At 42.2% G+C, this 67,019-nt stretch overlaps 1 protein-coding gene and 1 long non-coding RNA gene across 2 annotated transcripts; one reads left to right on the top strand and one right to left on the bottom strand.

Moving 5' to 3' along the window:
• Window positions 1–23,000: 23,000 nt before the first annotated feature.
• Window positions 23,001–27,224, bottom strand: LOC132346783 (uncharacterized). The gene is made up of 3 exons (XR_009496735.1): window positions 26,976–27,224; window positions 26,694–26,826; window positions 23,001–25,091 (listed from the first exon to the last, which is right to left on the bottom strand). It is a non-coding gene; the product is annotated as an uncharacterized lncRNA (long non-coding RNA).
• Window positions 27,225–47,584: 20,360 nt separating this feature from the next.
• Window positions 47,585–49,507, top strand: LOC617043 (histone H2B type 1-K). Its single transcript, XM_015473873.2, has 2 exons — window positions 47,585–47,910; window positions 49,495–49,507. Exons 1-2 carry the CDS (start codon window positions 47,585–47,587, stop codon window positions 49,505–49,507), a joined length of 339 nt encoding a protein of 112 aa, XP_015329359.2.
• The last annotated feature ends 17,512 nt before the right edge of the window (window positions 49,508–67,019 follow it).

Here is a 67,019-nt window from a genome sequence, read left to right on the forward strand (position 1 = left end):
AAAAACCAAAACCAAACCCAAACCAAACACACAACCCCTCCCTCCAAAAATAACTCCCCAGCATTCACAGCAGCCATCTACAGCATTTTTGTACTGTGATTTTTCTGAATGAAATTAATGAGGCACATTGGCTTTGAAATACATTATCTGCTTTAACCTAAATAGGCTTTTTAGATAAAACAAAAACTTTCTATTCAATACTAGAGCTTACCTAATTGTTGAAGGAAGGACAAAGTAATACATGATGATACTTAGAAGCAAAAGGAATAAAGACCTAAATATTGATTTAAAGTAAGCAACTAGAATCGTTAATGCTATTATCCATTTTTAAAAGGCAATTTTACAAATGGAGGAAATGTTTATTACTTGTCCATACAAAGCAAGGCCACTTAACTCTCCATGTTATTTCCTTCTCATTGTTTGCCTTTCCTCAGGAATTTATGTACAAGATGTAAACTAAATTCAAATCTGGATGAATAAAGACCAAAATATGAAAAAATGATTATTCAATTTTGTTGAATTAATAGAGCAGGCATTATGACAATCCCTAAATGTGCATATTTATGGGAAAGAGCAGTACAATAAAAACAAAGTACTTGGCAATTCTTTTTGTTGTTCTTTACATGCTTTTCAAATATTGAAACCCTAGCAAACAATACAAGTATACTTGACTATGTCATTAAAAAGCTATAATGTTCTGAGAAAAGCAACTATTTCCCCATATACTCTTTAGAGAATAAGAATAAATACCTTTTCAAAGAAGAAACTAATGTGCTCCTATATTAGAAAACTTCAATGCTCTTTTTAAAAATTCCAGCAAAATTTAAAATTACATATTTTCGGGAAAAAAATCAGAATCTCATTATCTTGATACACTTTCCATTTTGACACTTTCCACCCAGGTCTCGACGTCATATAGAGTGCCTACAAGTTTTCAGCCAAGTTGTGTTTTCTTTTTTTTCTTAACGATAGTTTACCCTAAATTTGAATTCTATACAGTTGTCATAATTATTATTTGTGATAGTTTTAATAATGTCATTTATGGGAATTTATCATGTGGAAAACATTCAAGTGAAGAAAAAAAGGTAGCCTTATAGGTGATAATAAAATGACTGTGATCACTGTCCAGCAGTGATAAAGCATGACCTATAAACTGTACAGAATATGACCTCAGAGCTTTTTTCAACAGTAGCCAAAAGGATCAAGGTTCTGATTGTGGCTCTTTGGTCAGCTCCGGGGACCCTAATGGTCAAGCTGACTGTCACAGCGGCCTGAATAGTCTTACAGCAGTGCTTTCTGTGTTATGTCTTGAACAAAAAATTCACTTGACTGACAGAATGGGAGGAGAAGACTCATGAATAAGGGAGCCCCAGGGATGACCCAACTATTCATTGGCATTGAGAGCAGAACAGAAGTGAAACACTCCCCCAAATTTGGCAGTGCCACAGGCAGAGAGGAGCTGACAAGTTGTAGACATTGTTCTTTCCCATCAAGCTCTCCCTTAAGGAAGCACGATTGTGTGGAACTGACCCCAGTCACCCGGCTCTGGAATCCAAACTAGGAGAAAGTAACCTGATAGGAAAAGAGTGCAGACGGCCTGGGCCAAACTGCTCTGAAACCCTGGATGCAGGCAGCCTGGCGAGGCTGGTCCCATAGAGGCCACATGTCCAGCTCCCAGTGCAAACTGTAAATGTTCTTTGATAGAAAGAGCCAGGCTTGTGACTGACGCTCATGGAACCCTTGCAGTTCTGACCTACATCCATCGGATTGGCTGGACAAACTGGGACTTTGGGTCTTTGTTGGTTGTGGTTGTCCTATTGGAAATATACCTAAGAAATGTTCAGACCCCCGTCTTTAACAAAGAACCCGCACATTATGTCAAAATTAAACTGAAATGAAAATAAATCAGGGTTTTTATGAACAGATTTGCTGCTTATCAGTACACATTAATAAATGTTCCATTTCACTTATTTAGGATAAGTTAAAAGAAAATCTCATACCTTTTACCATATGTATTTTACCATACTTATTGTGAAATGAAATAGCAAAAAATAATTGCAGGGATTCCCCCAGGTGGTCTAGTTGTTAAGATTCTGCGATTCCAATGCAAGGGGCACTAGTTAGATCCCTGGCTAAGGAAATAAGATCACACAATGAAAACAAAAACAAACAATAAAAACAAAAACTTTATCAATTAAAAAATTCTTTTAAAAAAGCAGCTGCAGAATTTTCTTTGGTGAGGCAATAACCTAAAATATGAACCTATACTTCTTTCCTTGGCTGCCTCATGAGTCATACAACATGTTCTCCAGTCAGACAACAGAGAAGGTAATACTAAGGGTCTCGCCAGCAGATTTTTTACCATCTGAACCACAGGGAAGCCCCAAAAAGTGAAAATGAAAGTTGCTCAGTCGTGTCGCACTCTGGACTGTAGTCCATGGAATTCTCCAGGCCAGAATACTGGAGTGGGTAGCCATTCCCTTCTCCAGGAGATCTCCCCAACCCAGGGATCGAACCCAGGTCTCCTTCATTGCAGGTGGATTCTTTACCAGCTGAGCCACAAGGGAAGCCCACTAAGGGTCGCAGTGTCTGGTTATTAGAACAGCAATGCCAGGACTATCAAATAAAGGCCTTGACTTATAACAAACAAACAGGCAATTTTTAGTTTCATGTTCCCAAATGCACATATGACATTCATGGCAGGGGCAGTAGCTGAAGATAAGAGTTTTCATTGGAAGAAAATTAGTGTCAAAAATCAGAATTCTGAAGAGCCCAACTATAATTACAATATGAGCTTCCCAGGCGGCACAGTGGTCAAGAATCCACCTGCCAATACAGGAGATGGAAGAGACACAATTCGATCACTGGGTTGGGAAGATCCCCTGTTGGAGGAAACGGAATCCACCCCAATATTCTTGCCTGGAGAATCCCATAGACAGAGGAGCCTGGTGGGCTACTGCTTGTGTGGTCGCAGAGTTGGACGCAACGGAGCACACGCACACCCACGTGCCACAAATAAGAGGCACAGAAGAATACTGGACAGATCCAGGCAACTCCTCACCCTTGAGACTCGATACAGTAGCCACAGTTGGGGGGATAAAGAGTAGATAAGACAGCTGTGGTGAAGGGATGCACAAAGTTGTCATTTATTCCTTGGTGTTTTTTGCTTCAGCTTCTCTTCTGTTGAGATGTGCTGTTGCTTTGTAGTTTTGGTTGCAGCCTTAAGGATCTAGGTCAGCATGTTATTGTACATTTTTTTATATGCTGCATATATGTTTATTTTACATTTATATGTATTGTCTATTAGCTGTTATCTAGAAGATAGAAACATTTTTTTCCAGAACCACCAGAAGTTATAAAGCTGCTTATATTCTAGCAGGACAAGCTTGTGGAACTGTCAGAAGAAGTAAACTTCCTTCCTAAGTCACCATTTCCATTCCTCAGACAGAGAATGATAATCCTATAGGAAATAAGCCCTTTAATTACGATTTTTTGCCCGGGAACAGAGCATTTACTATATGCTACGCACTCCAGTACTCTTGCCTGGCAAATCCCATGGACGGAGGAGCCTGGTAGGCTGCAGTCCATGGAGTTGCTAGGAGTTGGACACAATTGAGCAACTTCACTTTCACTTTTCACTTTCATGCATTGGAGAAGGAAATGGCAACCCACTCCAGTGTTCTTGCCTGGAGAATCCCAGGGACCGGGGAGCCTGGTGGGCTGCCGTCTCTGGGGTTGCACAGAGTCGGACATGACTGAAGCTACTTAGCAGCTTAGCAGCATATTGTGTATTATTTGTAAGTATTTAGTCCTTTTGTTTCCTCTCTCCCATCTACTCCCTTTAATGCCTAGGTTTTGGACCCACCATCTCTCATGGGTTCATTTCTTCCTCTGTGGCTACAATATTCAGGGGCAGGAAAAGGGAGAGTTTCCTCTGGCGTGCTTCATTCATTTGTAAAATGTTATTATTGGAGTAGAATTGCTTTACATCATTGTGTTCATTTCTGCTTTATGACCAAGTGAACCAGCTGTAAATATACATATATCCCCTCTCTCTTGAGCCTCCCCACCCCACCCCACCGATCGAGGTCGTCACAGAGCACAGAGCTGAGTTCCCTGGGTTATCCAGCAGCTTCCCACTCGCTATTTCACACATGGTCGCGTATATACGGCAATGCTGCTCTATCGATTCGTCCCACCCTCTCCTTCCTCCACCGTGTCCATTCTCTGTCTGTATCTTTATTCCTGCCTTGCAAATAGGTTCATCTGTACCATTTTTCTAGATTTCTTGGTGGCTTTTAACCACTCTGGTGGTCTCTCAGAGATGTCTCCTCACATTTCTTTGTTATTCCCAAACCAGTCACCGGCAAAGGCAAGCTCATCATCATAGCTGAGCTAACAAGACGGCAGAATTATCCACCTTCCCCTGCAGCACATGCTTCCCAAAATGCAGGTTAAGGTAAATGTCTCCCAGAAGGAAGTGGAATAAGGAAAGAGGGCACTTGGCACACAAGCAGTATTATGGTTGACATGATGTGAGAGATGTGAAAGAACAAAAAAATGTAAGATATTATAGGTTGAGCACGTTGAAGCATAAAATATGGGACATTTCTAACTACTAGCTTCTCAAGTTTCAAGGATAACTGTGAACAACATTGAAAGGATTACTCTTTTTGTAGAGTTGGACACGACTGAAGTGACTTAGCATGCATGCATGCATTAGAGAAGGAAATGGTGACCCACTCCAGTGTTCTTGCCTGGAGAATCCCAGGGATGGGGGAGCCTGGTGGGCTGCTGTCTATGGGGTCGCACAGAGTCGGACACGACTGAAGCGACTTAGCAGCAGCAGCAGCAGCAGAGATGTTCTATGAAAAGCTGACATTTGAAATGTCCCTCATCTAATAACCCCTGTCCAGAATCCAGTGGAATGTGGGATTTATGGGGGGCTGTAGCAAGAAAGAAAGCTCTTGCAATTTCTGCTGCTTTACTGTTGTAATAGAAAGTTTAATGTCCTATATTAGACATGGAAACTGAAACAGCAAACTAAAATTTCTGTTCTTCTTTGTGACCTTGGAAAAATTAAACTTAGGAAGAAATTTCATAAGATCCTCAAGAGACTTATGTCTCTGAAATGGAGAATTTTCTCTTTAAATACTGTCAAATTGTTTTTAAAATTTGAATTTAAATTTTAGCTTTTCCTTTTCCTGCAAATATTAACATGAACAAAAATATTGATGACAAAATTCATCCATTTGATATGTTCTAGAAAAGATTACCTTGGTCAAATAATTTGAGCAAATCATAAGCATTATACTATATATAGTAATTCTATAATTATTAATTGGTAATAGAAAGATGGTCATATTAAGTGTAATAGACTTTCTAAATATTTATATTGTCTGATATCTAGATAAAATTAGAGAGCACTTTTATCTTAATAGGGTATAAAGATTTAATTTATGTAACATAGGAAAATACGTTTCTACTGAGAGGAATTTTATATTGTGACAAAAGACATTTTGGACACATTTCTTTTACTTTGTACTCAGAGCAGAACTTTTGGACTTGACAGTGTTGTTGTCAGTATTATGTATCCACAAAGTCTTTTGATGCTAGAGTATAGAATGGAAAAAACATTAAAATTTTTATGATAGAGTTTTATAAAAGAATGGTGGTGGCTGGGAATCAAGGATGGTGATAAAACTGAGCAACGTGAGTGACTGGCCCATATGCTGTGTCCATTTAGAATTTAGAGAACATAAAAAGAAAGAAATCAAATTTCTTATCGTCTTTCAGTTCAGAGATTCTTTTTTTTTTTCTGGCTCACTGTTTAGCATGTGGGATCTTAGTTTCTTAGCTCCTCCACCAGGGATGGAACCCATGCCTCCTGCAGTGGAAGTGTGGGGTCTTAACAAATGAACCATCAGGGAAGTCCGTCTGTTCATAGATTCTTAGTTTTTCTTTTTCATCTGAAGAGGAGAGGTAGAGAAAGGAATTACAGACAGAGAAAAGTAAGGGCACTGGTGAGATGGTAAGAGTAAAAACAGTTCAGTGTTTCTGAGCAAAAAGTCAGAGCATGTGATGGAAGAAGAACATGGAGACTTAAGTTGTGACAGGTGAGGTGGGAGCCAGATGAGCTGCAAGAGGTCAAAATATGGGAGGAGAGAGGAGATTTCTGATGCATCAAATTTCCTAATAAGACAACAGGTGGTAAGAGTTAAGATTCCAGGTGGTGGGGTGTCCTGGGTGTGGATGTAAGAGACTTTGTGGAGGTTGAACAGGTACATGCTCAATACCATTCATCTCATTCACTGAAGACTTTTCCAAATTATAGTATACTTACTGATGGCAATAATTCTAAATGGTGTGTGGATGAATATTTTGAATAGTTGTGTTACAGAAAAAATATCTTGTATAGCACAGATGAGACACTTCTGGATGTTATTACCAATAAGTAAACAATTGAAAATTAAATGATTTAAAGGGATATATTAAATGACAGACTGAGGGTAAATGATTAGAGCAAAAATCATGAAGATGCAATGTGAATGAAGGAGGTTGGGGAACCTTGATTTAAAAAGTGAAGTGAGGTGTTGAACAGAGAGAACCCAGGAAGTTTGAAGGGCTGGAGGGTTGTTGTGAAGGTTTGGAATAGCCACTGCATGCATAGTGTATGGAGTTCTAGAACAATGGAAATATTATGGGTGGGGTGGGCCCAGCGAGGCTGGAGGCATGTGACTTTTGTACTCCAGCCTATCTACATGGCTGTACAACAGCCTCCCAGCCACCTGCAGCAAGGACAGTGAAGGCAGATGGATCCCAGGCTGGGGTTTTGCTTGGGAAGCTTTGAGCATGGATTGGAAATGCAGGAGAGTTTGAGACAGACTCTGATAAAGGCGTCTCTGTAATTGTCCATGTGGTACTATTCCATTTCTGAGTATACACCCTCTTGATGAGGGTAAAAAAGGAGAGTGAAAAAACTGACTTAAAACTCAGCATTCAAAAAATGAAAATCATGGCATCCGATCCCATCGGTTCAGTTCAGTTCAGTTCAGTCGCTCAGTCGTGTCCGACTCTTTGCGACCCCATGAATTGCAGCATGCCAGGCCTCCCTGTCCATCACCAACTCCTGGAGTCTACCCAAAGCCATGTCCATCAAGTCGGTGATGCCATCCAGCCATCTCATCCTCTTCCATCCCCTTCTCCTCCTGCCCCCAATCCTTCTCAGCATTAATGTCTTTTCCAATGAGTCAACTCTTTGCATGAGGTGGCCAAAGTACTGGAGTTTCAGCTTCAGCATCAGTCCTTCCAATGAACACCCAGGACTGATCTCCTTTAGGATGGACTGGTTGGATCTTCTTGCAGTCCAAGGGACTCTCAAGAGTCTTCTCCAACACCACATTTCAAAAGCATCAATTCTTTGGCACTAAGCTTTCTTTATAGTCCAACTCTCACATCCATACATGACTACTGGAAAAACCATAGCCTTGACTAGACGGACCTTTGTTGACAAAGTAATGTCTCTGCTTTTAAATATGCTATCTGCTGCTGCTGCTGCTGCTAAGTCGCTTCATGCGTGTCCGACTCTGTGCAACCCCATAGACAGCAGCCCACCAGGCTCCCCTGTCCCTGGGAGTCTCTGGGCAAGAACACTGGAGTGGGTTGCCATTTCCTTCTCCAATGCAGCTAGGTTAGTCATAACTTTCCTTCCAAGGAGTAAGCGTCTTTTAATTTCATGGCTGCAATCACCATCTGCAGTGATTTTGGAGCCCTCCAAAATAAAGTCTGACACTGTTTCCACTGTTTCCCCATCTATTTTGTATGAAATGATGGGACCAGATGCCATGATCTTAGTTTTCTGAATGTTGAGCTTTAAGCCAACTTTTTCACTCTCTTCTTCACTTTTATCAAGAGGCTTTTTAATTCCTCTTCACTTTCTGCCATAAGGGTGGTGTCATCTGCATATCTGAGGTTCTTGATATCCAATCCCATCACTTCATGGCAAATAGATGGGGAAACAGTGACAAACTTTATTTTCTTGGGCTCCAAAATCACTGCACTCCAAAATCACAGTGATGAAAGCCATGAAATTAAGAGACATTTGCTCCTTGGAAGAAAAGCTATGACAAACCTAGACAGCATATTAAAAATCAGAGACATTTACTTTGCTAACAAAGATCTGTATAGTCAAAGCTATGGTTTTTCCACTAGTCATGTATGGATGTGAGAGTTGGACCGCAAAGAAGGCTTAGCTGCTTTTGAACTGTGGTGCTGGAGTAGACTCTTGAGAGTCCCTTGGACAGCAAGGAGATCAAACCAGTCAATCCTACAGGAAATCCACCCTGAATGTTCTTTGGAAGGACTGAAGCTAAAGCTCCAATACTTTGGCCACCTGTTGCGAAGAGCTGACTCATTTGAAAAGACCCTGATGCTGGGAAAGATTGCAGGCAGGAGGAGAAGGGGACGACAGAGGATGAGATGGTTGGATGGCGTCACTGACTCAATGGACATGAGTTTGAACAAACTCCAGGAAATAGTGATGGACAGGAAAGACTGGCATCCATGGGGTCACAAGGAGTTCAAAGAGTTCAGTAGTGACTGAACAACGACCAGGGAGTAGTGGCACTTTTATGACCCACCAGGAGGCAGGGAAAATGAGGGACATCACCCCACGCCCGGTGCCCCTGGAGTGCCCTGGGGGGTGGGGTTCGTCCTCTGTTCTCACTCCCTTACAGGCTGGATTAGTCTAGCCTGTGGGGAGGCTTGGCCTAATGAAGGGGGGCCTTGCTGGGCATGCCTGACCCTGGGAATCTTACAGAGCAGGTGCCACTGCTTCTTAGGGAGCGGGTGGTGAGATAGACCAACCAGCCCCTGTCTCGGAAGGCCCCCATTGGACCACATTCCCTGCAGGAACCGAGACTGAAATACAGCCAGCCCTGGCATGGGACGCTGATACCCATGTCGAACCCCGTGGTGGGCCAGACATTTACGACATGGGGGTGACCCACTGCTGATCTGGGGGAAACTGATATCCTGGGAACAGGTAGGGGCTTTGGAAAAACTGAAGACAGAAAGGGAGCTTTAAAAGCTATCCCAAACAGCTGTTGAGGATCTGGTAAAAGGATTAATAACCTGAAAGCAAATGTTTGACCTCATGGCTGCCAGGACCCACCTGAAATGCTGCGCTGGTCTCCTGTGAAAAGCTGGACAGTGCAGACCTATCCACCTGCCCTGACCATCTCTGATGCCCCACCTGCTCCATCAGAGGCCTCAGGGATACAGTCCTAGTCAGGGTGGGTACCCCCCGCACCCGGGGTTTAGGATGGAGGCCAAGCTCACCTCCATCTGAGGGCCACTGGAGCCACAGAAGACCTCATGTTGAGGTCACTATTCCCTGACCCCCTAGAAATAAACTCAAGGTGACAGCTCTGGCTGACACTGCGGCTCTCAAGGTGTGGGTTAAAATATGTTCTGTTGCCCCTTCTCTCTCGTGGCTCAAGCTCCCACACTGACTGACTGACACGCCCCTTTGTAGCATGCTTCCCTAGTGGCTAGGATGGTAAAGAATCTGCCTGCAGTGCAGGAGACCTGGGTTCGATCCGTGGGTTGGGAAGATCCCCAGGAGGAGGGCATGGCAACCCACTCCAATATTGTTGCCTGGAGAATCCCATGGACAGAGGAGCCTGGCAGGCTACAGTCTGTGGGGTTGCAGAGTCGGACACAACTGAGCAACTAACACTTTGTAGTACAAGAGTGCCCTGTCGGCCAGCCCATTGTCTGTAGAAATTGGGGGTGCTCCTAGGCCCTGTGTTGGATGGGCATTCTCCAGATGCTCACCCCCCATTCCCCTGCAGCCCATGGGGGTGGGGGAAGCTCCTGCTGATGTCTGGTGTGTGAAGACGGGCAATCCGTCTTCCATGGACTGCACTCTATTAGCCCAACAGTGACACCATCTGGATGGAAACAGGAATGAACCACAGCAGCCCATGGGCTGAACTGAGTGGTCTGGGTGGTGCTCACTCCACTCGGGAGTCCTGGTCCTAGCCCTTGGCACTGAGAGCTGGGCTGTTTTAAAGGGATTAACCCTGTGGCTAGGACAGTGGGAAGCCAAGGGACAGATGATCGTGAACAAGTCCTTGGGGGTCAGAATGTGTGGAAAGACACGCTTATGCTCTTCCTTGCCCTGGCTCATAAGACGCTGTGCTGTGCTGTGTGCTTAGCTGCTCAGTCGTGTCCAACTCTTTGCAACCCCATGGACTGTAGCCCACCAGTCTCTATCAGTGGGATTCTCCAGACAAGAATACTGGAGTGGGTTGCCATGCCCTTCTCCAGGGGTTCTTCCCAACCCAGGGATTGAAACTTCTGAGGCTGTTTCATTGGCAGGCAGATGCTTTACCACTGAGCCACCTGGAAACCCACCATGTACGAATCCCCTTATCAAATTGATGATGATCAAGGGTCACATTTCAAAAGTCATGATAGGAAAGATTGGGTAAAAGAACATGACGTTGAAGTGGTTCCACCTCCTTCAAAGAAAAAACCACTCTTCTGATTCTTACCGTGGATCACTGTCTATATGCTGAGAACATTATGTCCCATCGTGCTGGGAAAGGCGTTAATCCACCAGAATGTTCGATGGGATGTCCCACTGGGATGGATGGGTTACTTTGCACCCTCAGGTGAGGGGGAAGCACTCAGTCTTTACTGGGATCCTGTTGTCTTGCTGCAAACAGGACCTGCTGAGATGCTGGAATGGCACATTGCACCACTGAGAGAAGGTGGGGACCTCCTCTGGCCTCCCCACCTCCGGTGCATCCCCTCACAGTGCTGCCTTACACACACACACACACACACACACATATATATCATATAGACTTAATTTTATTTTTGGCTGTGCTGTGTCTTCGTTGCTGCGCAGGCTTTGCTGTAGCTGGGGTGAGTGGGAGCTACTCTTTGTTGCAGTGCACAGATTTCTCACTGCAGTGGCTTCTCTCTTGTTTCGGAGCACAGGCTCTAGGGCACACGGATTTCAGTATTTGTGGCAAAAGGGCTCAGTAGTTGTGGATCCTGGGCTCTATAGCACAGGCTCAGTAGTTGTGGCCCATGGGATTAGTTGATCCATGGCTTGTGGGATCCTCCCAGACCAGGGATTGAACCTGTGACTCCTGCATTGGCAGGCAGATTTTTTTTACCCCCGAGCCACCAGGGAAGCCCACACAAGTGTAATTCTTATAGAAGTGGAAGACCTTCCCGTACAAGTTACTGATCTGTCTTTTCAGCATTAGACTTCTGCTCCTCTTATGGTGTTTGGTCATGGAATGGATCAAGGATGGAAATACCTTTCTACAGGGGGCCCACTTGTACGCCTGGCAAAGGAATTGATCCATCTATTGGGTATGTGGGCAGCTGCCCCCTCTCGCTGGTCAGGATGGTGGGTATCACCCTTCCAGGAAGGGGTTGGGAAAGCAGTAAAGCACGTAAGGGAAGAACAAGCTGGAACCAGCATGCTTAATTTGTCTGATATTAGCCATGCTGATCTGGACACCCGGCCTGTGACACATGCTAATCACTGTGTCTGGGTATTCACTTTCTGTCAGTCAAACTACACAGGCAGCCCATCAGATGGCTGACCAACAGAGTCCTAAAAATACCACCACCAGCGCCATGGGTAGCTACACAGATTTGGGGCATTCATGTCAGTCATCCAGGTAAAAGGCATTTGAGCCCCTGGGCACCCCTATTTTGGGGATAGAACAATCATGCTATAAAAATAACCAACCTAATTGTATGAGGAATAGAGGATGAATATCACTGGAACCTTGCAATCATTCTGTCACATCAGAGGACAGTGACAGGTGTGGCACTAACTGGCTGTGCCATCCACACCTGGGTATTTATTGGGTCACTCCCAAAGGGACTCAGTGGTTACTTGGCACAAATCTTTGGCTGTGGCTTCCACCTGGGATGTTGGGCTGACGCTCCCTGGGTTTTCCCTGGGTACAGGACAGAACCCACCCCATAGTAACAAACACTGCCAGCCTCCCTCTCCTCGAGGCCAGATGAGCATGTTTTGTTTACCATGAGTACGATCATTTGGCCACAGTCTTTGTCCCTTCTGCTGGCCTGGAGCAAGACTTAAATGAGAGCTGGCAAAGCCTGTCATTACTGAATTCTGTAATCTCTAATGAGAAAAGCTGTCCTCCCAAACAGGATGGACTTGGACATTATACAGCCCTGGAGGAGGCACCTGTGTCAGGATCCAAACAGACTGTTGTGTGTTCACACCTGAGGAGTCTGCTAATGTGTCATCTTTATTAAGTCACGCGAGAGCACACGTGAATGTTCCAAATGAGCGGAAACCTGGCCTAGGGGACTTAAAAAACCAGTAGTTTGGATGATGAGCCTTTTTTTCAAAAAAGCCTTCATTGAATTTGTTACAATATTGCTTCTGTTTTATGGTTTTTTTTTTTTTTTTTGGCCTCGAGGCATGTGAGATCTTGGCTCTCTGACCAGGGATCGAACCAGCCCCACCTCCTGCATTGAAAGGCGAAGTCTGAATCACGGGACTGCCAGAGAAGTCCTGATGAGACTTTTAATAGGAAAGCATGTTACTTATTTTGGGAATCATTATCTAAACCTGTGTTTTCTCCTGCACCTGCCTATACTGTTACTGATTCCAGTGCAGCAGAGAGTCACCAAATTAGTAAAACCCCTTGATGACCGCTCAGGTAAAAATTGTGGGGGGCGGGAAAGAGGACGTGTAAAATTGTAAGAGCTGGTCATGGGGGTGGTGTGATCGCTGGTTCACCCTTGAGCTGAATCCGAACGGGGGAGGCTCTTCCCCTCCTTCCGCCCGAGTCCCGTGAATGTACATTTCACCTGCTGTTCCCACGCTGGGAGCCATTTTCAAGGACACAGGCCAGAGAGGGAGCAGTGTATTGCTGACACTGTCTGGATGCACACATAACTGAGCCCCCTTAAGGCTTCTGTATAAACTGTTAAGATGCTTGCCTAGTGTGGACAGATACCCATCTTGTGGCTGCTGAAGACAAGCCTCGTAAGTTCCCTTGCTTGAGAAAACTGCTACCTACCCACCTGGGGTGGGCTGCCTGCTTCTTGGGTCTCTCCCTGTACCTTCATGTACGGTGCCCATTTTGGATATCTCTGGGATGCCAAGTTTGTGAAACAACATCTAGAATAGTAAAGTTAGCAGAGACAGAAAGTAGAATAGAAGTTACCACAGCCAGGGGGTGCAGATGGGATGGAGTTGCAGTTTGGGATGATAAAAAAGTTCTGGAGGCAAATGGTGGTGATGGTTATATGATATTGTAAACAGACGTAATGCCATTGAACTGCACACTTAAAAATGGTTAAAATGGCAAATTTTATGTTACATATATTTTATCATAATAAATACTCGAGGCCATGAATACATTTGTTCAATGAGAAATAACTGATACGGTAACACAGGGCTTGATGTTTTTAACATCTGGCCGCCCTGAAACAGCCCTGACCCCTCGGAGGATTTCGCAAGCTCCTTCAGGAACTTAAGTCCATTTTTCAATTGACTCCTCTCTCAGAGGGACTCAAAATCAAGCCCGGGGTGTGTTACAAATGCCAACCTTCATTCTGTATCACTTTCTCTGCTCAGGAGCATCTGTCCACTGAAAATAAAACCTCTGCCTCCTCTTTAGGTACTTTTCTGTCCCACCATGGCAAGAAAAGCCAGGAGACCACATGTCAATGAGTTTTAAGAGGTGCTCACAGGGGTCGCCAGCTCCCTATTTCAGGATCCAAGCCTGAGCCAGCAATTGTTGCTAAAATTTGACCTCTGTATACCGGTGTGGGTTCAAATCTTGGAGACAGAGCTTTGGGTGAAATAGAAAAAAATACTATTATTAAAAAACTTTTTTTTGGCCACGCCAAGTGGCATGTGGGATCTTCTCCATCCAGGGATTGAACCAGTGCACCCTGCATTGGGCGCAAAGAGACTTAACCACTAGACTGCTACGGAAGTTCCCAAAATAGCTTTACTGCCAAGCATGGAGTCCAGAGTAGCTAGTGCTTAAAAGACTTGAACTCTCCCAAAGGCGTTCAGGGAAAGGTTTTTTAAAGATAGGGTGAGGAAGGGGGTTTGGGGTATGTTATCAGCTCATGGACATTCTTTTGATTGGTTGGCAGTGAGGTAATTGGGAGTCACCATCATCAACCTACTGGTTCCAGCTGGTCTGGGGTCTATGTGCTTGTGGACAACATACAGTTAATTTCTTCCACCTGGTGGGGGCTTTAGTATATGAAAACAGCTCAAAGGACATGGCTCAGAATATTATCTAGAGACCTTGAAAGTGAAAGATGCACAGTTGTGTCCGACTCTTTGTGACCCCATGGACTGTAGCCCGCCAGGCTCCTCTGCCCATGGGATTTCCCCAGGCAAGAATACTGGAGATGGTTCTCATTCCCTTCTTCAGGGGATCTTCCTGACTCAGGGGTCAGACCCAGGTCTCCTGCATTGCAGGCAGATTCTTTACCAACTGAGCCACTAGGGAAGCCCTTGAGGAGGAACTAAAGGTCCTTGAGTTTGTTTAATGGCTAAATTATTATCATTTTGTCTTGCTTGACTATTTTCCTTTTGTTCTGCATTTTCTAACTTCTCTGATTAAGTTTGTTATATGAGTAAAGTTTTTCTACAGACAAAAGGCAGCCGGAGATCATGGGTGGGAGGGTCTATTCCGGGAAGGCCTCATAGGGTCCTGCTGAGTTACAGAAGGACTCACCAGTGTAATAAAAAAGTTAGATTGTATTATTCTGAAATTAACTGTTTAGTGTTTATTCCCCTTAAAGGAAGCTAGTAGAAGGGAGGGCATTGATTCAAGTGTGTATATTACTAGCCTCTGGGCTTCTCTGGTGGCTCAGATCGTAAAGAATCTGCCCGAAACGTGGGAGACCCGGCTTCGATCCCTGGGATGGGATGATCCCCTGCAGGATGGCATGGCAACCCACTCCCGTATTCTTGCCTGGAGAACGCCATGGACAGAGGAGCCTGGGGGGGTCCATGTAGTTGCAAAGAGTCAGACACGACTGAGCAACTAACACACACACATTCCTAGCCCCTAAAACTGTGCCAGACATATAGGAGTAGATATTCAGCAAATTTTTTCAGCTGGAGATATTTAAGCCAATTAAACCATTTTAACATTTAGTTACAACTCTATTAGTTATCTATTGCTATGTTGAAAATTACCTGAAACTCAATGGTTTAAAGTAAAAATAATCATATATTATCTTTTACAATTTTGATGAGTCCAAATTTTAGGCATAGCATAGGAGAAATGGGTTCTTAATGACTGGGGGCCCCACGGGAAGGCTCAGAGGCTGGGGGCTGGAATTGTCCGAAGGTTCATTTGTTTACATGTCTAGTGCTTGACAGTGGGTCACCACACGTAGCCTTTCCATGTGGCCTGGGCTTCTTCGCAACATGGTGGCTGGGTTTCGAAGGTAAGTATTCTAAGAGAGAGAGAGAAAGCCTTCTATAACTTACCCTCAGAAATCACACTACATCATTTTTGTAACATTTAGGATAGTTATAAGGTATGTCTGTGTTCAAGGAAAGGGAATGTCAGAGGCATGTCAATGTCACTTTGTAAGAAGAGCGTGGGAGATGGGTTTGTGAGTTACATATGCCACAGTGGCTCAGACGGTAAAGAATCTTCCCACGATGTGGGAGACCTGGGTTTGATCCTTGGGTTGGGAAGATCCTCTGGAGGAGGGCATGGCAACCCACTCCAGTATTCTTTCCTAGAGAATCGCCATAGATAGAGAAGCCTGGCAGGCTAAAGTCCATAGGGTTGCAGAGGGTGGGACATGACTGAGGGACTAAGCCCAGCACACAGCAGCACAGTGTCTATAATGGGTCAGATACTGTGTTAATGCCTTTTCCCTTTAGAATATCTACTTCAGTTTCTTTAGTTCAGAAATCAACGATGACAACATTTTTTGCTCCGTTCTTCTACTTTGAGTTCTCATAAATCTAAAAAAGCAGAATATAACTGGCTGTCTTTTTCATGATTCAAGGTTGATTTACTTACTAATGTGCTTGTTCAACAAATCTTGATTTGAGCACCAACAACTAGATGCTAAGTTAGGTGCTAAGGAGAGAGGTGAACAGAACAGAATTGGTTTCTACCCAGGTGGACTGGTTGGTGGTGGGAGAAAGCCTTGTGACCATTATTTTATTTACGTGTAGATTCCCCACAGAGTCAAATAATAGAGTCATAGATTGATATGACATTCACGAAGGCCACCCTCCTTTCTTGGTAGGGCCGTGGCAACCAAGTAGTGGCTGACCATTCTAATTTTAAAACTATCCAGGGGATAAGAGAGAAAGTTCCTGATGATAAAAGTTTATGGCAGTTTAAGCTCATTTATCTTTTGTCTAGTTTTCTGTGAAGCCACAAAAGTATTCAGGTCTCTCTTTACAAACATTCGTTACACATTAAGTAGTTATTATTGATCACTTGTTAGCTCTTTACTTTCCTGGCTAATTTTTCTCAACTTTTAACTTTTCCTTAAGGGGTAATTATCTATTTTTAAACATTTAAATGTTTTGTCTTCTTCCTGAAGGGAAATTCAAAGTGTACACAGAATTTTGGATAATGTCAAGAAGCTAAGAAAGTGAGAGGATAACTTTCAGACCTACCAATGCTGTATTTCTGTGAGTACACACTGATAATACTGGCTTTTAATGTGACACCGCGTTGTTCGTACTTATATTGAATTTGTTGACTCTGATTCCTCTTCTTTGTAAGGTAGCTCCCAACTCATGTTTGTAACCTTGCTCTAGTTTGTTCTTTGTTCTTTTAAAAAAGGTTTTTGTTTTTATTGAAACAGAGTTGGTTCACAATATTGTATTAGTTTCATACATATAGCAAAGTGATTCAGTTATATATATATATATATTTTTTTTTTCAGATTATTTTCCATTATAGGTTATCACAAGGTACTGAATATAGTTCCTTATGCTCTATGGTAAATCCTTGTTGTGTATCTACTTTGTGTACAGTAATTTGTGTTTTTTAATCACATCCTCCTGGTTTATCCCTTCCCCCTGCCAATCCTTTTTCCTTTGGTAATCAACAGATTTGTTTTCTATTTCTGTGAGTCTATTTCTGTTTTATATATAATTTCATTTGTATTATTTAGATTCCACATGTAAGTGATATCATATTTGTCTTTCTGGTTTACTTAGTGTGATATTCTCTAGGTCCATCCATGTTGCTGCAAATGGCAATATTTCATTCATTTTTATGACTAATATTCCATTGTATAAATATATCCACCACATCCTAAACCAATCATCTGTCAATGGCACTTGAGTTGCTTTCCTGTGTTGGCTATGATGAACAGTGCTGCTATTAACACTGGGGTACGTGTGTCTTTTCGAATTAGAGTTTTCATCTTTTCCGTATGTATGCCCAGGAGTCACACTGCTGGATCATACAGTTTGTACTTTGTCCTTATATGTCCATGTTAATCTCTTATCATCAAAATTAACATCTTAAATGAAATTACTGGGATCCTATTTTCTTATTTTGATATTTTAAATATTTTAGCATTCTTCCTGACCTGGGCTTGAATGTTTGAATTTAATGTGTTTAGATAAAGCTGCTCTAAATACCCTAGTATAATACTAGTATAATTCATTTAGCATTATTGAACTCCTATTATGTGCTAGGCACTGTGCCAAGTTGCAGAGATCTGATGCCCAGTAAACAGGCATGTGGAGAAGGAAATGGCACCCCACTCCAGTACTCTTGCCTGGAAAATCCCATGGATGGAGGAGCCTGGTAGGCTGCAGTCCATGGGGTTTCTAAGAGTTGGACACGACTGAGAGACTTCACTTTCACTTTTCACTTTCATGCATTGGAGAAGGAAATGACAACCCACTCCAGTGTTCTTGCCTGGAGAATCCCAGGGATGGGGGAGCCTGGTGGGCTGCCATCTATGGGGTCGCACAGAGTCAGACACAACTGAGGCAACTTAGCAGCAGCAGCAGCAAACAGGCATGATCCCTGCCTTCTCAGAATCGAGTGTCTGGTCAGAGAGCTAGACTTAATCAACTGAGTTACATACCAAGAAAATGCTTGCTTAATAAGACACAGAATTGTGTGTTATTATAGAAAGAGGTTATGCAGAGATGTTGGGCATTTTAGTCAAATGAAATTTTAATTTTTGGACAGTTTTAGATTTACAGAAAAATTGAGAAGACACTACCAAGCATTCATTCTTGTATCCTGGGCACACAGTTTCTCCTGTTACTAACATCTTATATTTGTATGGTATATTTGTTACAGTTCATGCACCACTGTTGGTACATTATCAGTTAAAGTCCATCATTTATATTTATTTATTTATTTTAATGTATTTATTTTTAATTGAAGGATAATTGCTTTACAATATTGTATAAGTTTCTGCCATACATCAACATGAATCAGTCACAGGTATGCATATGTCCCCTCCCTTTTGAACCTTTCTCCCACCTCCCACCCCTTCCCACCCCTCTAAGTTGTTACAGAGCCCCAGTTTGAGTTCCCTGAATCATACGGCAAATTCCCATTGGCTATTTATTTTACATATGGTAGTGTATATGCTTCCATGCTCCTCTCCATTTGTTCCACCTTCTCCTTCCACATGCCCATGTCCATAAGTCTGTTCTTTATATCTGTATCTCCGTTGCTGCCCTGCAAATAGGTTCATCAGCACCATCTATCTAGATTCCATATATGTGTGTTAATATATGTTTTTCTCTTTCTGACTTACTTAAGTCTATGATAGGCTCTGGGTTCATCTACCTCATTAGAACTGACCCAAACGTATTCTTTTTCATTCCATTCTACATGTGTACCACAACGTCAAAATCCACAATTTCTTCAGATTTCTGTAGCTTTCACCTCATGACCTTTTCCATCTAGATTCCATCAAGAACATCACAGTAACTTTAATCATCGTGTCTCCTTAGGCTCCTCTAGGCTGAGATGGTTTCTTAGACTTTCCTTGTCTTTGCTGACCTCGACAGTTTTGTAGAGTGCTGGTCAAGTGTTTGTAGAATGTCCCTCAGTTGGAATTTGTCTGTTTTTCTCATGATTAGACTGGGGTGATGGGTTTTTGGGAGGCAGACCGCAGAGGTAAAGTGCCACTCTCGTCACATCCAATCAAGGGTACATACTGCCCAGCCTCCCAGAACTGGCTGGCCCCATCCAGTTCTTTAGCCCCAAGGGTGGCTACTCTTTCTAGTCCCTTTGAAGCTGCTCCCCTGCCACCAGGGTGCTGCCCTGGGTAGGTATGTTGTTGTTCAGTCACTCAGTCATGTCTGACTCTTTGTGACCCCATGAACGGCAGCACACCATGCTTCCCTGTCCTTCACCATCTCCCGGAGCTTGCTCAAACTCATATCAATTGAGTCAGTGATGCCATCCAACCATCTCATCCTCTGTTGTCCCCTTTTCCTCCTGCCTTCAATCTTTCCCAGCATCAAGGTCTTATTCTAATGAGTCGGCTCTTAGCATCAGGTGGCCAAAGTATTGGAGCTCTAGCATCAGCCCTTCCAATGAATGTTCAGGGTTGATTTCCTTTAGGATTGACTAGTGTGGTATCCTTGCAGTCCAAGGGACTCTCAAGAGTCTTCTCCAACACCACAATTCAAAAACATCAATTCTTCAGTGCTCAGCCTTCTTTATGATCCAGTTCTCACATCCATACATGACTACTGCCCTGTGTATACAGAGGTGAATTTGGTGTCGGGGAAACTCCCACTCTGAAATCCACAGATGTCTTTGGAGCAGATCCCCTCTTCCCATCAGTCTCTCTGGCCCAGACTCTGAGCTGCTCCCTAGAGTCAATGGGAAGGGAAAGTGGAGACACTGCAAGTGTGAAAGTGGCATCTGAGAATCTCCTCTGGGGGCACCACCTCTGGCCTCTTTCTAGGTTCTGCTTAGAGGCCAAGCCCCACTCTCTCTCCCCCCATCACAGAGAACAAGAGTTTATTCTCTTCTGGAGGACAGAGAGCTTCCCCACTTCATCCTGGTGGAGAGTGGGACACCGAGTTCCCCCTGATCTCCCACAGTGGGGAGGGAGCATCCTGGATCCTGTGCTCTGCTCTAAGTGGGGACCCTGGAGGGTCCTGCATGGCAGTTCTTGCTGCTCTGTGTTCCCAGAGGCAGGGGGAGGCTGGAGTGAGGAATCTGAGGTAGCAGAGGGCTTTCTGGGGGGAGTCAGGGAGGCCTGGCCTCTGCTCCGGAGGCCTCTGCCTCACCTCTGCCTTTTCCTAGGCCTAGGCCTAGGACTTCACCTCCATCTCCATTATATCTACTAGACCCTTATGAAGGACCCTGCTTCTCTCCTCCCCTTCCCCCACCAAAAAAAGGTACGTACTGTCTACATGACATATCTCAGTTGACATTGACCTTGACCAGCTAGTGGCTGAGGCTTTGTCAGTTTCTCCACAGTGCAGTTACCCCCATGCGCCCATGCCATCCTCCGGGAAGGCTGTCACCATGTACTGCCCACACATATGGAGTGGGTGGTTCTCTTCCACCTCCCTTGAGCATCTCCATAAATTATCTGGAATTTTTCTGCATGATTGATTTGTCTTTTCTCCCCCAGAAAGTTCATGTTTATAACCAGTTGGGTCATTTGCAAGCCATGTGACCTCTAGTGAGCTGCTTAACCTTGATGAATTTGTCTCCTTATCTTTATTATTTTTTAAATTAATTAATTTATTTTAATTGGAAGCTAATTACTTTACAATATTGTAGTGGTTTTTGCCATACATTGACATGAATCAGCCATGGGTGTAAATGTGTCCCCCATCCTGAACCCCCCTCCCACCTCCCTCCCCATCTTATCTTTAAAATCTGTCTTCCACATCAATTTTTGAGACATGGAAGTCCAGAATACTTTGTGCTTTATGAACTGTGACTCTACGGTTGTTTCTCTTAGTTCAGATTTCTTGTCCCCTGAGGCAGTCTTTCCTGGAGGTTATCTGCATGGTGCTCCCCACCACCTCTGGCTCTGGGAGGGGTGAGGGGACAGTGGAGGAGGGTTTGTGGTTTCAGGGTGTGGCTGCTGGTTGGGGACCCAGACCCTCGGGCCCTGGTCGGAAGTTCTGCATGGCTTGAAATTCTTCACCTTCCTGCCAGGAAAGCCCCTCACCTGGGTGATGGCTGTGGTTAAGATTACCCAAGAGCAAGCCGTTTTAGGACTGCGAACTGGGTCAGAGGTATGAGGAAGGGAAGGGCTTTTTCTAATCCGGGGACAGACAGGGTGTCAGGAGCATCTGGGTCCCAGGATTTCAGTGGAGGTTGCCTCCGCTCCTCTTTTGAGCATCCTCCTTTTCTCTGCTCCTCCGTGAGACTCTCTTAGGAGGATTTTTGCTTTCAGTTTTGTGCAAGTTCCTCATGCGGTTGCCCGTTGTGATTGGAACGATTGTCTTTATAAAAGACACTTGAAAGTCAGGTTGGAACAAGGCACGGTCTCTGCAGAGGATGTTAAGCATGTTGACTGGAAGCCTGCCTGCCAGGACAAGATCCCTCTGAGAACACCGCACACAATCTGCTATTGTCTCCGGGGATGAGACAGTGCCAACAAAAAATGCGAAGTTCCAGCCAAGAGGAGGAATCCTGCCTTAACTGCTTCACCACTAAGAGTCATTACGGGAAGGGATTGTGAGTGTGTGCGTGCCCTCAGTCGTGGCCGACTCTTTGCGACCCCATGGACTATAGCCCAGCAGGCTCCTCTGCTCATGGAATTTTCCAGGCAAGAATACTGGAGTGGGTTGCCATTTCCTGCTCCAGGGGATCTTCCTCACCCAGTCATTGAACCCTTGTCTCTTGCATCTCCTGCATTGGTGGATTCTTTACCAGCTGAGCCAGAAGGGAAAGAGAAGGCAAAACCCCTGTCCTTGGTTTAAAGCCTGCAGACCCCAGAGCACAGATGGGACCAGAGCAGAGCCTGTTAAGTGTCCTGGTGCCATGGAGCCGGTGGCGCCCTCCCAGGTGGGCACTGGTCAGCACCAGAGCCTCGCCTCCATTCTGAGCTTGCCTGATGCTGCAAGTGGGAGAAGTCAGTGCCCCCTCACTTACTTTTCCACCTTCTTGTTGTGGTCCCAGAAGTGTTCCTTAGGGCTAACCCTGTGCCAGGACTATGGGGTAAGTTTGGGGTAGCCGCATAGCTTTTTGGGCATCTTAAGGAGAGAGGATAAAATGCAATATGCAAGGAAAGAACTCAAGAAGAAGAAACAAGACAGAAAAGAACAAAGCAATTATACTGAGTTAGGTAATGGAGGCTCCCCAGGTGGTACTAGTGGTAAAGAACCTGCCTGCCAACGCAGGAGATGTAAGAGACACAGGTTTGATCCCTGAGTCAGGAAGATCCCCTGGAGGAGGGCATGGCAACCCACTCCAGTATTCTTGCCTGGAGAATCCCATGGACAGAGGAGCCTGGCAGGCTATAGTTCACAGGGTCCCAAAGAGTTGGATATGACTGAAGCGCCTTAGCACACACACAGGTAGTGGAGAGATTTGTCCTAATTTTATTAATTCTTTAATTTGCAACTTCACGAGTGTGGGGGCAGTATGAGACAGAAAGGGGAACTAAAATTCTCAAAGCCCCTTTTCCCACTTTCTCCCAGCTTCTGATGAATAAAAATAAAGGGATAATAATTAATTCTATGCAGGAACTCATTTTCATTTTTGATTCTGTTTATTATTTATTTAGTTTTTGGCCATACGGCATGGGATGTGGAATCTTGGTTTCCTGACCAGGAGTTGAACCTGTGCCCCCTGCATTGGAAGTGCAGATTCTTAACCACTGGACTGCCAGCGAAGTCCAGGGGAACTTCATTTTCTTTCTTCTCACAGCCTGTGTCAAGGTTTGAGCCTCACTGCCACTCACAGGAAACTCATCCTTGCTATTCTGAGCTCCTGTTCTTCACTTGCCCACCATCCTCTCCTATCCTTTCAATCAGTTCAGCTTTACTATTTAAAAATTCTAGTGCTGTGTCCTAATTCAGGGCTCCAGGCATTTTGGGAAATACTGGCTTCATGTGAATAACCCCTCAGGGATAAAGGACTGAGTCTCTGGGGCAATGGTCAGTATTCCATCCTCTTCTCTCAAGGCCACTCCATACAGAACTACTGTCTTCAGAGGAAAAGCCTGTTTCTGAGTCACCAAGATGCTTAGCCAGGTCCATTCTAGTTTCACTCACTAAAAGTTTGTCTGTGATCCTTTAGGACTTGTCTGTGGTGAAGGAAGGTGGACATCTGCTCAGGTCTTAAAGTTTGAGCCTGATTACTTTGATATCTGAATCGCAACTGGGTCTGGTTCCATGATGGATTTTTTACCTCCTAGACCTCTCTCTCAGAGAAGGCAATGGCACCCCACTCCAGTACTCTTGCCTGGAAAATCCCATGGATGGAGGAGCCTGGTGGGCTGCAGTCCATGGGGTCATGAAGATTCGGACATGACTGAGTGACTTCACTTTCACTTTTCACTTTCATGCATTGGAGAAGGAAATGGCAACCCGCTCCAGTGTTCTTGCCTGGAGAATCCCAGGGACGGAGGAGCCTGGTGGGCTGCCATCTATGGGGTCGCACAGAGTCGGACACGACTGAAGCGACTTAGCAGCAGCAGCAGCAGCAGCAGCAGCAGCAGTCCTCTCTCTCAAGTGTATCTGACCATCTTCCAGGGAAGCCTGGAGCTCATGTATGAAAAACTGCAGAAGGTCTCGAAGATATTCTCTTTCTCCAGAGAATTTCTTTAACTTCTGGAAGGCAGTTAGAGGAGCAGATCCCATTAGTCCAATTAGGGGACAAGCTGATTTGAGCCCAAGTTTCGATCTTTATGGCTTCTTTACTTGAGATTTGCTTTTACTTCAAAAGTATAGGACATCTCACATGAAACCCTGAAATGACTGCCTGAGCATCTCCACATTGGCAGCTGCTATACTTTTTTTTTTTTTTTAATCTCCCAGCACAGTGAGGCCACCAGTAGCCCTCCTCAGTGTTTCAGCTGCTTAGCAGAAAAAGCACTTTTTGGATTTGCTTCCCCATCTCTTGGCCTGTACCATAGACAAATGGATGAATAACTCGAGAGCAAAAGTGGCTTATTTTCCTGAGCTTCCCTTCTCTCTAGGATCTTGCATGTGTGTGTGTGCTAAGTCGATTCAGTGGTGTCTGACTCTATGCAACCCTATGAACTGTAGCCCACAAGGCTCCTCTGTCCATGGGATTTTCCAGGCAAGAGTACTGGAGTGGGTTGGCATGCCCTCCTCCAGAGCATCTTCCCAACCCAGGGATCAAACTCAGGTCTCCTGCATTGCAGGCAGATTTGTTACCGCTGAGACACCAGGGAAGCCATCTAGGATCTTAGCTTCTTGCATCTTTGTCTCCTGATGATCCTGATGCAAGAGACTGCTTGCTGGTCTCACTGTATGTATGCGAAAGTCACTCAGTCATGTCTGACTCTTTGCGACTCCATGGACTATACAGTCAATGGAATTCTCCAGGCCAGAATACTAGAGTGAGTAGCTGTTTCCTCCTCCAGGGAATCTTCTCAACCCAGGGATAGAACCCAGGTCTCGTGCATTGTGGATGGATTCTTTACCAGTTGAACCACAAGGGAAGCCCAAGAATACTGGAGTGGGTAGCCTATCCCTTCGCCAGTGGATCTTCCTGACCCAGGAATCAAACCGGGGTCTCCTGCATTGCAGGCAGATTCTTTACCAACTGAGCTAACAGGGAAGCTGTTGGTCTCACTGGTTGAGCTCAATTTCTCTGCATCTCAGCAGCTACTTTCTCTCCAGCCCCTCAATTAACTTTCCTTCTGCCAAGGATCTTGACCTTCTCAAGCTTTTCACTGCCTTTATAGTCCTTCAGCATCATTAAATAATGTGTGTGTGTTGTCCTTCTTTTCTGGTTTTATACAGTTGGTCAGCTATCAGCCAGGTAGCAACATCCTGCCCTTGTTTTAAATGCCACAGATAGAAATAGTCCACAGTTTCCCTTTCTTCTGCCTTGTTCTGAGCCATTGGTTTTAACCTGAGGAAACAAAAATATACTTGTTTGATTTTACTTACAGCTTCAACATAACAGGTCTCATATTTGGGATTGCGGATGTGTTTTAAAAGACAGGGGTTCATATTTCCAGCTTCTGCCATTGTGACCTGGGCTTCCCTGGTGGCTAGGTGGTAAAGAATCTGCCTGCAATGTGGGAGGCCTGAGTTCAATCCCTGGAGGAAGCCTTGCAACCCAGTCCAGTATTCTTGCCTAGAGAAATCTCCGTGGGCTACAGTCCACGGGGTTGCAAGAATTGGACATGACTCAGTGACTAAGCACAGAACACCTACAGGGTGGTACTCTAGAGTAAATGCATTTTATAGCTACCATCTTACTGGTGAGAACTTCTCACTCTCTGGGAATCCAGATGAATCATCTGGGGTTTCAGCCAGACAGAGATTTCCGGCCCGGGTGAGAACAGACCATCTGTATCTCACTTGAGACAAAGGAGAAAGGAAGCCAAGGATAGATTCCTTCGGTTTCTTCAGCTGTGAAATGAATAGGAGGACACTGTGTGTGTGTTAGTCGTTCAGTCATGTCCGGCTCTTTGCGACCCCATGGATGGTAGCCCACCAGGCTCCTCTGTCCATGAAATTTTCCAGATGAGACTACTGGAATGGGTAGCCTTTCCCTTCTCCAGGGGGTCTTCCCAACCCAGGGACTGAACCCCGGTCTCCCACATTGCAGGCAGATTCTTTACCAGCTGAGCCACAAGGGAAGCTCCAGGATGACACTAGATGATCTCAAAAATCCCTTCTGATGGTGAGCCCACCTTCATTCTTTGGTCCCTTTATCGAGGATTTTGTTAAAAACTGCACATTTTTGTTTCCTCCAGCTGCTCATTGGTACTGTAGTCTGGGTTTTGACATTTGCATGAATTCTGTGCATCACTAAGTTTCTTAGGGTTACCATCACAAAGGACCACATTGTATTAAGAAATTCATTCTCTCGACAATTGAAGGCCAGGAAATCTGAAATCAAGCTGTCAGCAGGGTTGGCTTCCTCCAGAGGCTGAGGGAGAAGTCCTGTGCTGCTCTCTTAGGTTCTTGGGGCTGCTGGCAACTGTTAACTTTCTCTGCCTTATAGATGCATGTGTGTGTGTGAGTGCTAAGTCACTTCAGTCATGTCCAACTGTGTGCAACCCTATGAACTGTAGCCTGCCAGGCTCCTCTGTCTGTGGGGATTCTGCAGGCAAGAATACTGGAGTGGGTTGCCATGCTCTACTCCAGGGGATCTTCCTGACCTAGGGATCGAACCCATGTCTCCTGTATTGCAGGCAGATTCTTTACCACCAGTGCCACCTGGGAAGCCCGTGATGACTTATATAGGGAGAGAATCTAGAAAAGAGTGAACGTAGGTATATATATGGTTGATTCACTTTCCTGTACAACTGAAACTAACACAATATTGTAAATCAACCTACTCCAATAAAGAGCAAAAAATAAGAAAAAATGGATCTGGAATGTAAATCAATACATAAACAAACATATTTAAAATAAATATATATTTCAATAAGACTTAGATAAAAGGACTCTCAAACATTTAGATAGATTCAACTTTGAAAAAAGAATGATACTTACTTACCGAGTTTATAATGTTTCCCTGAAGAAAGAAGTAGCTCATTTTGTATTTTAAATTAGTCATTAGAGGAAAAGAATTCCATGTTTTCCGGCATCCAGTCTTTTAAGGCATTACTGTCTGCATCTCTTCTATTAAACTAGGACATAAAGAGGGAGGTGACATTATACATGAAAGCTGCTCGCCATCCAACTATGAAATCCTTTCTCATGCCGTTTCCGAGGGGTGAGATTGTACGGTTTCCTGCCAACATCTCAACTAGCTGCACTGTTTAAACATCGCTATTACCTTTCTGAACTTCAGATCTAGCTCTTCGATTTGTTCTCTCCAGCTCCTTAAGGCTTCTTCTGCACCAGTTTGGATTGTATTTAGGAATCTGGATGGATATGCTCATTATCTAATACAAAGTGACATAAAACACTCCTGCCGCGAACTCTGCCACATAACCATGCCCCGCTGTACTCCTGTGATTCATTTGGTGCTAGATTAATAGCATTTATGTTATTCATAGATCTCAGTTGACCTTAATCAGCTAGAAACTCCCTCCTTTTTATCTCTTTCTATACTGGGGAGGTTTTGTCCCACACAAACAATGGTTCTTTTGTACATCAAAGCACGTGCATCCCGCTACAAGATCTCAAGTTTTAATTTTCCTTGCATGCATAATATGTACCCCATCTCTGTTCAAACTCTGTTACTTCTTACCTATCTTTAATTGATGGGTAATAGAATTTTCTATTTACTTTGCCAAAGAAAAGTACTTAAAAATTAACCTTTCAGTGTCTGAATAATAAAAAAAAAAGACTAAGCTTTGTGAATGAAAATGTTTGCAAAACTGATTTTTCCTTCTCTTTTTCAAATTTAAAAAATGCAGAGAAAAGCAGAGATCAGGTCTCACATATCTTTATTTGTCCAGCATCTCTCAAATAACAGTCTATTTGTTTTGGAAAACAAAAGAATTTTAAACACACTGAAATATCCATATTTAGGTTAAGTATTAAAAAAATAATATATATATATATATAGAAACACACACATACAGTCTTTCTCTGAGAATTATACAGATGTTGAATGAAGGTTTGTGGGCAATAACTAAGAGTTTAATTCAGTGAGTCAATTCTGCCATTCCTTTTAGAAAACTTCTTTGAAAAGTCCTAATCAAAAACCAAACAAATATGCACAAAACAGAAAGCAAAATCTAAAAACAAAATTCTCATAACCTAGGAGTTACTCTGTAACATGGATCTTCCCTACTGTCAATAAGATACCTTAATTATAAAGCACTCCCTTTAATTAGCTTACTTTTTTGTAATCAGTGAACACTTACCTGGTATTTAGTAGTTCTGTGTAAAATATTTGTTCTCCAGCAATTACTTTAGTGGCAACAGTAGGTGGGTAAAATCTTTTAAAATCTTCTTTCAAGGAGTCCAATTATTATTGGACTATTATTGGAGTCCAAATAAGAGTCAGCCTCTTATTTTCACTTGTGAATTCAAATTTTTGTTGAATTCAAAAATTTATTGAATGTATCTATTGTTCTGGTATGTTACTTCTCCATGAGAAGGCATAGCATAGCTATTTCTGACAGCAAGATGTATAGTGAGATTTGTCTACCTTACTTAACGGATCCAAATTCTCCAACTTTAGTGTGACAGATAGCAACCTTTTCCAAATGTAGATTCCTGGATCCCATCTTGAGAAATGCTGACTTAGTAAACCTGGAGATAAGGACCCAAGTCCGTCTTTTAAGCAAGCAGCCCTGTTGATTCTAGTTTGCTGGCCTCAGATCATTCTTTGAAAAACCTTATTTTAAAACCTTACGGAGCGAAGAGCTTAGTTCTTTTTTTAATTGTTTTAATTTTACTGATGTAGAATTGCCATACAATGTTGTATTAGTTTCTGTTGTACAATGAAGTGAATCAGCCATATGTACACGTATACCCTCTCCCTTTTGGACTTCTTTCCCACACTCTCCCTCATCCACCCATCTAGGTCATCACAGCACTGAGCTGAGCTCTCTGGGCTTTATAGCAGGTTCCCATAGAGTAAAATAATTCAGAAAGAGAAAAACAAATATCACAAAAGAGATATGATAAAAGAGAAAATCATATATTAATGCATATATGTGCAATCTAGAAAGATGGTACAGATGAACCTATTTTCAGGGCAGAAATACAGACACAGATGTAGAGAATGAACATGTGGACATAGGGGAGGGGAAGAGAAGGGTGGGATGAATTGGGGAGATTGGATTGATATATATATTCACTGCTGCTGCTAAGTCGCTTCAGTTGTGTCCGACTCTGTGCGACCCCATAGAGCAGCCCACCAGGCTTCCCCGTCCCTGGGATTCTCCAGGCAAGAACACTGGAGTGGGTTGCCATTTCCTTCTCCAATGCATGAAAGTGAAAAGTGAAAGTGAAGTCGCTCAGTCGTGTCCGACTCTCCTCGACCCCATGGACTGTAGCCTACCAGGCTCCTCCGTCCATGGGATTTTCTAGGCAAAAGTACTGGAGTGGGGTGCCATTGCCTTCTCCGATATATTCACTACCATATGTAAAATAGCTTACTTCTATTGCTGGGAAACTTACAGTCTGAAGGTTTGAAGGATGTAATGGAAATGTTTTCTGGAATGCTAATATTGTACCTAGAGATGCAACAAAGATGCATAAAATATGTAAATTAGGTAGAGGAAATATTTCACAGCGTCTAGCTTTTAATACTTTGCCAAAAGTAGGGAGGGGGAACCCTTACAGGGCTAGGTGTCAAGGATAATACAGGTTGCCAAGTATTGGTTGAGCTGAATGTGGTTGGGCATTTTCCTTTTTCTCTCTGTTGGGCTTATTTAAAATGAGCTGGGCCCCATGATTACTCATTGCAAAGACTGGGACAGGCTAAAACTCCTCCATGGGAATAAAATTATTCATTCACCCATCTATACGTGTTTTTGTTTTTAAGTCTTCCCATAAGTGTGCCATGCAAATACTTTGGAAATGAAACTATTTGAAATCGTTAGACAGTTCTTAACTCCTCCAGGGATAAATTGCTCATTTCCGCAGATGAATAGATGTGGGCTACTCATAGCCTGGATTAACACAATTAGTGTAGTGCCTACTTTAAAATTAAATCATATAGTTAATTTTTTTAATCTACATTTGGCTTTAGTTAATTACATGAGCTAATATGTGTGAAAGTGCCTGGCACAGAATCTGGCATATGTTTATACTTAGATCCAATTGCTTATTTAGCATCTCCTTTTAGATAAATTGCAACTACCTTAGACTCTTGTAAGTCAGATTGAACCATCTTCTCTGCCTCCTCTCCAAAGTTTCTCTAAACCAACCAGTGACTCAAGCCAGACATTTGTTTCATCCTTAGGATTCTTCTCTCCTCCAAGTTTGATCAGCTACACGTCTTATTGATACATACAAATCATTCACGTCATACATTTATTCCTCAGTGAAACAGTTATGACTTCTATGAAGTTTCTAGGCAGGTTATGTGTGTTCGACCTCAATGTCCAAAGAATTTAGAGCAGTAGATGGGTAAACTCTTTCAAATATTTCAAATGGTACAAGGAACAGAGAGGGTCAGTGCGTAAGAGGGCAGAAAGAGGCATCCAGAACATGAAGGGTCCTTTAATAAGCCATGTTAAGAGTTTTTGAAATTTTATCCTGAGAACACTGGGAAATATTTGAAGAGTCTCAAGTGTGAGAGTGATATAATCAGATTGGAGTTTTACAAAGAATGCTCCCTTCCTTTCTCTGATTCCATCTGTCACAACACAAGACTAGATCCAAGCATTTCTCGCATGGAGTATCACATCTAGTCTCCTCCTTTCTCCTCTCAAAAGCTTGCTACACACTGTAACCAAACAAACAGAGGAAAACCAACAAGCACAAGCCCTAGAAATCTGATGCTATCACTCTCGTTTCAAATCTTTTAATGATTTCCCAGTGCCCCCAGGATATAATCCAAATCCTCTGACAGGTGTTCCAAGGTTTAGGGTTCCTGTTTGTCTTTCCATCCTCTTCTCTCACCACCTTCCCTCTCACATGCTCCAGGTACACTGAACTTCTTTCAGTTATTCTAACGAACCGTGCTCTCTCACCCAGACCTTCCTGCTCTCCATGCCCAGGCACCGATCCTGCCCAGCCCACCTCGGGCGGCCAATGCAAGCTTCGCTTCTATAAATTTTGACTCTCTGAGATCTCCTGCCACTGATCGCCATCTTTCTCAGTTGTAACATTTATCATGTTTCCCCACTGGTCCTGGTTGGTACTCCAACCATAGTTCCTCATATGGCCCTTACCACCCAGCAGGCTCTCAAGAAGCTGGCAGATTCTTAGTACATACCTGGAGAATGAATGAATGAGCTAATACCTAATAGCTTCCTTCCTTTTGCTTTTTCATCATATCTTCCTTCAAGAGTTCACTGGGGAAAGGAATGTCTCCACAATGGCATACTTGCTTTGTGTTTAGATGACAAATACCATGTTTGGAATAACGGTTTGTTGTTCAGTTGCTCAGTCGTGTCTGACTGTTTGTGATCCCATGGACTGCAGCATGCCAGGCTTCCCTGTCCTTCACTATATTCCGGAGTTTGCTCAAACTCAGGTCCATTGACTCAATGATGCCATCCAACTATCTCATCCTCTATTGCTCCCTTCTCCATCCCTCAATCTTTCCCAGCATCAGGATCTTTTCCAATGAGTTGGCTTTCCACATCTGGTGGCCAAATATTGGAGCTTCAGCATCAGTCCTTCAAATGAATATTCAGGATTGATTTCCTTTAGGATTGACTGATTTTAACCTCTTGCAGTCCAAGGAACTCTCAAGAGTCTTCTCCAGCACCACAATTTGAATGCATCAGTTTTTTAGCACTCAGCTTTCTTTATGGTCCAACTCTCAGATCCATACATGACTACTGGAAAAATCATAGCTTTGACTATACAGAATAATGGTAACCAAGTTAAATTTTAGACAGAGATGTGAGACCTGATTGATTCTGGCAAACAAGGAAAGGCTTAAGGGAAATTATTTCTAATCTAAAAGAGGGATGCTAAATGATTGTTATATAAAATTGATTTAATCATTTGCTTAAGGTTTTCACTTATTCCTTTCACAATCATAATAATTAATATTTCAAACATGCTTTATGTTTTATAAAGTGCTTTTCAGACCCCTAATCCCATTATCCTAACAACCCTATATCATTATTACTGAGCTCCGGCATTAGGAAATTGAGGCCTCACAAAGAGAGATGGGTTCAATCCCTGGGTTGGGAAGATTTCCTAGAGAAGGACATGGCAACCCACTCCAGTACTCTTGGCTGGAGAACCCCATGGACAGAGGATCCTGGCAGGCTACAGTCCACAGCGTTGCAGAGTCAGACATGACTGAAAGGACTTAGCAGGCAATGAAGCAAAGTGACTGTCCAGCATAGGCGGTAGACAGGGCTTAAACCCACATCCTGCCTTCAGATCCAGAGCTCTTCTGCTATCTGTTCGTCTTCCCTAAACATCTGAAATGAAAATCAAAGTAGTTGGTTACATCTGAGAATGGTTTCACATGCATCATTATTGTATTTTAAACGTAATTTTATTAACGTGTTTACTTTTGACTGTGCTGGGTCTTCATTGCTGGGAGGTCTTTTCTCTAGTTGCGACGAGCAGGGCTGTTCTCTAGTTGTGGTGCATGGGCTTTTCCTTGCAGTGGCTTCTCTTGTGGAGCACAGGCTCTAGGGCAAGCGGGCTTCAGTAGTTGTGGCACGTGGGCTCTGCAGTTGTAGTTTCTGGGCTCTAAGCACAGCTCAGTACGCTGGGCTTAGTGAGCAACAGTGGATGGGCTTGGTTCCTCAGTGGGATATGGGCTCTTCTGGACCAGGAATCAAACCTGTGTCCCCTGAATTGGCAGGGTGATTCTTTACCACTGAGCCATCAAGGAAGCCCACATCATTATTTAATTCAGTAAAAGTTGAAACAAATGGGAGGAAAGGAAAAACAAGAGATAAAATACTGCTTTGGCTGGGAATGGAATCCATTTCTGCAACATTTGCCTGTAGAAGGAGCCATGGCAGTATGGCTGTGTGCCCCACCTCATGGATCTGGTTCTCACCAAGCAGGTTATCACCTGAGGAAGAAAACTCTAAAAGAGGGAGGCTTCCAGCTGCTGTCAGAGTTTTCAATCTTTAATAGCCAATCAGTCAACAGAAGAATGAGATTCAACTGGGCCCTTAATGAGATGAAAGGAAAGCTAGAAGGCAGAGGTTAAAAAAACAATTAGAAAATAAAGAGATAATTCTGGTCCTGAGGAAGCTGCTAATCTTTGAAGGAAATATATAAGCTTTAAAAACCTCTACCAACATGATGAGAATAGGTCTAAGTTAATTAAGAACAGATGATTTATGAAGAGTCTATGGCATCGGTTCTCAGCCTTGGCTGCACATTAGAACTTTAAAATTCAGTTGTCCAGACTGCAACCCAAACCAATTAAATGAAGGTGGGACTCAGGCATCAAGAGTGTAAAAAACTCCTGGTTACTCCAAGTAATTCCAGGATTCAGGCAAAGCTGAAGTGTGAGAAACAGTGCCCAGGATCCTCTTCTCTGCTAATTTAGAAGGAGTTATTCCAACCGAGGCTCAGGTTCAAGGCATGGATCAGGAAGATGCCCTGAAGAAGGGAATGGCCACCCACTCCAGTATTCTTGCCTGGAGAATCCCATGGACAGAGAAGCCTGGCCGGCTACAGACCACGGGGTCACAAAGAGTCGGACACACTGAAGCTACCTAGCAGGTACACAAGCACGCATTCCAGTCTTAGTTTTATGATCCCTTACGCAGTATTTTGGCTTTCCTGGTGGCTGAGGACATGACTAAATGACTAACACACACACAAACACATGTGGTATTTCAGATTATTTTAAGAAGTGCTGAGAAATTTCCAAGCTATTGAACCAAAAGTTTGTTTAAATCTACTTTCAGTGAGCATGTTACAACCAACATCCTCTAGTGTGTGTTAGTAACTCAGTCATGTCTGACTCTTTTTGACCCCATGGACTGTAGCCCACCAGGATCATCTGTCCACGGGATTCTCCAGGCAAAAACATTCGAGTGGGTTGCCATTTCTTTCTCCAGAGGATCTTCCCAATTTAAGGACTGAACCCAGGTCTCCTACACTGCAGGCACATTCTTTACTGTCTGAGCCACCAGGGAAGCCAGCATCTATTAGAGCACTCATTAAAGCCCAGCACAAGACAAATGGCTTTTTCTAATTTATCTCGTTTAAACTACTGTCCTCCCTTGTTACTGTGGGGTATTGATTCCAGGACCCGAGGTGGATATCAAAAGCCATCGGTACTCCATACTCAAGTTCCAAGGTGGGCCCTCTGCATCCAGGATTCTGCATCTGCAGATTCATTCAAGGGAGGGGAGAGTGGTACTGTATTTATTGAAGAAAATCCGAATATGAATGGACTCCTGCAGTTCAAACCTGTGTTGTTCAAGGGTCAATTGAAATTGAATTCTCACAACCCTGAGGTTTCATTATTATTTTGTTTGATAATGAATAAGCTGAGGTTCGAAAATACATTACCTGCTTAAATTCATATAGCTCTCAAGGAGTAGCAGAGACAGAATTTGAACTTTCTGCCTGACTTTATGGTTATTAGTTTTTAAACCATGCTGCATATTCATCAGGGGAGAGAAGAGATGATATTAAAGCAAATAACAGCAAACCTTGTATCCAGGTAGGCTGGGCCTTGCTGGGACTCACGTTACAGCTAGAGAACATAGATTGAAGTTTCATTTCTGCTACTGCTTTCAAAACCTTTAAAATTTTAATTTTTAGGTTTCAGTTTCTTAATAAAAAACGGAGGATGATGTTATTTACAAATATTATGTAGTTTTTTCTATACATACTTGTTCTTACTGAAAAATTTAGAGTTCAAAGATGCTTTTAGAGAAAAGTAAATCTCTTTTCAGTCCCCATCCCCCAGCCACTGGTTTCCTCCAGAAATAGTGGTCTGGAGATGTTATTATATTCCAACAGGGAGAATGGAATAACCATGATTGAGTTACACTCTTCAAGACTAATATATCCTAGTGCTGGGAAGAGAATTAGCGAAATATGGACTGTTAGCACAGTAAGTGGTGTCAGTGATAAAGAATCTACCTGCCAATGCAGGAGATGCAAGAGACATGGGTTCCACCCCTGTGTTGGGATGATCTCCTGGAGTAGGAAATGGCAACCCACTCCAGTATTCTTGCCTGGAAAATCCCATGGACAGAGGAGCCTGGTGGGTTACAGTACATGAGGTCATGAAAGAGTCAGACACAGCTGAGCACGTGCACACACACATACCAGAAAAGATGTTGGGCAATAATCACTGGATAGATAAACAAGAATGCTGCCATGTTTGAGATGACTTGTCACTTATTTAAGCGATGTCTTAACTGGTTGCAGTTTCAAAACTTTGGCTAATTTGTTGTTGCCCTGATAATCTTTATGTAGGTATCTTTTTGCACACACATAGTTCTTTCCATTGGATGAATTCCTGGAGGTGGAGTTTCCATAAGTATGCACATGTACATTTTGATAGATATTGCCATTGCTTTCCATGAAATTTGGATTCATTTTCACTCTACCAGGAACAACTTAATTCTTGATTCACTGTACACTTGAATCACTATTCATCATAAAACTTTTTAAACTTTGCTAATCTGGTAGGTGAAAAATGGAATTTCAGTATAGCTTAACTAGCATTTTAAAATTATTCTTTATTGAAGATTTTTTCATATTTTTAGGAGATATTTGTATTTACTCTTCAGTGACTTACTGTTTCTAAACTTTGCTTACATTTTGTTGATCTTTACTTACTGATATTTAGAAGCTCCTGGTATTAGAGAAATTATACTTTTTTTCACATGAATTGCAAATTTTATTCTAAGTTTGTTTGGGCATCTTACTTATTTTCTTATTTTTCTCCTTAAATATTATCTCTCTGATTACTAGACAGATTGCAGGTTAAAAGCTTTAACTCTACTATGGACAAATACATATAAGGAAATACTTTCTGCAAGTTTTTTTATATCAACTAAATATTCAGTGGCCCAAATATATGTTTAATCATCCACATCCATAAAATCTGTAGTTATCTTTCTGTAAGATGAAGTTTCATACTCAGTTTAAAATTTTTTTGATTTAAAGTTATTTATTATAACTCTAACTTGGATTTCCTTGGTGGCTCAGATGGTAAAGCGGCTGTCTACAATGCGGGAGACCTGGATTCGATCCCTGGGTTGGGAAGATCCCCTGCAGAAGGAAAGTTGCAATCCACTCCAGGACTATTGTCTGGATAATCCCATGGACAGAGGAGCCTGGTAGGCTACAGTCCATGGGGTCGAAAAGAGTCGGACACGACTGAGCGACTTCACTATAGTCACTATTCCCTGGTTGCTCAGATAGTAAAGAGTCCACCAGCAATGTGGGAGACCTGGGTTCAGTCCCTGGATAGGGAACATCCCCTGGAGGAGGGCATAGCAACTCATTCCAGTATTCTTGCCTGAAGATCCCCATAGACAGAGGAGCCTGGTGAGCTATACAGTCCACGGGATCACAAAGAGTCAGACGTGACTGAGCGACTAAGCACACAGCACAAGCCCAGATCCAAAATTAGTTCCTTACTACCATAGGTATGATGTCTCAAAAACATTTTCCACAAACCATTTTACATCACATCACATAATAAATAAGTTTACCTAATGTTTTTATCTCTCTACTTCTTGTGAGTATGCAGCTTATTCCAAGAGTGCTACGTTTTTGTTTTTTTTTTTTTCTTTTACTTAATGACTCCTTCCTTCACTCATTTCTCCCATTCCCCATCCCCTGTTTCTGCTCTGGCCACCATCAATCTATTCTTCGCATCTATGTGTTTGGTTTTTTTCTGTATTTTTTATTTGTTTTGTTTTTTAGATTATACAGATAAGAAATCTGGTATTTCTATTTTCTGATGGACTTATTTCACTTACTATAATGCCCTTCAGGTTTATCTATGTTGTTGTGAATGGCAAGATTTCCTCAATTTTTTTGACTGAATAATATTCTACTGTGTGTGTGTGTGATGTATATCTATATCTCAGATTTTATTTATACAGTTATCCATGGATAGACTGGAGAAGGTGATGGCACCCTACTCCAGTACTCTTGCCTGGAAAATTCCATGGACGGAGGAGCCTGGTAGGCTGCAGTCCATGGGGTTGCGAAGAGTTGGACGTGACTGAGCGACTTCCTTTCACTTTTCACTTTCATGCATTGGAGAAGGAAATGGCAACCCACTTGAGTGGGTTGAGAATCCCAGGGACGGGGGAGCCTGGTGGGCTGCGGTCTATGGGGTCGCTCAGAGTCAGACACGACTGAAGTGACTTAGCAGCAGCAGCAGCAGCATGGATGGACACTCAGGCTCTTTATCTTGGCTATTGTAAATAATGCTGCAATAAACATAAGGATGCATATATCTTTTTAATATGTTTTAGTGTTTTCACTTTCTTCAGATAAATACCCAGAAGTAGAATTGCTGAATCATACAGTAGATCTATTTTTAATTTTTTAAGGAAACTCTATACTCTTTTGCATAGTGATTGCATCAACTTACTTTCGAATCGACAGCGTAAAAGTGTTCCTTTTTCTCCACATCTTCACCAACACCTTATTTATTGTCTTTTTTGATAATATCCATTCTAATAGGCATGAAGTGAAAAAAATAAATTTACTCTCATAAAGTCTTGTGAATACTTGGTCCTGAAAGTCTGAACTGGTAGAAGAGTTTTAGCAATGCCAAGTTTGTTTTTCGTCTTAAGACACTTGGCTGGGAAACATAAACTCTGAATTCTAACTAAACAGTTCTTGCGATCTCACAGTGGTATTTTGCAAGTTCTGCTAGTGAGTCCTGTGGCTGTAATTCCCAAAGTTTAATATATCTTATTTCTGCCTTGAGATTTCAATAGCAAGGCCAGGTCATCCAGTTCAGCTAACACCATTGTGCTGTGCTGTGCTAAGTCACTTCAGTCGTGTTCCGCTCTTTGCAACCCTATCGACTGTAGCCTGCCAGGTTTATTGTCTATGGGATTCTCCAGGCAAGAATATTGGAGTGGGTTGCCATTCCCTTCTCCGGGGGATCTTCCTGACCCAGGAATTGAACCTGTGTCTCTTAGGTCTCTTGCACGGGCAGGTGGGTTCTTTACCACTCGTGCCACCTGGGAACGCCATTGCAGTTGGCATATTAACATTTTGTAACCAACCTCACTCCGTGCCAACATGCCAAAAGGACAACCTAAATAAATACTTATTTGCTTGTATAAATCCTGTGTTAAATTCTGCAAATGAAGCCTGAATGTTTTCAAAGTCAACTTGGTGAGTAATAAAAATATTCTTATCAACGTGGAGCATATGCTGTAATCACAGTGTCATTGTTTTGGAAAGTACTTAGATTATAGCTAAATAGTCTTTTCAGTTTGTAAGGAGCCACTGTGCAATCTTGTGAAAGAGTTCTGCCATCTTTGCATGCTCTGACTTGCCATGAAGTAAAGAGCTTCCCTCCATAGCTAACCAAATTTTCTTGATTTCTGACTGCAGTAAGCTTTAGAGTGCTGTTTCTTAGAGATGTACTTGTTTCAGTTGAAATTATTCCTTTTTGCATCATATATGCCAACATCTCTATTTTAGGGATCAGCATTTTTTCTCTTTTTTAAAAAATATGTTTAATTGATTGTACTTTGGGGACAAATGGAAAGTTTGAGGTTAGTAGTAACTTAACCTCATTAATTTGTGCAGATATTTAATTTGGGGAAAATATCCTGAAATGTATTTGCCACATTTTAATATTTTGCTTTATTGCTGCAACAGGTCCAGTCAGAATCTACCAGAAGTAAACCCGAATTCCATGACCAGATAGGAGGAAAGCACCGTCTGCTCTTCATTTATTTGATGGCTTTGTAGAGCTTTGAGGAGCTCATTCTGCTATCTGCCCATTAACCCGCCTAAGTGTTTTTGTTGTTTGTTTATTTTGACTTGATTGGTTTTATGTTTTGGTCCTTTTAGGAAGAATCAGAAAGGAGTGACTGGTGGTTTTGGCGACTTGATCCAAGTCCAAAATAAAGCAGGTTTATGGGATGGAGAGAGACTAGAAGATGAGGATAGCTGGTGTGTTCAGGGAAATGTAGGCTATCTGAGGAGAGACTTGGATTTCTGAGGGAGCTGGCCATGTAAAGACTCGAGGAAACGCCTTCCTAGGCAGAGGAATAGCTCAGGCCAGGTGCTAAGGGAAAGGTGAGTTTGGTGCATTCAGTGGAAGATGGCGGTCTCAGGACAGACATCGGCGCTCAGCAGCAGCATCAGTGTCCCTACTGACCCACTGCTGCTGGCCACGTCTGTGAGCTCAGGGTGTGGAGCTGCCATTTTGGCCTCAGCAGTGACAGGAGCTGTCACCACAGAACAGGAGAGAAAGAAAATGGTGGATGCCAAATTGTAGCCACTCTTGGGGACTTTTCTTTTGCTGAGGAATTTAAAATAGGTTGCACTGAGACTTCCCTGGTGGTCCAGTGGTTAAGAATCCACCTTTCAGTTCAGGGGACACAAAATCAAACCCTGATTGGGGGAACTAAGTTTCCATGTGCCAGGAATCAACTAAGTCTGTGCTTCGTAACTTTAGAGAAACCCATGAGCTGCAATGAAGACTAAGCTCAGCCCCCCAAAATAAAAAAATAAAATGGGTTACATTTTCTCAAGTGACATAGAACTGGAGAATTCTCATGATCCTATTTTTATCTGCAGGATGTGTTCTCTGGAAGCAAAGATGATATAAGCAAGAGTCATTAAAGAGGACTTCTGTATTTGTTGAAAAACTGTTGTCAAGAGCTTTATATACAAATATGTATATAACAATACTAGGTGATATTATTATTGTTTATTAGTTTAGTCAAGCCACTGATGTGCTCCCACTTCTACATTCAAAGGATTGACGTAGATGATTGTGTTTCCTGTTTTAGCCCTCCCTCTCAGGGTGCTCACAGATGAATTTCACTCTCAGTTATATTTTTGGAATATTTGCATCTTCCTCAATAATTAGTTTTTATTTCATAATTTCATTTCTTAATCATTGTGAAGATGTCTTTTTCTGTTGTTCTTTCAAGCTTTTTTTTTTTAAATTTTGAGAGAGATGAAGGACTTTAAAACATTTTAAGGTAACACAATATGGTATTGCAAATGTCCTAAGTATTTTCCATATTATGCAATGTGGCACACAGATTTTTCTACATATCACTAACCTTTTACTTTGAAATATTTCTCATTATTAGATAGGAAAAAAGAGAAATTCAAATAAAGATTAATTTTGCTTTGCCTCTGGCCCTTTTTTCTCAACTAGGGCATTTTGATAACTGAGTGCTTTTAGAAAAATTATACAGCCTTGGAGAGATTAGAGGGGTTTGAGGTATGAGAAACTTGTTAACTGAGTAAAAAGAGTTGATAGGAAGTTCTGAACTAGAAATTAGCACATTTGCTCCAAATATTTCCTCTAATATATTTAGAATAAAAATTTCTATAACGTAACATTGAATTCTATTTTATCCAAACCATTCTTTTCTTTTAACAACTCCTGGGTATAGCATGTGATTGTTTTTCCTAAATGTAGTATTTATTACCTCTCATATTATTCATGAATTAATAACCAGTAAACTTGATGGCTTAGGAAAATATTACTATTTCTTACAATTTCAGATGTGTTAAGATGAAATTACTAAATAAGTACTAGGAGGTATGCACATTGTATTATGTCACATTTAAAGACATCTTCATAGATGGGATGACCTTACTTGTTGACTTTGCACTTAAACTTAACTGGTTTTAAACTCAAGTGAGAACTTATTTTCCTTATTTAGAAACTCTAAGGGCACAGTCTTGCTATAATTTCTAAATAATAGTTTGAATAATTTATACAGTATGAATAACTAGCTGAGAATATATTTTTTTCTTTCTCCAAGCTTTCAGACTGAGTTAGTAAATTTTCTTTCTCCAGTTCAGTAAATCTCAAAAAGACAAGGTTATACTATATAACCAATTAATTTATTGATGGAAAACTCCAGATTTAAGTTGCTAGTTTATATTTGTAATGAATGTGCTTAATTGGGGATTATTGCCTAAAGGAATTAATGAGCAAAAGAAATAATCTTAAAATCTTAAAAACTCTGACACTTTCAGGCCTGGTTCTTCTTTTTAAAAAAATGTAGATATCATCTTTTTTTTTTTTTTGGCTGTGCTGTGTGGTATGTAGGCTCTTATTTCCATGACCAGGGATTGGACCCATGCCTCCTGCAATGGAAGCAGGGAGCCTCAATCACTGGACTTCTAGGGAAGTCTCCAGACGTGGTCTTACATTTTTGTTCATTACAAATTATAATTTCACCTGATTATAATATTCTCAGGAATATTTCCCTTATAGTCTGAAGCATAGTTGACCGACGACTTAAGCTACCTGAATGTGACTTTCAGGTTTTATAATCAAACTACAACCCTATAGACTTGTGGTAGATCTGGTGTGGGCATTCTGTCTCTCATCAGCTTCATATGTATGCTAAAAATGTCTGAAGTGATCTGAGATAGGTTTTATACTGAGTCTTGCCTTGTACAAATTTAGTCTGAACAGATCTCTTTAGAATGTTACTATGTAAAATGGAGACATACTGTAAGTCACCCAAAGCCACAAGTGTCTTCAGTTAGGCATTAAACATTTAAGGATAACTTTTAAGAACTTTGCAGTGTATTTATTCTCAATGTTATAAAAATTGGCACTGTGTATGAACATGAACCAATTTGTGTATGTCTACAAAGAATGTTATAGCAGTTTCACTTGAGGTAGAATTCTCTTGAAAACCAGCAAGTAGTATTCTTTTTGAATGTTATGTTTGAATGTAACAATTAGAAAGTTACATGTTCTGCTTAGATGTACTAAACACACTCAAGAAACCTTGAGTATTTCCTGAAAGTAAATCTGAACCACAAACCTATGTTATGATCCATCCTCTTTTAGAATATGCTCCATCTTAGAACACAGCACCATAATCTGTCAACAATTTTTTTCAGTTTGAGCTCTGGAATCTTCCTTGTTTTTCAAATTAAGGACTTTATGAATGATCAGGTCAACTGACAATTTTAACAGGTGGAAGGAAGTCACAGTTGCCAACTGAGAGGCTTTTACGATGGAATCAGCTCCCCCAGTTTACTGACCCAAGGATACAATGAACTTCAGGGATTGGTTTCAGTATTTTGGAAGAGCTTTTGTGATTTGGGAGATTGCTGTTTGTGCTGGCCAAAGCAGGATTTGAAAATTTTACACTAAAACATTACATTTCAGAGTTCATTTGCCATCTGAATGAAATCATTAGCTCTGATTTCTCTTCTACAAAGTGAAGGAGTTAAACTGAATCCATTCCCAAGTCCATGTGAGTTCTAAACTTCAAGATTTTAAATATAATGTGGCTCCCATTGCAATCTTAAAATTTGTAAGATATGGTGCTCTTTTAAAAATTTTGGTGTATAATTGCTTTACAATGGTGTGTTAGGTTTTGCTGTACAACAAGTGAACCAGTGTTGCAGTAGACTTTCTTATATTTTTAATTGGAGGATAATTGCTTTACAATAGGTGTGCTGGTTTCTGCTGTATATCAACATGAATCAGTCACAGGTATACACATGTCCCCAGGAGGGTGTTCTGAGATCTTCATGAATTCCCCAGTTCTTGAATATGGAAATACATCATGTTTCCTAAGTGTAGCTTTATGATACCATCACATCAATATTAGCTGAAATTTTATATTTCATCCAATAAACATAACAAACGTTGAGTGTGTGTGATGACTGGTAGAGAAAAAGATTGATTCAGATAGGAGTGCTGGATTGTTTTCTAGATCTCAAATCTGGCTTTGCATGGCTTTGATCTAGGGAACTGAGAATAAAAAGATACTGAGTCTCAAACTTTATCTTAGATCCGTTGATTCAGAATCTGACAGGTAGGTAAGTACCCAGAGAGCTGTAGTTTTAAAAAGCTATGGTTCTGGCACTTCCCTGATTGTTCAGTGGTTAAGAGTCTGCCTGCCAATGTGGGGAGCATGGCTCAGTAGTAAAGAACCTGCCTTGCAATTCAGGAAATGCAGGAGACTCGGATTCAGTCCGTGGGTTGCTAAGATGCCCTGGAGGAGGGAATGGCTACCCACCCCAGTATACTTGTCTGGAGAATCTCCTGAACAGATGAGCCTGGTGGGCTACAGTCCATGGGATTGCAAAGAGTCAGACACAACTGAGTGCACATATATAGTATACATTTTTATTACTGACCTCATTTGATATATTATCTTTAGCTGACTTTTGCATGACTGATCCATTATCTATACCATTTTGAAGGGATATTATCTGTTTTCACATTAGAGTATAAATTATCCCAATAACCATGATGATAAATACAATAAAAGAAGGTTGGGCTTATCACTCTAAAATACAAACATTTAATAAAATTCTAAGGGCTTGTTTATTTATTTATTTTTTTGAGATAAGCACTAATTTCAAATAGCAGTATAATGGTGGCTCAGCTGGTAAAGAATCCACCTGCAATGCAGAAGACCTGGGTTCAATCCCTGGGTTGGGAAGAGCCCCTGGAGAAGGGAAAAAGGCTACCCACTCCAGTACTCTGGCGTGGAAAATTCCATGGAAAAGAGTCGGACATGACAGAGCAACTTTCACTTTCAAGGTGTTTGCTGTGACAACCTAACATCTAAAAGAATGTCCAGCCCATAGGAGAGGCTGAATAATAATTTATGGAATGACTTAATATGTTTGAATGGAGTTTTGACAATGAATACTGTTTTGAAAGTTTTTAAAATTCCATTTGTGTTCATTCAACAGTTTTGGGGGGATGAATAACCTTAATGACTGAACAACAAACAACCTGAATGACTAGGGATGTGTCTGGCCCCAAGGACTTCAGAGACTAAAATAATGTTGGGTCTGCTCTTGTCGCTCTGCTCGTCTCTGTTCATTGGCCACATTTTCCCTCTTACAGATGTGCATCCTTTGTTTGGTGAAAGCAGGAGGTCATGGCCACAGGCTGTCTTAGGTTAGCAACCCCCATGGGGAGAGGGAGCACCTCCCTATGCCAGCAGCCATATACAGTATCCCAGAGAAGAACTCTTATTGGCCTGGGTTGAGTCACATGTCCATTCTTGGACAAAGCATGATGTCCAAGGAGACTCATTGCTGGCCAGAGCTGGGTTACATGCCCACTTCTGTGACTAAAGGTGTATGTGATATATGTGACTAATGAACTGTGATTAGCAGCTGGAGCCACACAGAGTGGGGAGCAGGGAGATAATTTATTTATGTTTTTATAGATTTATTTATTTATTTTTTACTATATATGCCTGGCAGGTATTTGCCATATCAAAAAATATTTGTTACATAAATGAATGGACCTATTAAGCTCACAAGACTCAGTTCCTCCCACTACGTTCCCTTTTAAATACCTCTCATTTGAAAGGACAGACACGATGGCTTTCTCACCATCCCCCAAATATGACAGCCATTCACAGCCTGTGCAGTCATTCCCTGAAGAAGCAGGAGTGTTGCTGCAAGAATGTTGAAGATGAGACTAGGCAAACAAAAGAAATGGTATCTGCAACACAGCTTCCTGTTTACTGGGGTCTGATCTACAGGGTGGTCTTCCTGCTCTGATTGTACTCAGTCAATTGGAAAGACATGTAAACCAACAAATAGCAGTTCAAAGAGGAGGTGTCTAGAGGGAAAGGTTCAAGGTGCCATGCCCAAAGGGCCCCACTTATCTTGGGGAAGACTGGAACCCCTTCTTAGAGAAGATGCCATAAAGAGTGAATTGGAGTTGGTAGGGAGTGTTGTGTGTAGCACTCAAGAAATATTTGTTGAGTGAATGGATGAAAGAAGGTTGAGATAGCATTTGAGGCAGAGTGATCAGTTTATTCAAAGGTACAGACTGTGAATGGCTGTCATATTTGCGGAATGGCGAGAAAGTCATTGTGTCTGTCCTTTCAAATGAGAGGTATTTAGAAGGGAGGGTAGTGGGAGGAACTGAGTCTTGTGAGCCTACTATGTCCATTCATTTATGTAACAAATATTTTTTGATATGGCAAATACCTGCCAGGCACATGTAATTAAGAAAAATAATACATTTAAAACAATGAGATTGAATTTTATTTGGTATGTGAGAAGGAAGAGTCATGTGATCGGATTTGAATTTTAGAAAATTCTGGCATCCATATGTAAATATATCTTTCCAAGGAAAGGGAAGATATTTATTCATTCACTTTTACCATTTATTTATTCCACTCTGGCTTGCTCATGTCTCTGAGTCTTTTGACTGTTCTTTACTATTAACCATGATAGCTGTGATGTTTCTGTTCATTCAGTGAGGGCTGTCACTTTCTTCCCAGAGCCAGCCTAGCTATGGATTAGTATTATCTCAGCAGGTCTTGGCAGGGGTGAAGTGCTCTGTCACAGAAGGCTCCTGCCATCATAGAAACTCTTTCTAGTCCAGGTGTATGTCCTGCTCCTACTGATGCGGTACCCAGAATTCCACTGTACTCCTCCAGTTTCTGCTGGTACATCATGGGGTCTTGTGGCAATATTAAGGTTTTATCTCTTTGCTTGTTAGAAGATCCTATACTTCATTAGGATTTTGTTTTGACTTGGTCCTAGTTAGTCCTTAGTCCTTGTCTGGTGGGCAGGAGGTTGGAATAGATGAAGAATGCTGTGTGTGTGTGTGTGTGTGTGTGTGCGCGCGCCTGTGATCTTGTAAGGCAGAAGTTCCTTTATAATTTTTAAGAAAAGGAGGTCTGTCACTACTGATGACATATTTAAAGTCATTTAAAAGTCAAATGGATAAACTGTGGCTCAGGCATCCAAAATAGAGCCATGGATAGATATGGCCATTATGGATATGGTTTCAGACTTGTTTCTGCATCAGTGAGAACTTGAATTTTCTGAACTGTTTCAAATTCAAGGACACCAGCAGCCATTCTCAAAACAATTATCTGCGTCCAGCTGCAACCTTATGGTCTGTCTTGAGGTCTCCCCTCATTACTGGGTGACCAGTGCTTGTTTAACAAGCATCCTTACTTCTAGCCAGCTCTTGACAAACAGTTTATGAAATTTTGCAGTTTTTGCCTGTGTAAGTCTCCTCCATTTTGTAGTCCAGTGGAACACAATTTAAGTGCTTCTTGAATCTCTGTCTCCTGGGCTAGAGTCCTTGGCTCAAATAAAACTTTCTTCTATTCCTTATCATAGATTGTTTAGTGACTATTTGCATTGACACTAGCGTTTAACAGGGAGGAGTGAACCACTTATGCAGGCCCAGATGTCTCAGGAAAGTCTTAGAATTTAAGATTTTTAATGTTTTAACTTAGATATCACCACCCCCTATCTTACATTCCCATTCCATCAGAATCAGAATCAAAGCCCTGACTTTGGAGTACTGAATGGCTACATGTTGAGAATACAGCCTCTCCTGGGGCTTTGCTGCTCTTAAATTAAGTTCTGGATTGGATGCTAAATTTTTCTTGCCTTCTGGTTGTGAAAGATGAGAGTCTGTATATAGCTTAAGGAGGTCCCCGACTTGCACAATTACACTTTAATTGGTGATCAATCACAATCACTCTCAGGAGTTTATTGTCTTTCCTCCAAGTATCTATTGATCCCATCATGCATCCAGATGTCTGCTATGCTGCATCAGCCCTACTTCCCTTGCATGGTACACAGGCCCAGAGCTCCATAGGTGAGAGTTCTGACAGCTGCTCTGCTGCCTGTGCCAGCTTCTGTGCTTCCCCCAGTGAGGTGGTCCTTATGGCCAGCAGGTCAGCTGTTCATCTATATGAAATCCCACCCAAGAGAGTTTGGGATGGACATGTACACACTGTTGTGTTTAAAATGGACCTACCGTAGAACACAGGTAATTCTGCTCAATGTTATGTGGCAGCCTGGATGGCGGGGGTGGGTGGAGAAGAGGGGAGAATAGATACATGTATATGTATGGCTGAGTGGAACACCTGGGTTCAATCCCTGGGTTGGGAAGATCTCCTGGAGGAGAGCATGGCAACCCACTCCAGTAGTCTTGCCTGGAGAACCCACATGGAGCCTGGTGGGCTACAGTCCATGAGGTTGCCAAGAGTTGAACACGACTGAGCCACTAAGCACAGCACACAGCAATATAAAAGGGGCTTCCCAAGTGGCTCAGTGCTAAAGAATCCACCTGCCAGTGCAGGAGATTCAGGAAACTCCGAGTTCAATCTCTGGGTTGGGATGACACCCTGGAGGAGGAAATGGCAACCCACTCCAGTATTCTTGCCTGGGAAATAAAGTTTGAAAAAAAAAAAAGATCCCTTCCCAGGTAGGATTATATTTATGGTCCTTAAATATTTTATTTAAGTGAGAGACCCTTCACGATTCCGAAGACTTCTAGCAGAGAAATCATAAAGTCTGAATTACCGATAATACTTTTTTCACATGTAGTCATTGTGTGACTTTATTATTTCTAACAAAGCCTGAATTATTATAAAAAAAGAACAAAGACTTTATATCATTCCTTAGCTGTTACAAATAATCTTGTGTACGATTCCTTATTTTTACATACATTTCCTTATTTTCTGTCATTGTTCAGTTTTAAAGATGTGGGCACAGAGGCTTTTAGAAATGAAGTGAATTATTCCACAAGTCCACACTTGAGTTTCCTAAAGGCTCTGACCTTTCCAAATCCTACAAGACCTTGGACTTATTTATGATCTCTTGCAGTCCTATCTTTCTGTGTTGTTGGGTGTTGTCCTTATAGACATGCCTGAACCGGCTAAGTCTGCTCCTGCCCCTAAACAGGGCTCTAAAAAAGCTGTGACCAAGGCCCAGAAGAAGGACGGCAAGAAGCGCAAGTGCAGCCGCAAGGAGAGCTACCACGTGTACATGTACAAGGTGCTGAAGCAAGTCCATCCGGACACCGGCATCTTGTCCAAGGCCATGGGAATCATGAACTCCTTCGTCAACGCCATTTTTGAGCACATCGCTGGCGAGGCATCACGCCTGGCGCATTACAACAAACGCTCGACTATCACATCCAGGGAGATCCAGACCACCTTGCGCTTGCTGCTTCCTGGGGAGCTGGCCAAGCACGCTGTGTCCGAGGGCACTAAGGCTGTCACCAAGTATACCAGCTCCAAGTAAATATAATATGCCTAAACCGCTGTTAACGGAGAAGGCAATGGCACCCCACTCCAGTACTCTTGCCTGGAAAATCCCATGGACGGAGGGCCTGGTGGGCTGTAGTCCATGGGGTCGCTAAGAGTCGGACACGACTGAGTGACTTCACTTTCACTTGCAGCCATATGGCCTTCCCTGGTGGCTCAGATGGTAAAGGATCTGCTTGCAATGTAGGAGACCTGGGTTTAATCCCTGGGTCAAGAAGATCTCCTGGAGAAGGGAATGGCTACTCCAGTATTCTTACAGCCAGATAATTTAGCAGTGTATCTATAATTCAGGAGCCAAAGGGGAGTGGGAAGGGGAGAGGAGAGAGTGTGAGCCTTTTTGAAATGAATCCAATTACATGCTGTAAAAGAAAAGAAGCCTCATTTTGCCTTGGGCAATGAAATACCTTGGACCCAGGCTGGATGTAGGCAGGGGGGGGGGGGAAAGACCAAAGGGATGTGAAGAATTCAAGAGATTTACCCCGGGGGTAGGGAAGCGGTCCTGCTGAAATGGCACTGAAAACCACATTTGTTCTGGGAGCCTGAGACCAGGAAAGACAGAGACGTTTTCTTGGAAAATGTTCAGACAAAGAGTCAGGAAAATGATTGAGGGGGTTGGAGGCACTGACTCAGGAGGGCAGGTAAGGGAATGAAATAGGTTCACCTTGGCTTAGAGACAACAAAGATAGGCCTTGATAACCATCTGCAATTATTTGGATGTATAAATACCAGGGAAGCTAAAGGGCTACTTGGGGTAGAACAAGGGAAGTATAATTACCTGATAATTAAGGTAATGAAAAGTAACCTGAATATGAAACAATTCCTATTTACAACAAAGTTCATGACAGTTCTATTATGGACTCTGTGGCTTTCAAGAATCAATTTTACCAAAGATAGAAACTGTAGAACATAGTTTATTAACTCCAAAGAGAATCTGGTTTTAATGCTATAAATTGTATTGTTGTTGTTTAGTCTCTCAGTCGTGTCCAACTCTTCGCGACCCCATGGACTGCAGCCCACCAGGCTCCTCTGTCCACGGGATTTCCCAGACAAGAGTACTGGACTGGGTTGCCATTTCCTCCCCCAAGAGATCTTCCCAGCCCAGGGATCGAACCTGTGTCTGCACTGGCAGGCGGATTCTTTTAACCGCTGAACCGCCAGGGCAGCCCCCAATTGCATTGTACCTGAATATAACTATTATATAAAAGAAAAAAAAAAATTCTACAGGGTTGCACTAAGCAGATGACATGGTTATTCAGGTGGTTGCCAAAGACACCCTTTTTGCCATTTATTCTTGATCCGTGAAAGTGATCCTAGGTGACAGGAAGGCACAGGATGTCCTCTCCAGCAGGGAGGTTCAGTGACCTAAGGAGTGGTTGACTCCTTAGCCCTGGGTGGGCAGGGCTGTTGTTTCTTCTAAGCGCCATGAATAAGCAACTATGAAGAAGGAACTATGCCTTGTCAAACCATGCTGTATCCTTGAAGGTAACCTTTAACCTACACCTTCAGATTTGGTCCTTGACATCTGCTATTTTAAAGTGCAATCTTTACCTCTTTGTGCATTGTATGCTGTTTTTTATAAATTGGTTACAAAATTCTCATATGTTGTGAATATTGGCATCTCTTAACTATTACTTTGGAGAAGGCAATGGCACCCCACTCCAGTACTTCTGCCTGGAAAATCCATGGACGGAGGAGCCTGGTAGGCTGCAGTCCATGGGGTCGCTAAGAGTCAGACATGATTGAGCGACTTCACTTTCACTTTCCACTTTAATGCATTGGAGAAGGAAATGGCAAGCCACTCCAGTGTTCTTGCCTGGAGAATCCCAGGGACGGGGGAGCCTGGTGGGCTGCCATCTATGGGGTCGCACAGAGTCGGACACGACTGAAGCGACTTAGCAGCAGCAGCAGCAGCAGCAACTATTACTTACATTTTGAGACGGTGTATAGAATTTCTGATACATGCTTATTTTCACTCATACACAGATACGGATTGATTTGTTTTTGAGAGGAATTTGAGTCCAACAGTATATCTCAAACTTTTTGCAGTAGAAGAGTAGTTTTGTTTTGTTTTTTAATTTTCAAATTTTTGTGGATGGATCCTTTTTAGAATACGGTAAAATTAATTGTGAGAAATGAAATTGAAACTCTCAAGATCTAAAATACAAACCCTAATTGATTTTTTTTTTTGTAAATTGAATGAATTTTGTAAATTGTTACAAAGTTTCTAAACACTCTCAGTCCGGTGTTCCACAGAATCCCCTGGAGTTCTACATTCAATTCTGTCATTTCCTAATCATGTTGCCTGTGGCAGCTCATTGACCCACCCAGGGCATGAGTTTTCTAACTCCTGAAATGGATCTAATGGCTCCTGTCCTTTCACTCTGGGCATGGTGAAGGTCTTGGGGCAGGAAGGGAGGAAACTTGGTTTGTAACTAGTGAGGTGCTAATTGCATCTTATAGACCACATGGGTGAAATGGTTCCTGTGTGATGTGCTTGAGATAGTTTTTATTTCTTTTTGCAAAGAAGTGACTTTTTCATTGAGTTAAATCTTTTACATTTAAGGAATTTTCTTAAATTCAAAACTACTTAATTTTGAATGCTTTTCCTTAAGGAATATATATATGTATGTATGTATTTTTTGTTTTTTACATTAACTGGGCAGTGGAATCTTAAAGTCAGGGAGCCATTGGTGTAGATCTCAAGAAGTTATGTGTGTTAGGATAATATTCAGAAACTTTCAATCATACATATGGGCCTCTTGCCCCAGATTCTGATGTATCCTCTTCTCCCTGAGTGGAATATAGTTTTTCAAAGTTCATATGTTATTCCTCTTTCCTAAAATTTTGTGTCTTATAAGTACATGATAAAACATCAGAAGGGTGGACTTCCCTTGTGGTTCAGTGGTTAAGAATCTGCCTGCCAGTGCAGGGGACATGGGTTCAATCACTGGTCAGGGAAAATTCCCCAAGTCGTGGGGACAGCTAAGCCCACATGTTGCAGCTGCTGAAGCCCGCACGCCCTAGAGCTTATGCTCTGCAACTGGAGAAGCCACTACAGTGAGAAGCCCACACACCACACCTAGAGAGTAGCCCCTGCTCGCTACAACTAGAGAAAACCCAAGCACAGCAAGGAAGACCCAGTGCAGTGATAAATAAATAGAGAGAGAGAGATACTGTCTACAGCTGATAAAACAAAAAGATGTCTATGAAGAAACATCAGAAGGGCAGAAGGATGGGACGTGATTGTACGGGTTCAAATAATCTCGGCAGACATTCAACTATGAACCCATTTTGATATTTCACCCACTCAGCAGCATAGAACAAGATGTTTGTGAGCATGGAATGTCAGGGAACACTGCCTGTCTTTAATATAATTTAATATCTTAGCACAAGTTGTTCAGTCACTAAGTCATGTCTGACTCTTTGTGACCCCATGAACTGTAGCCCTCCAGGCTCCTCTGTCCACGTGATTTCCCAGGCAAGACTACTGGAGTGACTTGCCATTTCCTTCTCTAGGGGATCTTCCCGACCCAGGGATCAAACCCGGTTCCTGCATTGACAGGTAGATTCTTTATTGCTGAGCCACCAGGGAAGCCCTAGGAGCCATCACATTTTTGTGATCAGTCATTCCACTCAGCAGGAGTGTGAGTGACATGATATGGTAGCTTTTCATGAATGTAGGTCTGAGGAACACTTATAGGATTAAAATCGAAAGACTAGTTTCTAGCAGCATTGTTTAAAACAGCCAAAAGGTGGAAGCAGCCCAAGTGCCTAGTGATGGATGAATGGATAAATGTGATACATATATACAACTTAATATTTTTCAGCTTTAAAAAGGAAAGAAATTCTGGCACATATGCAGCATGTATGAGCACTGAGGACCCTATGCTAGGTGAAATAAACCAGACACAAAAAGACAAATACTGTATCATACTACTCATATGAAGTACCTAGAGAAGCCAGGTTAATAGATTGAAAGTAGGATGGTGATTGTCAGGGCCTGGGGGTGGAGGGAGTTGTTTAGTGGGTACAGAAGTAGAGTTTCAGGTTTTTTTTTTTGAAAGATTAAGAGTTCTGAGGATTGGTTGTATATCAGTGTGAGTGTGCTTAATACTGAGCTGCACATTTAAAAATGCCTAAAATGGTACAGGTTATATTATATTAATCTTCCCTGGTGGCTCAGATGGTAAAGCGTCTGCCTACAATGCAGGAGACCCAGATTCAATCCCTGGGTTGGGAAGATCTCCTGGAGAAGGAAATGGCAATCCACTCCGGTACTCTTGCCTTGAAAATCCCATGGATGGAGTGTTGTAGGCTACAGTCCATGGGGTCACAAAGAGTCGGACACGACTGAGTGACTCTACTTTCACTTTATATTATATTTTACCACCATTTTCAAAAAAACTGATAAATCCTAGGAAATTAAAAATTACTGTGGTCTCCAAATCTTTTTCCCTCTAATTTATGACCATATATGGTCCATTGCATGATTCTTGAGATGTAATAGCCTTGGTATTGGGCTTCCCTGGTGGCTCAGACAGTAAAGAATCCGCCTGCAATGTGGGAGACCTGGGTTCAACCCCTGGGTTGAGAAGATTCCCTTTAGGAGGGAATGGGCTGCCGTCCATGGGATTGCAAAGAGTCAGACCTGACAGAGCAACTAAGCAGAGCACAGCACAACCTTGGTATTAGGACATAGGACATAGGAATATAATCTGTACATCCAGAAATGTTATCTCTCCAAATGACCCTCTCCAAATGACCATCATCAAGATATAAGTAAGGTTTTATGGACAGGTTAAAAGGGACTGCTGGTACTTACCTGTTTGCTGGAACACATAATGTGTACGTTGCTTTTCTCTGATCTTGGCCATGGTAGAGTAAGGACTTTAACTTTTTTCACAAGCCTTTCCTTTCCTCAGTGTGTTTTTTCCATTGGTTTTCATTTCTGTCAGTCAGTGTCACCTTGCACTTCGGTCTCATTCCTGCTTGACAAGGTTAAGCCAGTTGATCATCTACAGTTCTGTGCAGCTTTATTTTCTATAGATTTCTCCTGATAACCATAGCGTGAACTCTAGAGTCTGTGTTAGGAACTGAAAGGAAGCCAAGAGTTTTTTCATTAGCATTTGTATTCCTGAATTCAGTAATTTTCTGAGGGACAAAAATAATGTCAGTGTCTTCTATGAAAAAACACAATTGGAAGAAAAAAAATAATTTTTTCTTTTTGCCCTACGTGAAGCAAAATTCAGAGTATAATTTGTACTGATGACATCTGCCCTTATGCTGTTTCCAAATCAACCTTTTTAGAGTTTTCCTTTATCAATATAATTAAATGTTCTGCTGTTCTTTGCTCTGTTATATTCTGAGCTACTATGGGAAATTGCTTTGATTAATTTGATTTTTAAGCTTCAGTAAACATTTTAGGAGTATTTGCCTTCTGTATCAGGTGTTAAAATAAAGATAATACCTGCTTTTACTCAATTATTTTGTGTTGGATAGACACAAATATGACTTCTTTAGTGGCTCAGTGGTAAAGAATCTGCGTGCCAATGCGGAGATGTAGGTTCGATCCCCAGGTTGGGAATATTCCCTGGAGAAGAAAATGGCAACCCATTCCAGTATTCTTGCCTGGGAAATCACATGGACAGAGGAGCCTGGCAGGCTATAGTCCATGGGGGTCTCTAAAGAGTCAGACATGACTTAGCGACCACGAAACAACAGACATAAATATGGCCATTGGATATTTTGATTAAGCTCAGATCATAACAGAAAAATAAATGTAAATCCTCTGGACTAATTATGACTCTTTCTACTGCACAGAGGATGACTGACGGTTAAGTGTTATCTCCTTTCAGAACTCTGTTAACCAACTCATTTGTCCAACTCGGCTGATACAATATTTTCTTGATATTTGGAGACAGGTATTCTAAAAAACCACAGGGATCTTTGTTCTTCTATTATCAATAACTAGCACACATGATGAGTAGTTTCCTTAAACCAAAGTCCAGAGCTTTCTAATGGTTTATAGGACCCATACTTTATCCTGAGTTAAGAAGTTCTGAAAGTAAAGCAGCTTTCCAGAGCTCTTATTTGGGGACAGTTAGCAAGACAAAGTGGAGAAGGCAATGGCATCCCACTCCAGTACTCTTGCCTGGAAAATCCCATGGATGGAGGAGCCTGGTGGGCTGCAGTCCATGGGGTCGCTAGGAGTCGTACAGACTGAGCGACTTCACTTTCACTTTTCACTTTCACACATTGGAGAAGGAAATGGCAACCCACTCCAGTGTTCTTGCCTGGAGAATCCCCGGGACGGGGGAGCCTGGTGGGCTGCAGTCTCTGGGGTCGCACAGAGTCGGACACGACTGAAGTGACTTAGCAGCAGTAGCAGCAGCAGCAAGATAAAGATCCTACGTCTATATTAGAAAGTCAGTTCAGTCATGAAAGAAGATAGCAATTCCTGCTAAGCTCTGGGGGTGGAGTTAGGAAAGACATCAGACAGGGAGGGGATGGAGAGGAGAAAGTGAAACATGAGGATGAGTGAGGCACAGTCTTTTATAAAGTTCACACATCAAGGAACAGACTTGGGTCCAGTTCTTGGGAGGAGTCAGTATAAGAGTTCTTATCCGCCTCAGAGAGTGAATGGACATTTTGATAGTTCCTGTTCAGGGTTGGCAATTCTCTGTATCAAAAGAGAATCCATAAGTTCTCCTGCTGCTGCTGCTGCTAAGTCGCTTCAGTCATGTCCGACTCTGCGAGACCCCATAGACGGCAGCCTACCAGGCTCTGCCCTCCTTGGGATTCTCCAGGCAAGAACACTGGAGTGGGCTGCCATTTCCTTCTCCAATGCAGTAAAGTGAAAAGTGAAAGTGAAGTCTCTCAGTCGTGTCAGACTCTTCGAGACCCCATGGACTACAGCCGACCAGGCTCCTCGGTCCATGGGATTTTCCAGGCAAGAGTACTGGAGTGGGGTGCCATTGCCTTCTCCTACCACAATATTGTTAACTGGCTATAGCCCAATGCAAAATACAAAGTTTTAAAAAAGAGAGAAAAGTGGTACTTGGCTCAGTGATGTCCGACTCTTTGATACCCCACAGGCTGTAGCCTGCCAGGCTCCTCTGTCCATGGGATTCTCCAGGGAAGAATACTGGAGTGGGTTGCCATCCCCTTCCCCAGGGGATCTTCCCAACCCAGGGATCAAACTTGGGTCTCCTGCATTGCAGGCAGATTCTTTACCTTCTGAGCCAAAAAAAAAAAAAAAAGAATTATGTTATAAACTTGGGTTTCATATCAATGAAAGGGTCACCAGAAACACAGAAACCCACAGAAACACAGACTGAATTCTGGGGGGCCAGCTGGAGTTGAGAGCTAGTTCTTCCTCTAAAGATAGCTTCGAATGAGAATACCTGGAGAATATGTTTTCAGAGCCCAGTTACAAATGCACCAGGGTGCCCAGTACTCACTGATCCAGAGAGGAAGTGGAAGCTGGCATGGAGTTAGGACAGGTGACTGAGAAAGAGATGAGCTTGATTTTTTCTCCCTAGTGCTTTGTCCTGCCCTGTAGTCAAGTCATTTGACTCCTACCTGCAGTCTAACCTTACGTGAATTTCAAGGTTTATTTCTGACTTCAATTGGAGGCCCTTGTGGGTCAGGGTTTCTTGACTCGGCAGTAAGTCATTCCTTCAGATGAGGTGGAAATGATCTTTAGCTGAACTTCACTATCTCAGTGACTTTCTGGAACTCTGTCTTCTCCTTAGACCCTCCAAATTCATCCAGTAATTACCTACTGACACTTACTATATACTAGGCATAGGGAGTGCAGCAGTGAGCAAAACAGATAAAAATCTCTCCCATCCTGTGATCTCTAACTCAGAGGTCCCCCTGTCTGCTGTTGGCTTCCTCACGCTGAAGCTAATTTATCTGCCTTGGCTGCAAACTTCCTCACCTCTGGTCTTAAGGATGCTATTCCATCCAGATGGTTCATTCCCTCCGTTTAGATTTCCTATATTTACCTGATGGCACTGTGGCCACCCACCTAGGTTCTGGCTCCCCGACTCATCTCCCAGCCTTGGCCTTGCCCCCTCACTCCACATCCCCACCTCAGTGATCGCATCTGCTTCCAGGTCTGTCTTCCCAAGTCTGCCTCATTCATCCTGGTTAACATGATGCAGGATGCAATGACAGAAGGATGACCATTTTCCAAGCGCAATATCATGAGAGAGTGTGTGGGATGGAGAAATGTCTTGATTCAAACTCAGCTCTACTATTTAGCAAGTAACCCAAAACAGGCTACTTAAACTTTCTGAGTCTGTTTCCTTAATGCAAGTTGCTCTCAAAATTCCTTATCCCTCCCAGGGTATTTAAGAGATCTGAATGGGATGCTGTATACCCCGCACCTGGCCACAGTGGGTACCCAGTGATAGTTCTGACTCCTTTGGGCAGCTTCATTGTCTCATTTGATGGTGAGAGTAACCACAGAGAGAGAACAGAGCAGGGGATAGAATTCCTCTTCTGAAGGTATAAAAACTAAAGCCTTAAGATGGTTACGAGTTACTCATGTCAAGTAGCTATCGGTCAGAGGAGGAGCCAGTCTGAAAAGTCAAGACTTCTAACGTCTATTCAGTGCTTTTTTCCATTAAATGGTGATGCTTTAACCTAAAAAAAAAAAAAGAAATGATATAAAGCTGCAAAAATAATTCTACCACTACTTATGTTTTTAAAATGTTGGTTAAAATAACTTTTGATTATTCTTGGCTCAATTGTTACTGTCAATTTTTTCTTGTTAATCTGAAAGTAAATGCTGTGTGACAAGGAATAAGAACCATTTCACAATAACCAAAATGTATTTCGTTTTCACCATGTAGCAGGTCCTGAAAGTATTTTAAACTTTGACTTATTTACATTCCTTATCCACATTTTAGGATAATATGATTGAAATAAAGAGAACTTACATGAGCCCGTGTTTATAGAGCTAGAAAGTGGTGGATTGTGTGTTTGACTAAAGTCTGCCTGGCATCAGAGCCCGCAACTGCTTATTTTCTTAATTGCCGCTTTATAGAAGTATTGAGTATACTTTTTAAATTTGTTGCTCTCTATCTTGGCATTTTATATTGGTGAGTTAAATATCTGTTTATACTAGCTTGCACTGAAGAGGGCAGAGGCAGCAAAGTGAAGAGAAGACTTCAGATTTCCCACTTACTGCCAACAGGAACAAGCTTAGAATTCTACTCCGCTACAACCTTGGGCTATTTTTATGGAAAAGGAAGGATGACTCAGAGGGCAGAGCCAAGAGCACAGAGCCAGGAGTTATAGAAAATGATTCTCAGGGAGTAGGTCTGAACTGGGCTATAATCAAGGAAGTGGCCCTAGCCTATGCTAGGAGCAAGGTGGCAGACAGAAGAGGGAGGAAGAGGCCTGGAAAGGAAACATGGATAATATTACTGCTTTCATATGACTTTATAGTCTTTGTGCAAGAAAGGATTTCTTATGACACTAAAAAATCAAACCATAAATAGAATAATTGATGAATGATCACATCAAAATGAACAACTTTTGATAACAACAAAGAAAATGAAAAGATGAACAAAAAGCTAGGCAAAGATATTATGAAAGTGCAAAACTACAAAGGATTGGTATTGTGAATATTCAAAGAGTTCCTGCTAATGAAGAAGAGAGAAATACACAAATTTACTCAATAGTAAAGTAGATAGGACATGAATAGGCCTGTCTTCTATAGAAAAAGGGCTTCCCTGGTAGCTCAGATGGTACAGTGTCTGCTTGAAATGCAGGAGACTCAAGTTCGATCCCTGGGTCGGGAAGATCCCCTGGAGAAGGCAATGGCAACCCACTCCAGTACTCTTGCCTGGAAAATCCCATGGACGGAGGAGGCTGGTAGGCTACAGTCCGTGGGGTCGCAAAGAGTGGGGTCAGGACTGAGCGACTGTACTTTCTTTCACTTTCACTTTCTTTCTATAGAAAAAGATACTTGACTGACTGATAAATGTATGAAAATGTTATCTTTTATTAGTAATCATTAAAATGAAACATAAAGCTCAAATGAAATACCACTCACCAGTTATCAAAACTGGCAAAAATTCAAAGTTAGACAGTGTTAAGTGTTGAAAGGGATATGGATCAATGGAAACCTCACCCTCTACTGGTGGGAGTGTGAATGTGTATAGGCTCTTGCAAAAGAGTTTAGCTCTATCCAGTAAAGGTAGAATTTGCCTTGAGGACCTTTGATAAAATTCCAGCCTATTACAAAGCAGAGGCATCACTTTGGTGACTAAGGTCCGTATAGTCAAAGCTATGTTTTTTCCAGTGGTCATGTACAGATGTGAGAGTTGGTCCATAAAGAAGGCTGAGTGCCAAAGAATTGATCCTTTTGAACTGTGGGGCTAGAGAAGACTCTTGAGAGTCCCTTGGACTATAAGGAGATCAAGCCAGTCAATCCTAAAGGGATTCAACTCTGAATATTCTTTGGAAGGATTGTTGCTCAAGCTGAAGTTCCAATACTTTGACTACCTGGTGTGAAGAGCCGACTCATTGGAAAAGATCCTGCTGCTGGAAAGAGAGTGAGACACGATTTAGAGACCCAAAAAAATAACGATAAAACTCCTGGAAGGGGGACTTCGCTGGTGGTCCAGTGGTCAAGAATCCACCTTCCAATGCAGGGGACACAGGTTTGATCCCTGGTTCTGGAGCTAAGATCCCACATGCCTCTGGGCAACTACGCCTGAATGCCACAGCTACTAAGCACAAGCACTTCAGAGCCCATGCACCATAACAAAGAGCCCGAGTGCCACAACAGAGACCCAGTTGCTGTTCAGTCGCTAAGTCGTGTGCCGCTCTTTGCGACGCCGTGGGCTGCAGCAGCCCAGCTTTCCCTGTCCTTCATCACCTCCCGAAGTTTGCTCAGACTCATGTGCATTGAGCTGATGATGCCATCCAACCATCTCATCCTCTCCTCTTGCCCTCAGTCTTTCCCAGCATCAAACAAACCTGATACAGACAAATAAGTTTAAAAAAACCCAAAACTAAACTAAACAAACAACCCCCACTCCCAAACAAAACCGACCAACCAAACAAAAATCTCCTGGAGGAATTCCTACATGGGAACATTATTAGATATGTACAAGAATGTTCATAATAGCATGATTCTGAGGAGTCAAGAACCAGGAAAAAAAAAAAAAACCACCTAAATGTTCATTAACTACAGAATATATAAATAAATTCTGGTGTATTTATACCATATATAACAGTGTATATAAATGAATGAAAGCTACAGTGTCAACATAGATAATCTTAGAAAATATTACATGGGAGAAGCAAATCGTGTAAGCATGCATACTTTATGATTTTATTTAACTAAAGCCCAAAGCTAACAAAACTAAACAAATTGTTTAGTGATCCACATATAAAAAGTAAAACAATAAAAAGAAAGGAATGATCAATACATTCAGGATGATGATTGTCCTTGGAGGGAAGGGAGAGATGTTTGGGGGGGAGGGTACCCAGGAGTGATCTAATAAATTGGTAACATCTATTTCTTTATAAATTGGGCTTCCCTGGTGGCTCAGCGGTAAAGAATCCCCCTGCCAATGCAGGAGACTTGTGTTCGATCCCTGGGTCTGGAAGATCCCCTGGAGAAGAAAAGGCAACTCACTCCAGTATTCTTGCCTGGGAAATCTCGTGGACAGAGGAGCTTGGCAGGCTACAGTCCATGGGGTCACAAAGAGCCAGATATAACTTAATGACTAAGCAACAGCAAACAAATTTCTCTATGTACATTCTATGTAAAATAAAAGAATATTTTAAACATTATTTGGGAGATATATTCATAGAAACATTTTTCAAGGACAGAAAGATATTGCCTGGAAAATAGCTGTTTATTAAAAGCTTATTGTTCTTTAGCTTCAAGATAAATGCATGTAGTATAGTCTCTCTCTGGTTTGTTACTTAAAATGACCCAGGGTTTTTTTTAAAGGAGACATTTCACTGTTTAAGGACAGGGTCATGAGTTTTGAAGCTGTTTCTCTGATCAAGAGAAAAAAAGTGAAGATAATAACTTGGCTTTGGTTCCATCCCACACTTAAGTTACTGAAGAACATTAGTCCACACTCGGCCATCTGCCATGCAGTGTTCAGCCAGGGCAGGGAAGGGACTTGTGTGAATTCAGAGACTTATCTCTTTGACATTCTGGCCCAGAAAAGAGAAACAGAAATATAGTGCTGTCCATTGAGCCAACATTTTCCCACAGTCTGTTTCTAATTTCATAGCCTTTGTTCAGTAACTTGATAATATCAGTCCTATTCCCAGTGGGCAAATGTTAATGTCATTTACATAGAATATGAGGAAGGGATTTGATGAACCAAAAAACTTGCTGAAGGTATTGAGACATTAAGAGCAGAGAATGCAGGAAGAAAGCAAAAATTCTCTGCTCCATCGTTTTGCAAATTATTTAACCGTGTGCTCCAGGGTGGGAAAGCAAAGAGGGTCTGCCTTTAATTATTTTGCTTTAGTGTAAGGAGGTGTTTCTCTGTCTAGAATACTGATTTTATTTTCTTCCCTCTTTCTCCATCTTTCCTTTATTCCTTCCAATGAAAAAAAAATTCTTCTGAAGATTCTTACTTAGGAGAATTGGATAGGAACAAAGTCAAGGTTAAATATTAAGTGGGGTAAGATTATGGATTTGTTTTTTCCTTTTGGTTCAAACACGGATCACCACAGGCTGGGTGTGAGAATAACTTGTTTTCACTGCCGCTTGGTCAAGACTTAGAAAAAGAGTAAGCAAAATATGTGACCTAAATTGTGCCTCTTTGATGAAAAGTCTTTCTGTCGATAATTTTTTGCAAATGTGTAGTTAATGTTAAATGGAACTTGAGGAAACAAGAACATGGGAAAGTAATATGGTCTGTTTTGATGTATGAGGTCCTGGTTTCACAAACACAGACGTGGCTGTGTTTCTTCTGTTCATACCTGTATGCATTTCTGGGCCTCACAGAGTGTAGGGATATTTGACTAGTATACAGCATTATTTACCCACTACTAAATTGAAAGGTCAGGCTTATTACTTTCTGTTTGGTCATGTAAGCGGATAAAAACGTCCATATTCTAAATTCTAAAACCCCATCCAGTGGTTTGGAAATAAGATTTTTTTGGTATTTCAGTTATAGGTAGTAAAATAAATAATTCTGCATGGTTGCTAAAAGGAATAGCAAATGAATGGCATCAGTAATTTTTCTGAAAGACTTCTTCTCAAGCTAAATAAATTCAAAGTATCTCTACTTTTCCTCTTGTAGAAAACACTTGGGATAGATGGAACTTTCCAAGGTAGTTTTAACTGGAAAATGAGTTTCCATATGAAATCTGATTGAGTCTCCAAAACCATATTCTAATTAGAAGAAACTGAATTTAAGAGATTGAAAAATGATTATCAGTATAGGATGATACATCTGCAAAAAATAAACTTCCCTGGTAGCTCAGACGGTTAAGAATCTGCTTGCAATGTGGAAGACCTGGGTTTGATCCCTGGGTCGGGAAGATCCGCTGGAGAAGGGAATGGCAACTCACTCTAGTATTCTGGCCTGGAGAATTCCGTGGACAGAGGAGCCCCAGTGGCCTACAGTCCGTGGGGTTACAGAGTCGGACATGACTGAGTGACTAAGCACAGCACATTGGCTTGAAAATTTTACCACTAAGAATGTATTTCCAGACAGTTGCTGTTAACATACAAATTTCTTTGGGCAAATAAGACATGAGTTATAAGCACAGATATTAACATTCCAGCATGAGTTTGTTTCTCAAACGCAGGAGCGAAAGTGAGAAGAAAAAAAAAAAAACCAAACAAACACGAATAAGTGAGCATTCACAATAGGATAAGAGAGAATTAGAATAATTACAATGAGAATGATACAGCTTGGCACTTCACGTTTGGATCCTTTGTTACTCTTCTAGCAGGGCTTTCCATTTTAACACAGGATCAAACTTTTAAATTAAAGGGATTAAGCGCTTACTGGGTGGGGCGGGGCGGGATTTCAGGCTTCACCCAGTAGGTGAGAGTTATCTGGGGAAGATATGGAGACATTTTTCATGTTCCTAAACTCACATGGAGGAGGCAGCTTCTTATTTCTCTTTGTGAGAGAGGATTGTAAGCTTGAGACGCATTATTGTCTGCAGCTTGTAAACAGGGTCTGAAGGCAGTTTCCAGGAAAGAGTTCTAAGTTGAAATTGATAGTTAGAGGCTAACTAGTCCTCTGGAGTATACCTTTAGGCCCAATAACCATATGTTCTGGCATATCTGATAAGAGTTCCATGAAAATATCTCCACCTCTCAGAAAGATTGCCATACGGAAACGGAGGACAGGAAGAGTCTGAAGGAGACAACACTGTTTGAAGCTGGCTCTCATGCTTATTAGCTGGGTGATCTTGATTGTATCTCAAAACCTCTCTAAGCCTCAGTTTCTGTACCAGGAAATGGAAATAATATCTTGTGTGGGGATGGTTCTAGCATTTATCAGAAAATATTTTGTGAGATAACACAGTGGTTGTAACAGAATTGTAATATTTGAGGAAGAGTGAGTAATAATGACTTCATCTTGCTCAGATTAGGCAAACAATGAATGCAGTATTGGTACCTTTGAGGCCAACCCAGACCAATTACTGGGCATCACCAAAGAATTAGAAGAAATAGATTAACAAAATTATTTTTCATTGATGTTGTCCTCAACCAAAACACAGTGTTAAAGAGGAATAGATCCTATCCCAAGGAAATCCTTGATCCCATAGGCATTATTTGCATCTTAGATGCCTGCTGGTACTTTTCATTAATGTCACAGCATTGATGCCATTTCTGAATTTGGGTTTTAGTCATTGTTTTTCTTACAGTGAAGCATGTATATAATTCCTTGCTACCTTAATTAAGAAGAGTGTGTCCCAGAACATTGCATGTGGGGCCATCGCTGGTATTCCTTTATTTCCACAGACAGCTCCTGGCAGGGGTCAGCATGGTTTGTTGAAGTTGGTCCTTGCATCCATGCCATCTCTGACCAAAGATGCTACTTCTCAATCCCAGGTGACTCCACTCTCCCCTAGCCCAGAACAACTGTATGTGCAGGTTGGCTACCCCTTACCTTCTCTCATCACCCTCAGAGAGATCAGGCTGAACACAAATACTACTAAATCACTTCAGTCGTGTCCGACTCTGTGCGACCCCATAGATGGCAGCCCACCAGGCTCCCCTGTCCCTGGGATTCTCCAGGCAAGAACACTGGAGTGGGTTGCCATTTCCTTCTCCAATGCATGAAAGTGAAAAGTGAAAGTGAAGTCGCTCAGTTGTGTCTGACCCTCAGCAATCCCATGGATTGCAGCCTTCCAGGCTCCTCCGTCCATGGAATTTTCCAGGTAAGAGTACTGGAGTGGGGTGCCATTGCCTTCTCCGAACACAAATAGTTGGTTCTTTCACTCACTGTCATGCTTATATTAGGCAGGATTCAGACATTGGACCCCTCATGTCTCTTTAGCTTTCTTGGGTGGAGATGTCCCTGCAACAACGTACTCAAGATCCTTTCTTACTTGCTAAAGCAGAGAAAAGTATAAGTAAGATGTCTGGCATATCATCTTCCTACAGTTAATCGAATTTCATCTCACTGGAATTCAAGTAGCTTCTTTGAAAGTCAGCTGAATGTTTTAGCCAGATAGATGTTCAGTACTTGAACGACTCAAATGAACTTTCCTAGCACTGAAAATTCTTTGATGAAATCACAGAATGGATGGATTGAGCAATTTTATACTGTCTTTAATACATTACCTGCTACATGACCGACAATACATTTATACATTTCTCAATGACAGCTCTTCTAGCCACTCTCTACCCACCTCAGCCCAAGTTTACTTTCTTGTATCTCTTTTCAGGTTTTAGAGCCTAGAAAAACTAGCTCATTGTTTGATGTTTATATGATTAGTTTTCCAGACTCAAATATGTGGTTCATTTGTGATATATTTGTGTCTTTTAGCTAAGACACAAAAATAAATTTTATTTCTTATTCTTCTGCACACTGCTTTATTATTTCAGGACTGCTTTATGGTGTAATCTTTATGCAAACTTGCTAAGTAAGACATGCTAAAATGTATCGTTTGTTGCACAATCAGTGTGAATAACCTAGGTGACTTGACAATCTGAGCAGGTAACTTCTACCCTAGGCTAAGTTTACTAATTTACAAGGGATAACAATGTTGTCACAGTTTACTGCTCTGGAGCTTTCCCTTGATAGTGATGTTAAGGCACATCCTGACTTCGGGAACATTAAAATATGGAAAAAATGCATCTTTGGTCACTGTAAAATGAACCAAGTCCCCTCTCTCCCCAAGTCCAAAGCTCTGCCAGGTTTGACCATCATGATGAGTGAGCACTTAAAGACAGGTCCCCCCTTTAGACACTTGTTGCAAAAGCCAAAGGCCTGAAAAGAGAAAATTAATTCCTCCCTTTCTCTTGGTGCTCAAAGCCAGTCCATCAGCAAGTCCTGTCAATCTGGTGCTTGGCCCAGAAGTTCATTCAGATTTTCTGTACCATCTTATGGGAAAACCTGAACAAACCTTTTGGCCAACCCAAACCTTGAAGAATACATCTCTACTCTGCTTTGAGCTTTTTCTGTCTGCAGTGACCATATTCCAAGACCCCACCATCTCACCCTTAGTGCCTCTGCCTTCATCTGTTCCCTCTGTCCTCTTTGCACACACACTTAGTTGTGTGTGACTCTTTGTGACCCCATGGACTGTAGCCCACCAGGCTCCTCTGTCCATGGGGTTTCCCAGGCAAGAATACTGGAGTGGGTTGCTATTTCCTCCTCCAGGGGATCTTCCTGACCCAAGGATCGAACCCACATCTCTTGTATCTCCTGCACTGGCAGGCAGGTTCTTTACCAGATGAACCTCCAGTGAAGCCCTATTCTCTTTAGTACAAGAAGACAAATCTTTTAATACATGTGGTCACATCACTTTCCTGTTTAAAAACCCTTCAGTGGATCCCAACTGCAAATCAAATAGAATCTAAATTCTTCCATGATTGGACTTGCTACTTCTCCAAACACATCTTTGTTCCTCTCCCCCATCCTTCTGTAGCCCTGTGGGCTCCCTTCTCCTTTCTTATTCCTGTCCATCCTGTCCTTGGTCCAGAGATTCCCACTCACCAACACCACCACTTTCTTCTCACTGCGGACCCAGGATTTCTCAGGTCTTGGCTTAAATAACCCCTTAGAGAGGCTTTCCTGACAGCCCTGTCCAAGTAGGTGTCCTCTCTCTGTGTCTCTACATCTGCCGCCTGCATTTCTTTTATTTCACCATTTTTTTTCCTTTGCAGCACTTAACAGTACATGAAAGTATACTCTTATTTGTTGGTGAATAGACTCATCTCTGTAAGGGGAAACAGCCTATTTGTTTGGTCACCAAGTGCTTGGTAGGTAGTTGTTGTTCAGTCGCTCAGTCATGTCCAACTCTTTGTGACCCCGTGGACTGCAGCATGCCAGGCTTCCCTGTCCTTCACCATCTCCCAGAGCTTACTCAAACTCATGTCCATTGAGCAGGTGATGCCATCCAACCACTTCATCCTCTGTTGTCCCCTTCTCCTCCTGCCTTCAATCTTTCCCAGCACCAGAGTCTTTTCCAAAGTGTCAGCTCTTCTTATCAGGTGGCCAAAGTATTGGAGCTTTGGCTTCAGCATCAGTCCTCCCAATGAATATTCAGGGTTGATTTCCTTTAGGATTGACTAGTTTGATCTCCTTGCAGTCCAAGGGACTCTCAAGAGTCTTCTCCGGCACCACAGTTCAAATTCTTTGACTCTCGGCCTTCTTTATGGTCCAGCTTTCACATTCATACCTGACTGGAAAAACCATAGCTTTGTAGATAGTTGTGATCCATAATTAACTATCTATGGGTTAACAGCATCAAAGGAACAGAACTCTAGACCCAGAGAGGGCTGGGGACTGTGCCAGCAAATGGGCCCCAAACGCAGGCTTAGAGGAAGAAGCATATTCAGTGGAAAAGTATTTCCTAGTAGAAGGAATACTGGATGGAGAATGAGAGGTCTGATTTCAGGTCTTGGCTCTGCTATGTAATAGCTGCATTCATTGAATGAGTGCTCACCCTACCTATGATTCTACTTTATTTTTATAAATGGGATCATAATACTCATGCTACTCTTGAATTACTGCAAAGATGATATGTGGAATCTAGAAAAATGGTACAGATGAACTTATTTTCAGGGCAAGAACAGAGATATAGATGTGGACAGGAAAAGAATGTGAGGGTGAGGCCAATTGGGAGACTGGGATCGACATATATACTACACCATGTGTGACACAGCTAGTGGGAATCTACTGTAAAGCACAGGAAGCTAAGCTCGGGCTCTGTTATGACCTAGATGGGAGGACGTGGAGGGGAGCTGGGGAGGGAGGGAAGGCCAAGTGGGAGAGGATACATGTGTACCTATAGCTGATTCACTTTGCTATACAACAGAAACTAACACAATATTGTAAAGCAAGTACATGCCAAAAAAAAAAAAAAACACCCAAATAAAAACACGAAACAAAACCAAACAAAAAATACTGGTTTAAAACACTAATAACTTAAAACAGTCATGCTCAAAACAAGTGATCCACAAAACATTCTCCTTTCCTTCTGAAGGTTTTATGTTGCATTGTTACGACTAACCAGTCTTCTGTTATTAAACTTTAAAGGCCGATTGAGACAAATAGTTCTGAGACCATTCTTCCACCACTGATTAACACTGAGGTGGCAAGAGGAGGGGAACAAGACTGGGGCGGCAGGTATTACCATGCAAATTTAAGTCATGGAAGCAAAGAGACAGTTACAGGAGCCGTTTAAGGCAAGGACTCTGTCACAGCAGCTGGCCAAAGGTCAAACACTCGTCCTGGTTATAGGACCAGAGCCTGATGGGCTATGGGTATGCCTGACTGTGAGTTTCCAGAGCCACTGAGTTCAGGAGCTTCATTTGTCATAGCCAAGGTCAGAATTTGTCT

This window comes from Bos taurus, chromosome 12 (assembly GCF_002263795.3).
Source record: "Bos taurus isolate L1 Dominette 01449 registration number 42190680 breed Hereford chromosome 12, ARS-UCD2.0, whole genome shotgun sequence".
Lineage (NCBI taxonomy): Eukaryota > Metazoa > Chordata > Mammalia > Artiodactyla > Bovidae > Bos > Bos taurus.

Coding starts and splice junctions, on each gene's coding strand:
- LOC617043 (XM_015473873.2), top strand. CDS start 47,585: ATGCCTGAACCGGCTAAGTCTGCTCCTGCCCCTAAACAGGGCTCTAAA.